Source organism: Hyperolius riggenbachi, chromosome 4 (assembly GCF_040937935.1).
Source record: "Hyperolius riggenbachi isolate aHypRig1 chromosome 4, aHypRig1.pri, whole genome shotgun sequence".
In the NCBI taxonomy this organism is placed as follows: Eukaryota; Metazoa; Chordata; class Amphibia; order Anura; family Hyperoliidae; genus Hyperolius; species Hyperolius riggenbachi.
In genome coordinates, this window is record NC_090649.1 from 162,622,079 (window position 1) to 162,694,167 (window position 72,089).

Below are 72,089 nucleotides of genomic sequence, written 5' to 3' on the forward strand. Positions count from 1 at the left end.
TCCCTGGCACTCACTCACTCCCTAAAGGGGCTCCCCCTGGCACTCACTCACTCCCTAAAGGGGCTCCCTGGCACTCACTCACTCTCTAAAGGGCCTCCCTGGCACTTACTCACTCCCTAAAGGGCCTCCCTGGCACTCACTCACTCGCTAAAGGGGCTCCCTGGCACTCACTCACTCCCTAAAGGGGCTCCCTGGCACTCACTCACTCCCTAAAGGGGCTCCCTGGCACTCACTCACTCCCTAAAGGGGCTCCCTGGCACTCACTCACTCCCTAAAGGGGCTCCCTGGCACTCACTCACTCCCTAAAGGTGCTCCCTGGCACTCACTCACTCCCTAAAGGGGCTCCCCCTGGCACTCACTCACTGCCTAAAGGGGCTCCCTGGCACTCACTCACTCCCTAAAGGGGCTCCCCCTGGCACTCACTCACTCCCTAAAGGGGCTCCCTGGCACTCACTCACTCTCTAAAGGGCCTCCCTGGCACTCACTCACTCCCTAAAGGGCCTCCCTGGCACTCACTCACTCCCTAAAGGGCCTCCCTGGCACTCACTCACTCCTTAAAGGGCCTCCCTGGCACTCGCTCACTCCCTAAAGGGGCTCCCTGGCACTCGTTCACTCCCTAAAGGGGCTCCCTGGCACTCACTCACTCCCTAAAGGGGCTCCCTGGCACTCGCTCACTCCCTAAAGGGGCTCCCTGGCACTCACTCACTCCCTAAAGGGGCTCCCTGGCACTCACTCACTCCCTAAAGGGGCTCCCTGGCATTCACTCACTCCCTAAAGGGGCTCCCTGGCACTCACTCACTCCCTAAAGGGGCTCCCTGGCACTCACTCACTGCCTGAAGGGGCTCCCTGGCACTCACTCACTGCCTGAAGGGGCTCCCTGGCACTCACTCACTGCCTGAAGGGGCTCCCTGGCACTCACTCACTGCCTGAAGGGGCTCCCTGGCACTCACTCACTGCCTGAAGGGGCTCCCTGGCACTCACTCACTGCCTAAAGGGGCTCCCTGGCACTCACTCACTGCCTAAAGGGGCTCCCTGGCACTCATTTACTGCCTAAAGGGGCTCCCTGGCACTCACTCACTGCCTAAAGGGGCTCCCTGGCACTCACGCACTGCCTAAAGGGGCTCCCTGGCACTCACTCACTGCCTAAAGGGGCTCCCTGGCACTCACTCACTGCCTAAAGGGGCTCCCTGGCACTCACTCACTGCCTAAAGGGGCTCCCTGGCACTCACTCACTGCCTGAAGGGGCTCCCTGGCACTCACTCACTGCCTGAAGGGGCTCCCTGGCACTCACTCACTGCCTGAAGGGGCTCCCTGGCACTCACTGTCGGGGTCCCTGTCACTCACTACCTAACTGGAGGCGCCTGTCTCTCACTAGCTAACCTGGGGGTCCCTGTCACTCACTACCTAACTTGGAGGGCTACCATATTAAGGGGGCATTCTGCCTATTTATGTGAAATGCTGTCTATTTATGTGCCTTATGACTGCTGAATTTGTCTTGTTGGGGGCCTCATGATTTGTTGGGGGCCTCATGATTGCTGAATTTGTCTTGTTGGGGGCCTCATGATTTGTTGGGGGCCTCATGATTGCTGAATTTGTCTTGTTGGGGGTCACATGATTGCTAAATGCGAGACTATGGGAAAAGCTGAATCCTTATCATATGAGACAATAGCATTAAACCTACTTTTTTAGCTTTTTAAAACAGAAAATAAAACTGGGAGGTTCTAAAAAAATGAATACATTGTTCAGGAGTAGGATGGATGAAATTGTTTATCTTCACAGTTTATTTTTAACTTGGATTTTCCATAATGTTCATGTATGAGTTAAAACGTTTGTACAGTATTTAGTTTAAATTGCGGTTGCCACTTTGCGATAGATAAGTGACTTTTGGATTGCAGTTTGGGCACTCGGCCTCCAAAAGGTTTGCCACCACTGTCATAATCTAATGTCCCACCATTGCTAGGTTCATGTAAATTTGTCTCCACCCGTTACCACACCTATATTCTGGTCCATGGCCCACCCATTTTTCGGTGCGGCACGATAAGCATGCCGCACAACGTGATCCTCATATTTTTGGCACGCTAGCTGCAGTGTGCTGAATTCTGCTGCCTACAGTATGTACAGTATACGCTGTTCTCTAGTGCCTGCACTGTGTGCGGATTTACCTCCAGTGTGTACAGTGTAAGGTGTTACTCTGTGCCTTTACTGATTGTAAACCAGCTATATTGTATGCTGATCCCTGCTACTTTCAGTATGTACAGTATTAGCTGTAAAGCCTGGTACACACATACAATTTTGATTAGCCAATTTTAGCTCTGTTCATAAAATTCATTGTCTGTTGGCCCACTTACTGCACGGGAGTGGTAAAATTGGGGGTCAGTGATTGACCAATCAAAATTGTATGTGCGTATACATCTTTGATCTATGCCTATACTGATTGTAAATTATCCAAATAATCGACAGGGGGCTCCATCCAATATTTCGGTGGGCAGGCCCGTTATCTGTAGCTTACACCGCTGCTAAGTTCATGTACATTTGGCCCAACCCATGGCCACGCCCACTCACCGCATGGCCACGCCCATTTTTTGCCTTCTGGTGCCCACAGGTGCCCCCGATCTCCAAGGACCCTAGAAACGCCCCTGTGTGTAAGGCTCAGTTCCCAGCAATTAGGCCCATTCAGATGGCAGCGCACTAGTTCAATGTCCACTCAGCTCCATTTTTACATTGTGTTTGCCACCCGCTGCCCACACTTATTACGCCCAATTATGCCAGCACCTAGAGCACCCACAGCACCCTGAGAGCGGTGCAGGGGAGTGTCATATGTGGCAGAGGTGCACGGAGATCTATAATCAAGGACATGACATATGGAGGAAAACATGAAGGGGCGTTGTTCACCAGGAACCTTCTCTGGCAAACAAGTTCATCCATGCCTAGCAGTTAGTGACAAGACAACATACTTTTTACAGCACTGCAGATGTTGGCGCTATATAAATATGCTATATATAAATACTACATAATAATACCATGGACTTGTGACTGAAAAATTATTTTGGTACAATAGTAAATGTGGGTTCAAAGCCACTTTAAATCAAACATCTAAAATGAAGTTGGATTTTGGTAAATACACCATAAATAATGTTGGTTGCCAGTTTCGTCAGTTTCAAGTTATTTCACAGATGTTTGTGGGTTCTTCCTTTTTCATTGAACGGACCAGTGTCTGTATATCTACATGTCATGAGGGGTATTTTTTTCTCTTTTTAAGTAATAGACTTCTAAAGAAAAGGGTGGGCCCATAAGTTTCATAAACAAAATTTCCCATGTATTTATTTATTTATTGTATTTATAAAGCGCCAACATATTACGCAGCGCTATTTATCGTAAATGATGCTTGTTCAACCACTGCACCTCTGACAAATAGTCCTGCAAGTGAAGTGATACAATACAATACAATACAATAACATTTCTATAGCGCTTTTCTCCCATAGGACTCAAAGCGCTTAGGCTCTCTCAGATTCAGTAATTAGTAGGATGAAGTATTCACACAACAAAAGTTATATTTCTGCAAATGCCAGACTGAACAGGTGGGTTTTCAGTCTGGATTTAAACACGTCCAGGGATGGTGCTGTCCTGATCTGTTGAGGTAAGGAGTTCCAAAACGTAGGGGCAGCATGACAGAAGGCTCTGGGACCAAAAGTTTCCAAGTGGACTCTGGGTATGACTAGATTATTAGAACCTGTTGATCTGAGAATGCGGGGATTGCTACGCAGCTGTAACATATCTTTCATGTATCCAGGGCCTAGATTATTCAGGGATTTAAATGTCAGTAGGCCGATCTTAAATAGGACCCTCCATTCTATAGGTAGCCAGTGAAGGGAATGCAGGACTGGCGTTATGTGGCAGTGACGGGGTTGGTTGGTTAGCAGTCTGGCAGCAGTATTCTGTATCAGCTGTAGGCGGTGCAAGACCTTTTTTGGAAGGCCAGTGTAGAGAGCATTGCAGTAGTCCAGTCGGGATGTGATGAAGGCGTGGACTAAGGTTGGCAGATCTTCTGGGGGTATGAGGTGCTTGACTTGAAGTGATGGAGGTGATCAATACTTTGATCACATAACCAGGCCCAGATTTACCCCACAGGAGCCTATAGGCACAGGTGTCCTGGCACCCTAGACTTCGCCCTTCATGAATCTACAAATCCCCATCCATCTGCATCAAAACTGTGCTGGCCGTCTTAGCTGTCACTTCTCTCTTACTTCCATTGGCAGTCATAGGTAGCTACAGGTGCCCCTTAGTATTAGGTAGCTAGAAGTACCCTCAAAATTAAGTAGCTAGAGGAACCTCAGTTTTAGGTAGCTAGAGATGCCTCTAACTGACGGGAGATCTTGTCAGTGGAATGCTGAGAGCAGATTGAGTAACCTCTCATTTACACTCTCATCAGGACTCTGCATAGGCAAGGAGGAGCTCAGGGAGGAGAGTAAGCTGCCTTTGCATCATCTGGCGCCCTTAGGCACATGCCTATAGTGCGTTATGGTAAATCCGGCACGGCACATAACATTATTACTGTATAGCTCCAAACAGAAATGTCATTCATTCAGTAACTAATCAACAGCCATAATTTTCACTTTGCAGCTGAAGAAGCAGCAGTGTGGGTCTCATTCACGTGCATTGTGCTCACAGACTGTTAATTCGAGACAGCAAAAGTTCTAGACGGGTGTTGGACTCAAACACCACTGTCCCCCATTATGTTACATTATAGAACACGGCTTTCTCCATTTGTGTTGAATGAAATGTGCAATAGTAGTAGTGCAGACAAGCACAACCCCATATATTGATCAAGCGGATGTGCCCAGGCAAACTCAGTCACCACCTGAGTATAGGAATAGAACGAAAGGAACAGCCGGCACCATCCAGTATGCTCTTTTAGTTTTATTGACAGACTGTCATAAAGTAGCAACGTTTCGGAGCGATGTCGTGCTCCTTTATCAAGCCCTGACAGTCTCAAATTACATCACATAACAAGTTTCTTAAATAGTACATCATTATTTCAAACTATCCAATCAGAGGTCTCATGAATCTAAGCGACCAATCCCCATCCGCTGTATCACGAGCGGACCTGATGGGGAACCTCATCTGTATTTAGCTGTCCAATGGTCATCAAGATACTCACCACCATTGTGACACCAAACGTCCATGCGCCAGATTGAACCAGCCTCTCCCGACGTCAGTGAAGATGAACACACCCATCTGGTTAACGGACCTGATGGGGAACTGCGCGTACGGGGGCGGAGATGCAACGTCACAGCGTTGCCAGGGAGACGGAGTAGAGGCGTACGCGGAGATACGTGCGCCTACTGAACGGCAGGACAGCGTCACTGCCTACGCCAGCCGATCACGTGGGCCCAGCCCACCAATCGGCTGGCCTTCCGTCTCCCTGCATGGAATCTGCGGCCAAAGTCGCGTTACCATAGAGATGTAAACGCTAAAGGCTGAAGGTGCATGGAACATGGTGGCACAATGTGGGATACTAAGAGACCAACCTATTCCACATTAAGTCCATATAGGAATCCATTGCACATCCGAAAAAATGTTATTACATCTATACATATAGAAAAGGCACATATGAATATACATATACTTTGTCACATAGAAGAAAATAGTGACAAACAGTGTAATAAAGAGCTATAGTGATGTGACTGAAAAATGCCATAATCAGAAATCAAACACAGTAATGGTAATAGCTATTGAGTATGGGACATTAGACATTAATATTCCAATGGGAGGTCTATATGAATGGTGTAAGATCATACTCTCTATTAAGACCACGAGGTTCTATGGTATCAAGAGTGCGTATCCAGTGTGCCTCCCGGAGCAGCAGTAGTCTGCCTCTATTTCCACCACGTTTTAATAAAGGTACACTGTCAATAATTTGACAGCGTAATTGGCTAACATTATGGTTATTGTTTACAAAATGACAGGCCACTGGCTGCTCAATGAGGCGCTCACGGATAGCATGTTTGTGAGACGAAATTCTAACCTTTAACTTTTGAGTTGTTTCTCCTACATAAATTAGGCCGCAGGGACACTTAAGAATATAAACGACATATCGAGAGTCACAGTTTTAAACACCTCTAATATGAAATCTTTTACCAGTTCTAGGGTGGGTAAAAGTATCACTCCTAATAACTGAGCTGCAATGCACACAGCTCAGACAGGGATACATACCCCTCCTCGACCTTTCAGGAGGCCTAACTAGAGTCCTCATTTCAGCATGTGTCAATTTATCCCTAAGTGTAGGGGCCCGTTTATAAGAAAATAGTGGAGGGTAATGAAATTCAGGAATCCGAGGAAAGGATTGTGCAAGAACATGCCAATGTTTTTTGATAATAGTAGCTATGTTTTTACTGTACACATTATACTGTGTGACAAATGGGATGCGGTTGCTATTCCTGTTCCTCGGACTTCTAGTACTATGTTCAGCTGAACTACGTGCCTCTGCTATCAGGTCAGCCGGATAATGTCTCTCCAAAAATTTCCGTGTCATCTCATCAAACCTAACTTGTCGTCTCTCACTGTCACCCACTATACGGCCCACCCTCTGGAATTGGGACTTCGGGATAGATCTTAATGTGTTGGCTGGATGGAAGCTATGGTAGGACAGGAGGGCATTCTTGTCCGTGGGTTTCACATATAAGTCAGTGTTCAAAACACCACCCGCCGATGTGACCAAAGTGTCAAGAAAGCTAATCTGGCGAAAATCACAGTGAGACGTGAGCCTGATCGGCTCGCACTGACCGTGAAGTTCACCCACAAACTGATCAAGGGTCCAACGAGGCCCCGCCCACACGCAAAACACATCATCAATGTATCTGAGCCAACATCTGGCATATTTTTTAAATAATTGATTATTGTAGACAAAAGTCTCCTCATAACTATCCATGAATATGTTTGCATATGGCTGGGCCAAGTTGGACCCCATCGCTGTACCCCGTACCTGTAAGTAAAATTGATCATTAAAGACAAAATAATTGCATGTTAGTACAATTTTCAATAGCTCGACAATGAAGTCAACCTGACGTTCATCAAAATCAGATGCAGTAAATAACATATGCTGGACAGCCTCTACACCCCCATCATGCGGGATGGAGGTGTAGAGGCTCTCAACGTCCAACGTGACCAAAAGACTGCCCTCGGGTATGTCAATCAATCCAGAAATAACTTCCAAAAACATAGATGTATCTCGAATATGTGATTTTTGTGCAACCACAAAAGGCCGAAGTAGGAAATCTAAGTATTTGGCAATAGGAGATAGAATAGAATCTATGCCGGCCACAATCGGTCGGCCTGGAGGATGTTGTAATCTTTTATGGATCTTGGGACATAGATACAAACATGGTGTCCTGGGATGTTGCATTTTAAGAAATTTAGCCAACCTATCATCAATAAGAGAGATACTAACAGCATGATCCAATAAAGTATCAATCTTCCGATTCACATCGGCAAGGGGGTCACATGTCAACAGGGTATAAGTAGCTTCATCACTAAGCTGTCTTATTGCTTCATCTATATAGTCAGAAGTATCCATTATTACCACTGCGCCCCCCCTTGTCGGCGGGTTTAATAGTTATAGCATTATTGGTAGACAATTCCTTTAGAGCTACTCGTTCTTCAGATGTAAGGTTATGATGAACCTTGAGACCCATGTAGTTGGATCGCAATAATTCATCTATATCAGATTGTACCTTGTTGGCAAAAATATCAATAATTTGGCATGAAGGGGGATTAAAGCTGCTAGGAAGCCTTAACGAGGTATCCCCTAATTTAAGCATGTTTGGATCATCATCCCTAAGGCCAGTGGCTGTAGCAATAAATCTAGGTTGCGAAAAATAATGTTTAAGTTTCAAACGTCTGAAAAAACGTTGAAGTTCAATATCCAAGCCCAGAGGGTCCGGCCAGTGGGTGGGAGCAAAAGAAAGTCCCTTGTTTAGTAGCTTGTGTTGTGATTCCGATAATGGACAAGAAGATATGTTAACAACTAAGTTGTGGATTGGTTCGGTTTCTGCCTGGGCCGCTGACGCAGCCTGTCCCTTATAGTGCCTGCATCTGCCCCCCCTCCTTGTTCTTCTTGACTGGACTGATTGTCCGTTGAATCTTCGGGGGTACTTGCCGGAAGAAAATCCGAAGAACCTCCGAATTTAGGGTCAGCAGGTGGAGGGGCTGGTTTAGGTATCCCCTTTGGGCCACGTGGTTGTCGTGGTCTAGATGGACGTTTATATGGCTGTTGCCACACATAGACATAGCCGGTGGTATAGTCTGCCTCATCTCTCTGGAACTTTTGTCTCTTCACAGTTTCAGTCTGTGTCTGTACCATCTGACAAAATGTTGAAAAATCATCTTCAAATTTGGACCACTTATCATCTGTAAGGATACTCCTTAATTTCATTTTGAGGTCCTCAATTTGTTTTTCCAATTTTGGTAACTCTATTTGAATACGTGACATGGTTAACACCATGGCGTCAAAGGCTGCTCGATTCCAGATGAGAGACCATGTGTGGCAAAATGCTGTATCCGTGGGGAACATGATTGGGGCAACGTGAGCCCTTATGCCCCTAGGAATGCGTCCCAGTCTATGGTATTCTGCCAGTGTGGCCATGCAATTTTATTTTTTTGTAGTTTCTCCAGTTGTCTCTTTAAACCCTGTTCATCAGCAGCACTAAGGAAGGCAACCTCTGCGGATGCAGCAGAAACGATCTCAGCAGTAACCTCAGGTGTAAAGGTAAAAGTGAGTGCTTCAATGTCCACCGGTTCCATGATGTACACAGCTGGGGGTGCAATATCCAATGGTAGTCACAGTAGTAGTAGTGCAGACAAGCACAACCCCATATATTGATCAAGCGGATGTGCCCAGGCAAACTCAGTCACCACCTGAGTATAGGAATAGAACGAAAGGAACAGCCGGCACCATCCAGTATGCTCTTTTAGTTTTATTGACAGACTGTCATAAAGTAGCAACGTTTCGGAGCGATGTCGTGCTCCTTTATCAAGCCCTGACAGTCTCAAATTACATCACATAACAAGTTTCTTAAATAGTACATCATTATTTCAAACTATCCAATCAGAGGTCTCATGAATCTAAGCGACCAATCCCCATCCGCTGTATCACGAGCGGACCTGATGGGGAACCTCATCTGTATTTAGCTGTCCAATGGTCATCAAGATACTCACCACCATTGTGACACCAAACGTCCATGCGCCAGATTGAACCAGCCTCTCCCGACGTCAGTGAAGATGAACACACCCATCTGGTTAACGGACCTGATGGGGAACTGCGCGTACGGGGCGGAGATGCAACGTCACAGCGTTGCCAGGGACGTCGGAGACGTCACAGCGTCTCCGCGTACGCCTCTACTCCGTCTCCCTGGCAACGCTGTGACGTTGCATCTCCGCCCCCGTACACGCAGTTCCCCATCAGGTCCGTTAACCAGATGGGTGTGTTCATCTTCACTGACGTCGGGAGAGGCTGGTTCAATCTGGCGCATGGACGTTTGGTGTCACAATGGTGGTGAGTATCTTGATGACCATTGGACAGCTAAATACAGATGAGGTTCCCCATCAGGTCCGCTCGTGATACAGCGGATGGGGATTGGTCGCTTAGATTCATGAGACCTCTGATTGGATAGTTTGAAATAATGATGTACTATTTAAGAAACTTGTTATGTGATGTAATTTGAGACTGTCAGGGCTTGATAAAGGAGCACGACATCGCTCCGAAACGTTGCTACTTTATGACAGTCTGTCAATAAAACTAAAAGAGCATACTGGATGGTGCCGGCTGTTCCTTTCGTTCGAATGAAATGTGCAAATAATAGAAGGTGATCAGGCTGATCGGGTCTTCATAGAGTTGTACAGTGACACTAAAGCTGGGAATACACGATGAGTTTTTGGCAGATAGACGGCTCAACAGATAATTCCCAACAGCGAGGTACGATCTGATTTTGTTTTTCGTTTTTTTTATCTATTTTCTCATAGAAGTGAATGGAAATCAATCGGAAAAATGATCTGAAAAATCGATCCGCCAGTAAATCTGCCAAAAAAATGAGTCTTGTATTCCCTGCATAAAGTGCTTATCATTAAAACAGAAGAAAAAAGATGAACTAATGCAAAAAGTCCGGATCTTCTCTAAAAATGCCTAATGGTACTTTTTTGGCCACTTTCTAAATAAGCCACATATTGTGAAAGGGCCTGAGCATACTATATGATGAGTTGACAAAACTGCGTTTATCATAAAACCCAAATTGCTCCTTTCCGCTTGATTCGAAGCAATTCCTTACGCTCAGATTTGGATGGAGAATTGCAACCTATTGAAATCAATAGGCTGCTTCCGAAATTTGCGTGCGAGAAAAAAAAACAGATGGGCGGCAGCATTACAAGACCAGCATCAAGTCAAAGCTGCTGTCTAACTTATAAGAAGTCTAATTTCAAATATAGCTTCTAAAAGGCTCTAAAATGGTTGTAAAAATACGTGCTGGTGCTAGTCCAGACAAACAAAACACGCTGCTGTACGATTTGGCTGAAACAGCCAAGGAAATTTTTAGCATAGAAAATTTGAAGTGAAAGAACTGGATGTTCAAGAGGGCTTTGTCAAGGGAGTAAAAAGCAAGCAGGCAACAATAACACCTACACTTAATGTGCTGTTGATTCAAGCACTGTGGTGTCTGGAGAATAGCGGCATGTCAGCTGAAGGCTGATGAGCACACACATGGCCCTCGTTCGTGCTGTGCCTTTCTGACATGATGCTATAGATGAGTTAATTGGTACAATCGGGTGCAAAGTGTCTCTTCTACTCTATATTCGTCTTGTGATTACTCCATATGGAAAAGAGTTTGTAGAATATAAAACCACTCTGATGCGGCTGCTGATTATAAAACACGATAAAACATACTGGCGTTATTCACAACACAAAAGAAGTGGAGTACTGTTATTAGATGCTACAAGGGCGCTAACATGGCTACGGTCACCTAACTTGCTGCTTCTGCTTGAAAATCTGTTTAACCACTAACCATCTGTTTCCCCCCAGCCCATTGATGCCAGAAAGTGTCCGCACATACCTACGTATGCGTTCTCGTGTAAGCTCACCCCCTGCATCTCTTCTGCAAAACAGATCGTTTAAAACGATAAACCTCAGAGCACCGTTTTTTTACACTTGATTTGTTTTAACACACACACAGTGATATTTGAGAAGTCAAATGAAGTTTATTGGATTTACAGAAAGTGTGCAATAATTGTTTAAACAAAATTAGGCAGGTGCAAAAATGTGTCATTTTATTTGATTCCAAAACCTTTGCTACCTACAGTGAAATATGGTGGTGGTTCCATCATGCTGTGGGGCTGTGTGGCCAGTGCAGGGACTGGGAATCCTGTCAAAGTTGATGGGTGCATGTCTTCCACTCAGTATTAGCAGATTCTGGAGACCAATGCTCAAAATCCACTAAGGCATTCATGCAGAGGAACAAGTACAACGTTCTGGAATGGCGATCTCAGTCCCCAGACCTGAATATAATTGAAAATCTGTGGTGTGAGTTAGAGAGCTGTCCATGCTCGGAAGCCATCAATCCTGAATGAATGAGATGTTTTGTAAAGAGGAATGGTCCAAAATACCTTCAACAAGAATCCAAACTCTCATTGGAGCCTACAGGAAGCCTTTAGAGGTTGTAATTTCTGCAAAAGGGGGATCTACTAAATAGTGATTTCATTTGTTTTTTTGAGACCCCCATGTTGCTACTCTTCAGAGAACTTTAAAAGGAAACTTACAATTGACCCCCTTAAATGCTCTTTCTCATAATTGGATTCACCTATGTATGTAGATCAGGGGTCACTGAGCTTTCCAAGCCAATTTGAGTTCTAATAATTAGTTCTAAAGGTTTTGGAATCAAATAAAATTACAAATTTATGCACCCATCTAATTTTATTTAAACAATTATTGCACACTTTCTGTAAATGCAATAAACTTCATTTCACTTCTCAAATATCACTGTGTGTGTCTCTTATATGATACATTTAACTGACATTTTTTATTGTAACAACCAATGATTTATATAGGAAAATCATGACAATTATCAAGGTTGCCCTAACTTTCGCATCCCACTGTAGCAGCTTTCACAGATCTTAAAGGGGAACTTTAGTGAAAATAATGTAATGAATATAAATTTATCCCAATGGGTGACATCTTTAGTCCTGTCTGGGGCAGCTCTGTGGAATGTTTCTTTCTGAGAATTCCAAAGCCAATGAAAATAATGCCTGGTCTCCCAGAATATAGAGTCAGTACAGGAGGCTCCCAGCATCATTGGCCTCCGTTTCAGTGATCAGCCAAGATGGACAAACATCAGCCAAAAGCTATTATAGTTGTCACTGAGTCACAGCAGAATGTCTCCTACTTGTCTTCCCCACTCCCATTTTTGTAGAACAGATCAAGCTGTTTGACAGACAGCAGTACAACAATTGTTCCTAAACAGTAACCTGATTATGAGTGTATGATGGATTAAAGGACACCTGAAGTGACAGGGATATAGAGGATACCATATTTATTTCCTTTTAAGTAATACAAATCACCTGGCTACCTTGCTGATCATGTGCTTCTATAAATCTTAGCCATAAACCCTGAACAAGCATGCAGATCAAATGTCTGAAGTTTGACTGGATTTGCTGTATGCTTGTTTCAGGTGTGTGATTCAGACACTACTGCAGCCAAAGAGATCAACAGGACTGCCAGGCAACTGGCATTGTTTTAAAGAACATACTGTAAATACAGCAGCCTCCATATACATCTCACTTCAGGTGTCCTTTAAAAGTCAGGTAAATGTATTCTCCCCCTAAGAAAAGATGACTTGTATATACAGTAAAAAAAATAATAATAAAGAACATCATCTCAACCTTAAAGAGACTCCGTAACAAAAATTGCATCCTGTTTTTTATCATTCTACAAGTTCCAAAAGCTATTCTAATGTGTTCTGGCTTACTGCAGCACTTTGTACTATCACAGTCTCTGTAATAAATCAATGTATCTTTCCCTTGTCAGACTTGTCAGCCTGTGTCTGGAAGGCTGCCAAGTTCTTCAGTGTTGTGGTTCTGCTATGAACTCCCCCTCCCAGGTGTACAGTCAAAAATGGCGTGGGGAAAAAATGGCGCAGTGATAAATCTTTTAAAACGGTATTTATAGTTTTAAGGATATGCAGTAACTTTATTTAAAACGCTATTTATCGTTGGTCTGACCCCCGCCCCTCATGTCCTGCGGTGTCCCCCGGTTCCTGTCTGCCTCCCCCGCCCCCCCTCGCACGTCCAATTTTGTCTCCCAGTGATTTCATCTCTGCCCCGGACTGGAGTGTAATGCTACAACAGTCCTACCTAAGCAGATCTTACGAACAGCTGGTGGATGTATCTGCTCGCTGCCGCTGAAGACTTTCTGATGCACCAATCACGCTGGGGGCGCTGCTCCAGAACTGCCAATCACCGCTGCTCATGTCTCTGCTCCGTCTGCTAATTGGACGCGATGGTCTCGGAGGCGGGAGCATTGGGTCCAATTAGCAGACGGAGCAGAGACATGAGCAGCGGTGATTGGCAATTCTGGAGCAGCGCCCCCAGCATGATTGGTGCATCAGAAAGTCTTCAGCGGCAGCGAGCAGATACATCCACCAGCTGTTCGTAAGATCTGCTTAGGTAGGACTGTTGTAGCATTACACTCCAGTCCGGGGCAGAGATGAAATCACTGGGAGACAAAATTGGACGTGCGAGGGGGGGCGGGGGAGGCAGAAGACAGGAACCGGGGGACACCGCAGGACATGAGGGGCGGGGGTCAGACCAACGATAAATAGCGTTTTAAATAAAGTTACTGCATATCCTTAAAACTATAAATACCGTTTTAAAAGATTTATCACTGTGCGCCATTTTTTCCCCACGCCATATTTTCCTGACCCGCCTCCCAGGCCCCTATATGCTCACTGCCTGTGTGTTATTTAGGATTAGAGCAGCTTCTCTCTTCTCTCTTATCTTTTACAAGCTGGATAAATCCTCCTCTGAGCTGGCTGGGCTTTCACATACTGAGGAATTACATACAGGCAAAGCTGTCTGCACTCTGCAGTAAGAAACAGCCTGACACTTCAGTGCATGAGAACAGGGGAAAAGAAACACACAAATGATCTCTTGAGATTCAAAAGGAATGCTGCATACAGCCTGCTTGTGTATGGATGTATTTTCTATGTGTGGACATACTGTACATCAACCTACTTCCTGTTTTGGTGGCCATTTTGTTTGTTTATAAACAAACTTTTAAAAACTGTTTTTAACCACTTTTAATGCGGCGGGGAGCGGCAAAATTGTGACAGAGGGTAATAGGAGAGGTCCCCTAACGCACTGGTATGTTTACTATTGTGCGATTTTAACAATACAGATTCTCTTTAAAGCCTAGCTAAAGGATTAATAGAAAAAAACAGACAGCAGGGCTAGCACTTCAGCACTGGCTTGCATGTTTTAACCACTTCAGCCTAACTGGACAAGTATACATGTCCAGTGTAATTGTGGAGAGTGCACCACCAGTGTGTTACTAAATGAGGCACATGTAGTATCATTTTATCTGGGACGAGTTGTAGAATACATTTTGGTGTGTTTTAAAGCTTGGACCCACATCACATGAGAAATGGGTAGGGACAAACTCAATCCAACATAAAAATTCATTATAGTCAAACTTGGGAAAGTATTAGTATAGCTACACAAGACATATGGGGTAACATTTTAACCGTGATAAGTAGTAGAATATATTTTAGGGTGTTTTATGGTTAATGGCTATGTCTTGTGTATTCTTTTTAGTAACAAACTGAATCAAAAGCAATAAAAATGTTGTATATTCTGTACCAAAACCAAGACTTGTAAAATGAAAACAAAGTGAAAGAATATAAAAGAAAATAACTATATTGTTACCTTAGAAATTTGGATTTTTAAATATGTATGCCATGATGGTATATTACTGTTATTTTTGCAAACAAGGTTTTGTAATCATCGATGTGTACAATGAGAAACAGTGGCGTAGCTAAGGAGTTGTGGGCCCCGATGCAAGTTTTACATTGGGGCCCCTCCAAACACTCTATATGTAACAATTGATAAGGCGCACCAAAACCTGCCAAGGACAACCACAGTGTCAGAGGTGCAAGAAGGGAATGGGGAGCAGTTTGTTATTGATTACTACTATTAATAGTATCTATAGAAGTCATTATTATGAGCACAGGACCAATAGAGAGTTAATACTGAAGTTGAGGGAGAGCCCTATGGGGCCCCACTGGCCCAAGGGCCCCAATGCGGTCGCAACCTCTGCAACCCCTACTGCTACGCCCCTGATGAGAAAGCAAAAAACACAAAACAGGAAAAAAGACACCTTTATTTCAAAATACAATATTGTCACCATACATTGTACTAGGGACATACTCTAAATGTTGTAATAACCAGGATGGATAAGCAAATAAAATTTGTGGGTTTAACTTATAGATAGCGCTGTTTATTGTAAAGCTATAATGGATGAAAATGGAGAAATAGTGTGTTTTTTCCATTTCCCCCCTTATTACTAAACAAAAATATTACTCACTAAAAGCTCAATTTGTCCTGAAAAAAAAACAATACATAGATCATTTAGGTGTGATAAGTAGTAAAAAAGTTATTGGCAAATGAATGGGAGCAGTGCTGAGATGTGAAAATTGCTCTCATCCTGAAGTAGTTAAAGAGACTCCGTAACAAAAATTTCATCCGGTTTTCTTCCATCCTACAAGTTCCAAAATCTATTCTAATGTGTTTTGGCTTACTGCAGCACGTTCTACTATCACTTTCTCTGTAATAAATCAACTTATCTCTCTCCTGTCAGACTTGTCGGCCTGTGTCTGGAATGCTGGCAAGTTCTTCAGTGTTGTGGTTCTGTGATGCATCTCCCCCCCTCCAGGCCCCTCTCTGCACACTGCCTGTGTATTATTTAGATTAGGGCAGCTTCTCTCTTCTCTCTTATCTTTTACAAGCTGGATAAATCCTCCTCTGAGCTGGCTGGGCTTTCACATACTGAGGAATTACATACAGGCAGAGCTGTCTGCACTCTGCAGGAAGAAACAGCCTGACACTTCAGTGAAAGATAGCTGCAGGGGGAAAGAAACACACAAATGATCTCTTGAGATTAAAAAGGAAGGCTGTATACAGCCTGCTTGTGTATGGATGTATTTTCTATGTGTGGACATGCTGTACATCAACCTACTTCCTGTTTTGGTGGCCATTTTGTTTGTTTATATACAAACTTTTAAAAACTGTTTTTAACCACTTTTAATGCGGCGGGGAGCAGCGAAATTGTGACAGAGGGTAATAGGAGATGTCCCCTAACGCACTGGTATGTTTACTTTTGTGCGATTTTAACAATACAGATTCTCTTTAAGGCCAGAGTAGATATTTTCTGTAAAGCATTGTTCTAGCCTCCTCTTCTCATTGGCATCTGTCTCCTATGTCAGTTCTCTGACCTCTACACTTGTTCTTTTCATGTTTCTATCAGCCAATCAGAGTTTCATATAGACACTTGGTGTAATATGAATGCACTCACCTAGCAATAGTGGAAGGTTGAGGACCACTGTTTACTGAAAATAGCTTTTCTGGCTGGTAAGACCTGCTGTTTTGTTGTGTTAGTTTTTTATTTGTTTTTTGTTCTTTTAAGTCTTCAGTTGGGATCAGTTGCATAGCTAAGGAATTGTGGGCCCCGATGCAAGTTTTACAATGGGCCCCCCCCCCCCCCAAGCACTCTATACATAGCAATTGATACGGTGCACCAAAACCTGCCAATGACAACTACTGTGTCAGAGGTGCAAGAAAGGGATGGGGAATAGTTTGTTAATAATTACTACTATTCAAAGTATCTATAGAAGTGATTATTATGAGCACAGGACCAATAGAGAGATGATACTGTAGTTGATGGAGGGCCCCTCGGGGCCCCTCTGGTCCAAGGGCCCCGATGCGGTCGCTACCTCTGCAACCCCTATTGCTACGCCCCTGGTTGGGATTTAATAACATGAGTAAAGTTTTATGCATGATGAGTGGAGAGAAATGCATTGCATGGAACGTATTGCATCCTGCTCTACTCAGCTTGCATTAGAACGTGAAGCTCATTATTTTGCTTACTGCAAATTCACTTACTGGTGAATACACCCCTATGTGCTCCACATTGTACCCGGCCGTAAAGTACATGCAGTTATTTTAATAAAAGCCTGCTTTTGACATTACAGCAGGCTTGGATAGGAACTGAGAGGGGAGATGTAATGAACAAACAGAAGATCAGGTACACATGGAAATATAAAACACTATTTACCACCTTGACAAATTTTAGAAAACAATTGAAGTAAAGATAACACAATCCACAACAAATGATAATAGCTAAGGGGATGAACTATAATTGAGAGCACTGTCTCTTTAAACCAGAATATTTAAGATTCCGGCTAATATAATCTTTGATAGGTTTTGAAAAAAACGGTATGATGAGAGCACAACTGGAGATAGAGCTAGGCTTATAAATAATGGACCAAGGGTGAGTGGGGATGGGAGGGTAAGATTAGATTTTGCTTTCCTAACACATCTCAGTCAACAATTTAGAGGATTGCAACTATCATTAAAACATATTGGCCTGTGCTAAAGGCTGGCAATGTGTTCACTATTGCCTGACAAAACAATTGTATTTACTTTATTATCCGGAACACCAGCACTGAGAAATAGGTTGTCTCCTAGGGGGAGTATTAAGTTATCCATCCCTGTAAAAAATGTATCCGGTCTTAGTAATATTACTCCACACTTATGGAAAAAATATAAAGGTAATAATTTTATTAGCATTTCCAGCACACGTTATTTAATGCTATGGTGTGTATGTGGGAAACAATCTATTGGTAGATCCACCAGTAAGTAAAATAAAGGCTTTCAGTACACATTACAAATGGTATGGTAAGAAACACTTGAACAGAGGCGCCAATCATAGAGTAAAATACCTGTACACTAAAAACTCTTTCAAAAGGGAGGTAGTGGTGGTGGACTTACCTCCCCAAAGAAGACTCGATTTTGTTGAGTATCAGACAAATATTGGCATGATTTAACTACTACACACTGCAACGTGTTTCGCAGGTATGACCTGCTTCATCTGGCAAAATAGTAAGTAACTAGAAAGAGTGTAATTCAAACCAAGCGCCTCTAGGTGTAATATTAAACAAGAATTCTCTAGTCACATGGTTTCACATAATTACAAGCAGTGACACATCTGTGATCCTGGGTTTTCTCATTATAACTCTCTTTATAACTGCACAAATCCAGGTTGAGACCCAGTCATTTTTCCTGTTTTCTCAATGTGTGCAATATTGAAAATAAGGTATTCCTGGCAAGAGTGTAATTTCCAAAACCAAAACTGAGTGCCAAATGGTTAAAACATTGAAATCAACAATAATTGTTTTATAAAAGACATGACACAAAGGACCGGGTACTTTGCCTTCTGGGACAGACAGTACAAAACAAGTCTAGAGTCTTTGTATTTGACCGACACCAAAGCTTTTTTTTGTGCTGTACAAATTATTTACACTTTATCAAAAAGGCAGAAAAGAACTACGGTACTTTTAAATAAATTGTGTAATGCTATTTGAGCTTTTTTTTTTTTTATATCTTTGAATAGGGCTACAATCAAAATGTACTGCATTATTGATCATAGCCAAATTTAAAATCAGTTTCTTTAGAGTGTAACTGACTGGTCTTGTTTTTTCTTCTGAGTGCTATTGTGTACATAGTTTAAAAAAGCCAATATGTGCACAAATACTACAAAATAATGTTTGGTAGAAAGACAAACGATTAAACGTAAAATAACTTGTGTTGTCTAGACTGATATTGATTCGTAACACTTTATCGTTGTTTGTATAAAAGAGCTATTCAACTCGCCATCAGCTTGAGCATAATGGTCCTCTGCATGGTGTGGGGGCACAGCAACCGGGTCAGGTCAATTGGGTGCCACTATTGGCAGGCGTCTAATAGGCACCTGTGTTAATTATTAGCAATAGGGCGCCCAGGTGGTGATTTGGGTGCCCGATGTGGCCAGAAGCCGATCGGCTATTACTAGTTAATGGTTGTAGCCGATCGTAGACAATTGGCTACAACTATCGGTCATTTGGGCACCAAGGTTTTGTGGATAATTTTAGGCACTTACCAGGGGAGCGACTGAAGCTGCATAGTGTTTGGCTGGCTGCACAGCACTTGCAAACTGAACAGGAAGTGAAGAGGGTCCCAGATTGCCGCCGGGAGCAGGTAATGCATAGCACTCTGCATTATGTCGGGTCTCACTAGCTCCCAACTTGTTCTCCCCCTTCCCTGTGATTGAGGTTGGGGGGGCAGCCAACAGAACTCTGAGGGGGGGGTCTGGCTCTATGTAATTGCGCCCCTGTGCCCTGGATTCAGTGCTGGGGCACACCGAGCGGGTTTTCAGTAGGGCTGATCGGAACAGCTGAATTCCGATTTCATCGAAATTTCGTGTACCGCATGCGAAAACCGAGTTTCGTGTTCCGAATTTTCGTGTTCCGAGTTCATTTCTATTGAATTAAATAGTGTTAACTTCTGCGGTTAATTGTAAAGCCCCCGTACATGCTATCATTACCAAATTTGGCATGTATGTTAAGCAGATGAGTAGGAACATGGTAAAAAAAATTTTTTGTGAAAAGAGCTTATAGTTTTTGAGCAAATCGATTTCAAAGTTTCATAAGAAAATGTTTTTTAAACTGTGTAAAATGACACTGCTGCAGAGCAGGTTACTGCATTCCGAGTTCTGTATACATATTGTATACATTTCATGAAAACAGACAGCGTGGGGTCCCCCCTCCCAAGCCTCTTTAACCCCTTGTCCCCCATGCAGGCTGGGATAGCCAGAATGCGGAGTCCCGGCCACGTGGGGCTTCGCACCCTGAGCTATACCAGCCCGCATGGTCCATGCTATGGGGGGGCTCTGGAGGAGAGGGGCGTCCAACCTCCCCCTCTCCTCCAGAGCCCTTGTCCAATCCATGGACAAGGGGCTCTTCCCCACCTCCGGTGCCCCAGGAGGAGGTGGGGGCGGCCGACGTCCTGGGGGGTTCATGGTGCCATCCGGGGTTCCCCTTTAACAAGCGGACCCCGGAAGCCGCCCCCTCCCCAGGAGAAATGAGTATAGGGGTACACGGTACCCCTTACCCATTTCAGCAGAGTTAAAAAAAGAAATAAAAACACGACAACGAAAAAAGTCCTTTATTGTTCTAAAATAACCAGGGATACTTACCTTGGGATAATCTCACGCCAGTAACCTCAGGAGTGGTCCCACGCCAGTATCCTCTTAGGACATCTCACCACCCTCCCACACTGACGAACTCCCACCACTGAATGGTCACAGTCAGCCTCTGCATTTGTATAGCAGAGGCTGAGAACACAAAAATGTTGCCTTTAAAACAAGAAATTTCGGCAAACAGTGATGCAATCAAAATGACCACTGGGAAATCCCCGATCGCTGGAGGCCACACTAGAGTGGCGAAACCAGTGATTTTTCACATAGATGGTGGGTCCAGGTGACCAGAGCAGGAGGTGCCCTAATCCCCTGGACCCACCCAATCATGTGAAATAACGCGTATTCTGACACTCTGAGGTGGCCTCCGGGGAACGGGGATTCCCCAGCAGCCATTTTGTTTATGACACTGTTTGCCGAAAATTCTTGTTTTTAGCAAACAATTTTCGTGTTTCTAGTTTATGCAATACAGATTGCAGAGGCTGTCTACAGCCATTCATCCCCAGGAGTTCTGCAGGATCGGCAGGTGCGCGGGACTTCCTAAGAGGATAGAGGGGGGCACAGCGCAGGAAGGTGGGAAAGTGGGCACAGAGCGGCGGGGAGGGGGGGGAAGCCTCCCCTCCCTCACCTAGGGCCCCCCCTTGCGCACTCCCCCCCACCTCCAGAATTCCAGCCAGCCAGCGGAACGGCTTACCGAGAGCAATAGCTCTGTGTGCCGCTGGTCTGGTATTCTGCACTGACACTGTCCAATCACGCTCTCGCAGTACTTCCTGTGAGAGCGTAATTGGACAATGCAATGCAGGAGACCAGACCAGCAGCGGCACACAGAGCTCTTCTCTCGGTAAGTGATTCCCGCTCGCTGCCAAGTTTCCAAGTTTAGGTAGGCAGGTATATAGGTGTCCCCAGTATAGATATACCCAGGTCTATAGGTGTCCCCAGTTTAGGTAGGCAGGTCACCAGTTAGTGGGGGCCCCCATGCTGGAAGGGGGGGAGTGGAAGGAGGAGTGGCGGGGAGGAGTGGAAGCCTTCCCCCCTCCCTCACCTAGGGTCCCCCTTCCGTGCTCCCCCTCCAAAATTGCAGCCAGCAGCGGCAGCGAGCGGGAATCACTTACCGAGAGAAGAGCTCTGTGTGCCGCTGCTGGTCTGGTCTCCTGCATTGCATTGTCCAATTACACTCTCACAGGAAGTTGTCCAATTACACTCTCACAGGAAGTACTGCGAGAGCGTGATTGGACAGTGTCAGTGCAGAATACCAGACCAGCGGCACACCGAGCTATCGCTCCCGGTAAGCCGTTCCGCTGGCTGGCTGGAATTCTGGAGGTGGGGGGGAGTGCGCAAGGGGGGGCCCTAGGTGAGGGAGGGGAGGGTCCCCCCCCTCCCTGCCGCTCTGTGCCCACTTTCCCACCTTCCTGCGCTGTGCCCCCCTCTATCCTCTTAGGAGGTCCCGCGCACCTGCCGTTCCTGCAGAACGCCTGGGGATGAATGGCTGTAGACAGCCTCTGCAATCTGTATTGCATAAGCTAGAAACACGAAAATTGTTTGCTAAAACAAGAATTTTCGGCAAACAGTGTCATAAACAAAATGGCTGCTGGGGAATCCCCGTTCCCCGGAGGCCACCTCAGAGTGTCAGAATACGCGTTATTTCACATGAATGGGTGGGTCCAGGGGATTAGGGCACCTCCTGCTCTGGTCACCTGGACCCACCATCTATGTGAAAAATCACTGGTTTCGCCACTCTAGTGTGGCCTCCAGCGATCAGGGATTTCCCAGTAGCCATTTTGATTGCATCACTGTTTGCCGAAATTTCTTGTTTTAAAGGCAATATTTTCGTGTTCTCAGCCTCTGCTATACAGATGCAGAGGCTGACTGTGACCATTCAGTGGTGGGAGTTCGTCAGTGTGGGAGGGAGGTGGGATGTCATAAGAGGATACTGGCGTGGGACCACTCCTGAGGTTACAGGCGTGAGATTATCGCAAGGTAAGTATCCCTGGTTAATTTAGAACAATAAAGGACTTTTTTCGTTGTCGTGTTTTTATTTCTTTTTTTAACTCTGCTGAAATGGGTAAGGGGTACCGTGTACCCCTATACTCATTTCTCCTGGGGAGGGGGCGGCTTCCGGGGTCCGCTTGTTAAAGGGGAACCCCGGATGGCACCATGAACCCCCCAGGACGTCGGCCGCCCCCACCTCCTCCTGGGGCACCGGAGGTGGGGAAGAGCCCCTTGTCCATAGATTGGACAAGGGCTCTGGAGGAGAGGGGGAGGTTGGCCGCCCCTCTCCTCCAGAGCCCCCCCATAGCATGGACCATGCAGGCTGGTATAGCTCAGGGTGCGAAGCCCCACGTGGCCGGGGCTCCGCATTCTGGCTATCCCAGCCTGCATGGGGGACAAGGGGTTAAGGAGGCTTGGGAGGGGGGACCCCACGCTGTCTGTTTTCATGAAATGTATACAATATGTATACAGAACTCGGAATGCAGTAACCTGCTCTGCAGCAGTGTCATTTTACACAGTTTAAAAAACATTTTTCCTATGAAACTTTAAAATCGTTTATTTCAAAAACTATAAGCTCTTTTCACAAATTTTTTTTTACCATGTTCCTACTCATCTGCTTAATATACATGCCAAATTTGGTGATGATAGCATGTACGGGGGCTTCACAATTCACCACGGAATTTAGCACAATTGACTTCAATGTAAACACGAATTCGGTACTCGGAATTGCAGAATTTTCGAGTTTCGAGTGCTTACTCGGAACTGCCAAATTCCGATGGCAAACTCGAAATTCGGAATCCGAGAGCTCAGCCCTAGTTTTCAGGCATTTTTGCAGCCGCTTGCGGCTGCAGATACGCTTGGTTAATGTATTTCAATGGGGTGGGTCACACCAAAGCGGGAGGCGTTTTGCTGAAATGCATACTCCCGGGGTGAGGCATTTTTTGGATTGCAGAGGCGTTCCTGCCTCCAATGTAAAGTATAGGAAAAACGCAAACCGCTCTGAAAAACGGCAGTTCAGAGCGGTTTTGCAGGCGTTTTTATTACAGAAGCTGTTCAGTAACAGCTTTACTGTAACAATATATGAAATCTACTACACCAAAAACGCTACCCAAAACCGCAAAATGCTAGGTGAAACGCTACAGAAAAATAAGAAAAAGTGTTTCAAAATCTGCTAGCATTTTGCGGATCTGCTAGCGGGTTTTGGTGTGCACTAGGCCTCAGTTAGTGAATTTCCACACATCTATCATAACCATTTTTTGATTTGTAAAGGTACGTCTGTCAATTTTTGACATTCACACCTAACCTTTGTGAATAACCCTCCTTGTATAGTATTTAAAGAAGGGTCTTCAGAAAGATTAAATAACTGCATTAGGTATACTTTAAATACTTGGCTCTCTGATGGCAGTAACAGCCATTAATACCTTGATTAAACTCTCTGGAGCAGCTGTTTCAAATATGAAAATTGTGTGAGAAATGGCATAGTAGTTCTGTCCCCTTGGCAGTCCAACCCCTGAACTCTCCACGCTCGCCCCCTTAGGTTTTTCACTGTTACCGACAGATAGTATTAGCACTCCTGTATAGTGTATATTATGTTTATTGTGTTACCCTGCTTTGTTTGTATTTTATTACTGCGGAATACTGTGTGCCCTATCTCATACCCTTCTTTTTAGTCCTGTATGCCAAACCCAATTCAGGGCACAACCCAGTCCTGCTTTGCGAATAAGATTTATTCACCTTTACTATATTATGAAAACTCCTAGCAGATATACTAGGGCTTTAAAGAAAACCTGAACTGAAAATAAAAGTCAAAATAAACATACACAAGTCATACTTACCTCCTGTGTAGTCTACTCCTCAATCTATTTTTCCTCTCCTGCCTCCTGTTTGTCCACTGTGATCAAGGGAATTCTCCGTCCTCCATTTTGAAAATGGCTATTACCCCATAACAGCTTCCTGGTCAGCACACTGTTAAACTGTAACATCGCCCACTTGAGCCATAGGGAAACATGCACACATCAGTTCTCCTCTCAGCTGTAACTGACAGCAACTGATACATAACTGACAGAAACTGATACATAACTGACAGAAACTGATATATTTCAGTTCTGACAAAATGTTGTCAGAACTGGAAGGGATCACTGTAAGAAGAAAATGGTGAGCTTCTGAGAGGAACTGATGGCAAGGTAACTATGTAATGTTCATTTGAAGTTACCTCATGTGTTTATTTTAAATCATTTTACTCAGTACAGGTTCTCTTTAAGCATCATCAAACCTCCACCAAAGGGGTACACCTTCTGGTTGGGTGGTCCATACATTGTCTTTCCTCCTTGTTGCCATGGTTACAGAGAATTAAAATTTGAACTTTGTGGCTAAATTAGAAATCCATAACTAGCTGCTAACTGAAATGAAAATAAGATTTTGTTTTATTGCATTAATTCACAAAATGATGTGTGAAGCATAGAAATGTGTTTATAGCATTTTTAACATACCGGTAAGTGGAATTACACTTTAAAGTCTAGCAAGTCTATTGTAAAAGTAATTACTGACTATAATTTCTAGGAGAGAAAAAAAGCTGATAAAAGTGTTTCAAACTTCCAGCTCCTGCGGTTAATTAAATTCATTTTGTGTATTTAGAGCCATTTATTGAATGTTAGTTTAATTATACCAATTATTTCTGTCAGTTCAGTGCAGAGCTCAAAAATCTACAAAAGCCACACAGATTTCATCAAACATTATTGTTATTAGACCAGCAGAACAAAGAGTCAGGTAGATATAGTCCTCCCTCCATTAACTGATTAACCTAGCCTTTCATTCATTAAAATGTGTGAATCAAGCAAATTACAATGTCATTCGTCATGATGTTTTACCGAGAGCTGAACAGCTGGACTGGGTAATCATTTCAGCCTTTTCTCATTCATGCATCTAGTTTTCAGTTTAAAGTGGACCTGAACTCTTGAGGTGCGTACACACGCACTACTTCCACCAACGACGGAAACCTTACCACAGTCATATGTCACTCATAGTATATGGCCAATTCTGGGAAATCCAATAACTTTAACTTTAAATTTAGGTACTTAAAGAGAATCTGAGGTGGGGTTCTCACAATGAAATCCCCATATAGGGGCTGGGTCTGCCTATAGAGCCCAGCCTCTGTTGGCTACTCAGATTCCCACTAAGCCCCCCCTGCGCTCTGCGAGACCCCATAAATCACAGCCGTGCTTTCGACACGCAGAGTGTCCCAGCGGGCTGTGTTTACCTCTCTAATGCCAGTCCCACCGCTTCCCCACCTCCTGCATCGTTCCAGTCCCTGCCCACGTCCCTTTCCTCCCCGCTGATTGGAGGGAAGGGACGCGGGCGGGGACCAGAGCGATGCAGGAGGCGGGGGGAGTGGCAGACTGACATTACAAAGGTAAACACAGCCACACAGCGCGGCTGTGATTTATGGGGTCTTAGGGGGAATCTGAGTAGCAACAGAGGCTGGGCTCTATAGGCAGACCCAGCCTCTGTATGGGGATTTCGTTGTGAGAACCCCACCTCGGGTTCTCTTTAAATCAAATAACAGAGCATGATAGATGCAAAGTCTGCAGGAGGTGTGTGTATTTAGTTTTCTGACAACTTTTGTTAAGTAATGTGCAATTATTTTCTTTTTTGTGATGTATTGGTATATCTAACAGCATGTGTAATAATCGGTGTCAGTAAGCAGAGAGAATCTGATTATTAGTGATCTGCAGTATCACCAATAATGCAGATGTCACCTGATTATTGATAATCTGCAGTATCACCAATAATGCAAGTGCAACTAACCTCTGGATACCGTAGCAGAAAAAATGACAATCAACAATGTACAATATACAAGACTGTGGAAATATCCACCACACGGTGATTCCTCAGAGGTGCGGTTACCTCTGAATGGGAACCCCGTGTGTGAGATCCTCGGCCCAGGTGAAGATTGGGATCTCAGCCCCTGGCAGTAATCGTCTGCTAGGGCAGGCGTCTCGGAGAGGCAAGCCTCAGAGATATCCCACCAGTGAGAGACGTTCCACTGGGGAAAAGAGAAAGGTCAGACAGGCAGAGGTTCGGCAACAGAGAGACGGCAGCAGTACAAGAACAGAAGGCTGATTCAGAGTCCGTTTAACAGGCAGGGTCGGCAACTAAGAATCAGATAGGCAAAGGTACAAAATCGAGAAGAGGAGAGAGTAGTCAGGGATAGCCAAAGTCAAGACACAGATAAATATGCAATAATAATCCTAAACTGAGGTGTGACGTCCTTGATATCAACACCCGGGAACTGAGCTAAGGTCTGAGCGTTTACACCTAAGTATTCACGACAGCAGACAAGGAGCAACTGAACACAGGCTCCTTATATGCTGGGAGCGCATCTGCAGCTCCACCCAGCCGCCCAACCAATCAGAAGGCCTCCTGAGGTCAGCTGACTGGAGAGTCAGCTGACCCTCCTACGTAGGAGGTAAAAGTCCTGCCTCCTTGCGCGCGCGCGCGTGTGACCCTCTGCCTCTGTGTACTGGAGAGGCCAGGCCTAGGGTCCGCGCACGAATGCGGACCGAGGTCCGCCAACTGCGCTGCAGGACCCGCCGACATGCCGCCAGCCGCGGTGTCCCCATGCACCTGCGCCGGCGATTCCGCATGTGAAGCGGAACCCGCCGGCTGGGAAGCGGAGACCGCCGCCATGTTGCCGCACGGGGCGGCATTGTCTCCGCTACCTATCACAGTACCCCCCCCCCTTGAGGAGTGGACTCCGGGCACTTCCTACACGGTTTCTCAGGATGTAACTGATGAAATCTCTTCCTCAATCGCTCAGCATGCATGCGATCCTCTGGAACCCAGGACCTGTCCTCCACACCATACCCTTTCCAATGCACCAGATACTGCACCGAATTCTGCACTAGATGAGAATCCAAGATTTTTTCGACTTCATATTCTGTCTGGCCCTCTACTACCACTGCGGGGGGGGGGGGGGAATCCACATACACTGCCGGTTTCAGTAGAGAGACGTGGAACGACCTCCCACATCTCATGCTGGTTGAAAGATCAATAACATAAGAGACATCATTGATCCTCTTGACCACCGGATAAAGCCCTATGAACCTGGGACCCAATTTGGTGGACGGTTGTCTGAGTGCCAAATGTCTGGTTGACACCCACACCTTGTCTCCTGGAGCAAAGTGTCACTTAGCAGAGCGTCTCTTGTCGGCCTGTCTTTTTTGTCTCTGAAAGGCCATTCCCAAATTCCTCTTCACCTGTCCCCAAAGTTCCCTCAAAGTGTTCTGCCAATCCTCCAGGGCCGGGAAGGGAGAGGAACACACTGGAAATGGGGAAAACTTAGGGGATTTTCCCGATACAACCTGAAAAGAGGACAACCCGGTTGATGAACTTTTCAGGTTGTTGTGCGCGAAGTCCGCGATGGGCAAAAACCTAACCCATTCGGTTTGTGCATCCGCTACATAGCATCTCAGGAATTGCTCCAGAGCCTGATTAACCCTCTCGGTCTGCCTGTTGGTCTGTGGGTGATACCCCGAGGAAAAAGACAGGTTCATACCCAACGTATAGCAAAAGGCCCTCCAAAATTTTGATACTAATTGGACTCCTCTGTCAGAAACCACATCGTCCGGGATACCATGTAACCGGAAGATATGTTGTATGAAGAGGTCGGCCAATTCCTGGGCTGAGGGAAATCCTTTAAGTGGAACAAAGTGTGCCATCTTACTGAATCTGTCTACGATTACCCAAATGACTGTCATGCCTTTGGACCTGGGGGGCTCGCCAATGAAGTCCATGGACAGATGGGTCCACGGTTCATTTGGTACTGGCAAAGATTGTAGGGTGCCCACCGGAGCCAGGCGGGAAGGCTTACTCCTGGCGCAGACAACACATTCTCTGACAAATTCCCTACAATCTGAGGCCAATGAAGGCCACCACACACACCTAGTGAGCAGATCCAGAGTGTGAGTGACCCCAGGGTGACCTGCATTCTTATGGGCATGGAACAACTGCATGATTTGTAATTAGAAAGAAAGTGGCACGAAGAGAACCCCTTCCGGTTTCCCTTCCGGGGTATCTAACTGGTAAGTAGCTAGTGTAGCTGCCCAATCCTCCCAAGTGTCAACGGCAGCTAACACCACCTTGGAGGATAGTATACCCTCTGGAAATGTTGACTGAGTTGTCTCGGGCTCGAAACATCTGGAGAGAGCATCTGCCTTGACGTTTTTAGAACCTGGAGTGTATGTGATAACGAATCTGAAGCGTGAAAAGAACAAGGACCAATGGGCCTGTCTGGGGGTAAGTCTCTTTGCGCCCTCAATGTACTCCAGGTTCTTATAGTCAGTATACACAACAATAGTATGCTCTGCACCCTCCAGCCAATGACGCCACTCCTGAAAAGCTAACTTGATGGCAAGGAGCTCCCTGTTGCCCACATCGTCGTTTCTTTCAGCAGGGGAAAATCTACGTGAGAAGTAAGCACAGGGATGTGTCTTGCCCTGCAGACCAGAACGTTGAGACAGGACAGCCACCACCCCAATTTTCGAGGCATCCACCTCCACCATGAAGGGAAGGGTGACATCGACATGTCTTAATATAGGTGCAGAGCAAAACAATTTCTTCAGGGTGCCCAAGGCTGACTGAGCCTCCGGTGACCAATGGTATAGGTCAGCCCCTTTCTTGGTAAGACTAGTCAGAGGGGCTACTACCGAAGAGAATCCCTTGATAAATCTCTGGTAGTAGTTAGCAAAACCAAGGAATCTTTGACGTGCCTTCAAGCCTACCGGTTGTGGCCACTCTAAGACAGCCGTGACCTTTTCTGGATCCATAGAGAGACCCGAAGTTGAAATAATATACCCCAGAAAAAGAATTTGAGTGACCTCAAAGAGGCACTTCTCTAGTTTTGCATACAGTAAATTCTGTCTCAACTTCTTCAATACATACTTAACATGTTTACGATGCTCTACAAGGTTTGGAGAGAAAATCATCAAGGTATACCAAGACAAACCTCCCCAATACCTCCCTGAATACCTCGTTTATTAACTCTTGGAAGACGGCCGGGGCATTACATAACCCGAAGGGCATAACGAGGTACTCATAATGCCCATCGGGCGTATTGAAGGCCGTCTTCCATTCGTCGCCATCCCTGATGCGCACCAGGTTGTATGCCCCACGCAAGTTTAGTTTTAAGAAAATACTGGCATTGGTAATCTGAGCAAAGAGATCGTCTATCAAAGGCAACGGATAGCGATTCTTGATGATGATCTTGTTTAGACCTGTATGCCCTGTAACCAGGGCATACCGAGGATCACGGTGGAGGTTGCCATACACAAAACAAGAAACTGTAAACTCTCTTTGTGTAAAACCCCTATCGTGCATGACAACATTGGTGTCTGAGAGAGAGGTTGTCTGCACTGTAAAGGAGAATCATCCACTGCGGTAACGACTACTTGTCGGTCTAAACGTTGTAAAGGAACACCCAGCCCCTTCACAAACTCGTAGTCTATAAAATTAGCCGCAGTTGGAAACAATTTTGTTATGAGCCTATTTTATTTTATCTAATAAAAATTTAAATATAAAATTAGCCGCAGACCCAGAATCTATGAAAGCCTCAGTGCAAGTAGTCAAATTCCCCCAAGAAATGGAACACGGGAGAAGTAACCGATTATTCTGATTTAGAGGTAAGCTTTGTGCGTCTAGGGTATTACCTCTAACTACACCTAGACGGCAGCGTTTCCCGATTTCTTGGGGCAATTTTGAGCAATATGCCCTTCCTCTGCGCAATATAAACAAAGTATTTCAGCCCTTCTGCGCTCTTTCTCGGCCCGAGTCAACTGAGAATGTCCGATTTGCATCGGCTCATCAGTAGGGGGGGTAGGCGATGAGGATGCAAAAGAGAGAGCTCTTACTGCATTCTTGCCTCTTGAGTGACGCTGATAGCGCAACCTGCGGTCCGCTCGTATTGCCAAGGAAATGGCGTCATCGACGGACTTTGGTTCAGGGTGCCCTAACATTAGTTCAGAGACTGCGTCTGATAGGCCTGACAGAAAACAGTCTAATAAGGCATAGGACCCCCACCTAGATGACACAGCCCACCTTCTGAACTCTGCTGCATAAACCTCAACCGTATCTCGACCCTGCCTGAGAGTTTTGAGCTTCCTCTCAGCAGTGATCGCAGCATCCGGATCATCATAAATTATAGCCATTGCTTTGAAAAATTCCTCAACTGACGTCAGTGCCGTATCTTCGGGCGAAAGACCATATGCCCAGGTTTGTGAGTCCCCGGACAATAAGGTCTTAATAAAGGTCACCCATTGCTGCTCAGAACCTGACTGAGTTGGTCGTAACTCGAAATAAGACAAAACCCGGTTGCGGAAGTTCTGGAAGTCAGATCTTTGCCCTGAAAACTTTTCGGGCACTGGCATATGGAGATCTGTGACCGGAGGGGATTGCACTGTGGCCACAGTCATCTGCAAGACCCGTACAGACCCAGGCAATTGGTTGATCTGAGTCTGTTGCGAATTAACCACCTCAATGAGGTTATTAAGCGAGGTGGTTAGAGTCTCAATCTGACTGCGTAATGCATCCATACTAGTGGTCTGCTGTTCTGTAATAATCGGTGTCAGTAAGCAGAGAGAATCTGATTATTAGTGATCTGCAGTATCACCAATAATGCAGATGTCACCTGATTATTGATGATCTGCAGTATCACCAATAATGCAAGTGCAACTAACCTCTGGATACCGTAGCAGAAAAAATGACAATCAACAATGTACAATATACAAGACTGTGGAAATATCCACCACACGGTGATTCCTCAGAGGTGTGGTTACCTCTGAATGGGAACCCCGTGTGTGAGATCCTTGGCCCAGGTAAAGATTGGGATCTCAGCCCCTGGCAGTAATCGTCTGCTAGGGCAGGCGTCTCGGAGAGGCAAGCCTCAGAGACAGAGGTAGAGGTTCGGCAACGGAGAGACGGCAGCAGTACAAGAACAGAAGGCTGATTCAGAGTCCGTTTAACAGGCAGGGACGGCAACAAAGAATCAGATAGGCAAAGGTACAAAATTGAGAAGAGGAGAGAGTAGTCAGGGATAGCCAAAGTCAAGACACAGATAAATATGCAATAATAATCCTAAACTGAGGTGTGACGTCCTTGATATTAACACCCGGGAACTGAGCTAAGGTCTGAGTGTTTACACCTAAGTATTCACGACAGCAGACAAGGAGCAACTGAACACAGGCTCCTTATATGCTGGGAGCACATCTGCAGCTCCACCCAGCCGCCCAACCAATCAGAAGGCCTCCTGAGGTCAGCTGACTGGAGAGTCAGCTGACCCTCCTACGTAGGAGGTAAAAGTCCTGCCTCCTCTGTGTACTGGAGAGGCCAGGCCTAGGGTCCTCTCACGAATGCGGACCGAGGTCCGCCAACTGCACTGCAGGACCCGCCGCCATGCTGCCAGCCGCGGTGGCGGTGTCCCCATGCACCTGCGCCGGCGATTCCGCATGTGAAGCGGAACCCGCCGGCTGGGAAGCGGAGACCGCCGCCATGTTGCCGCGCTGGGCGGCGTTGTCTCCGCTACCTATCACAGTATGTTTGAGGAACATCCTGGACACAAAACACATCAGAATAGATTCAGCATGGATTCCGTGTTTCAAGACTAAAGCTAGTTTCCAAATACTGCTGTCTTGGGCCCTCATGCAATTCACTTTTCCTCCTGAGTTTTCTCCTAAGTGATTTTTTCACACCTTGTCATAAAATGCCCTTTAAATCACCAGCAAGCAAGAAAATTCATTCAACTAATTTTGATAGTTCTTTTTCACTAACGTTTGGGTACTTTTTCAATTGTAAAACACTTAAAAATTATTTTAAAGAGAATATGAATATTATCTCCTAAGAGATAACTCAGGAGAAACCGTTAATTGCATATGGGCCTTGGAGTGGTTAAACTATACGGTAGCTAGAGTGTTAACTAGTAGCTGTTTTCCATGGCTCCTTCCTCATGTGTTTTGTTTATAATGTATTGTATGTGCACTTTGGTTTTATATTGTTAAAAGCTTGCTTTAATTTTGTATAAATTTGGGAATCAATTAATTAATGTTGTTTGAAATAATGTCTTATACAGTTTTCAAGTATTAAATGTTAACTCTTGATACTCTGAAGTATGGTCACTTCTTGCACGCTGCTTTGATTATTAGTATATAATGATGTTGCCAGTGAAGCTGTTTTACATTCAGACATGCTTATGGGAATATAATGATAATGCCAGTGAAGCGGTTGTCAGAGGCGGATCTACTATGTGCAGCCTAGTGTCTACTCCAATCCCTCTGTGGGTCACTGCATTCTGTATACATCCTCTGTTACATCAGTCTAGGTGCCATCTTTCTCATTGCTCCACTACTTTACCACACATTTGACATTTTTTCAATGTATCAACTACAGCTGAAGAGGTATAGTAGAGAAGGGAGAGGACCTCTATTTGTCTATTGCTAGACTTCTTGTTATGTATTGATTCATACCAAATCATACAGCTTTACCAGTGCATGTGGATGTCTATAAACTTAAAGGACACATCCGAGGAGGAGAAGAATAAAAAAAATCCACTTACCTGGGGCCTCCTCCAACCCCTGCCAGTCGTCCTGTGCCCTCACCGCAGCTCCGCTCCACGCTGGTGGTTCGGGATCCCCTCTGGCGCAAGATGCCATGCTGAAGTCATCCAGACTGTACTGCGCAGGTGCAGTAGTTCTGCGCCTGCACAGAACATCCCGGATGACGTCAGTGGGACTCAGTGAGCAGCACAGTGGAACGCAGGAAGATGCAGGCAGATGCCTACCTGGCGAGGTCGGCATCTGCACCAGAGGGGACCGGCAGCAAAAGGAGCTGCGGTAAGGGCACAGGTCGGCTGCCAGGGGCTGGAGGAAGCCTGATGTAAGTGGATTTCTTTTTTTTCTTGTTCCTCGGATCTTCCCTTTAAGAAAACTGTAATTTATAAAATACTGTGATTTATCATCTTTTACAAACAAGTAATTTAAAATTCCACTTTTTTGGGGTATCCCAAATGAAAATGACTATATGCTTATCAAGAGCCAAACAATTCCTGAAGAAGTGAAGCTCTGTCCTTCACAAAACACATCAAGCCACATGCTCCGACTTGATCTACTTATTCCTACTAATCATCTTCTGATGATTGTATGAGGCAATTATTGTCTTGATTCAGATAGTGAAATATGTCCAATTAGATTTATTGGCAATTTGTCTTATTTGATCAATATGGTTTGGCTAGAACATGTATTGAACTTTACGGATCTGGGTGTTCCGGATTTTTTTTCTCTTTTATATATGTTTGTGTTCATGTGATTTTAGAGATGTTTAAATAAAGAATAGTTTTTATATGCTACGAACTGATGTGACCTTCTGTATACTGTACTTAATATACTTGTCTCCAATAAACTCCCAAAGACTCCTTTACTGTAATCAAAACTAAAAGGGAGGTGAGGCACCCTACATCAGTGCAAGACTATCTTTGAGTCTTTTTTTTTGGAAAGTCGCTTCCTATTTTGATTGCCAGGTAATAATATTTATACGACATATTCAGCCTGATACCTAAACTGTATCTGTCCATTTACTCTTGGCATTTCTCACCCTTACAGTAGTATGAAACTCCATATTAGCTGAAAACAAATATTCAATAAGAAATTACTAATATACTATAGCTTGCCTATCCTGACATTTTTCTGTATACTGTCTGATTTAGGAGACATGTGATATGGAAAAAAAGGAAAACAATATTTCTCCCTGCTCTCATCTTTACCGTTTCTCTATTTTTTTTTTACTTTTCTACTGTTTTTTTGTTTGTTTTTTTTTAACCCAGCTTAGTGTTAATTTTGCCTTTTTACATCCTACTTCCACAGGTCTCTCCCACAGCAAACATCACTTTGACAGCATGCTTGAATCACTGTGTAAACTCTCCAAAGGGAAAGAAGGGGGGGGGGGGGGGGATTCAATTACCCTCTTGTCATTGTGTCTTTATCTTATTGGAAATAGGAAGCGTCCCTGTTGTTTGCATGCTGAGAAAAGCTAGTTACTGTAGCTAAAAAACAAACAAAAAACACTTCCCTTGAAGGGGGTTACATATATTTTTGGGGAGTGACTATTTTTTGCCAGTTTTTATTTTTGGATGTTTACAACCCCCATCATAGATGGGATATTTGTTAAGTGTTTATCTTGTTAAAAAAATAAAATAAAATAAAAAACTTCTATTGTTGCAAAGCATTAGAAAAGAAAACCACAGTGAGTAGTGATATCTGTAGCATCTGTTCAAGTAAAGGTGCCCAAATACACACTGATTTTCCAATTCAATTTCCTGCACATTCCATCACTTTAACCAAATTGGAAAAATCGATTGAAAATATCATTCGGACAGTATGGAAAATCTCAGTGGACAGGAGCGACTGCAGACCAACAACCTATGGCACTGCATCACACAGTGCAATGCTGCAGTTCGATTACATTTTCATTAGATTCCACTGGAATGCCACTGGAAAGGAAGGGTGACAGGGCTTCCTACAAAGAGAGGTTGAAGTGAAAGCGATTTATTTATTTTAATGGGTAAAGACAAGCAAAGATTCTATTCTCATTTGTTAAGTGTTGTTTTAAAAGCTGTAATATGCTAGAACTTTCTGACAGCGTGTCACATGATGCCCTGTTGCCATGGAGACCTGACACTGGAAGCAGCGATTAGGTGAGTGTTAACCCTCTCTTATCGCCACTCATGACTCTGCAGGGAAGGAGCATAGGCAGCTGGATTAACAGCACATGCGGCTTTATTATTGAAACCCCCCCCCCCCCCCCTGTGGCCTGCTGTCAGGAATCATGTTCTGCTACTTTCTGCCTGCTGGTGGCAGCATTGACTTGAACTTTTATGGACTTTCATTATTCCACCAGCAGGTGGCTCTGGGGACTTGGCATGCCATGGACTTTCACTGCTCCACCGTTAGGTGGCTCTATTCAGTCTGGAAACAGCTCTGCCACTACAAGGGCTGCTCTACACTGACTATTTATTATTTATTTATTTATTGTATTTATAAAGCGCCAACATATTACGCAGCGCTGGACAATAAATAGGGATACATACAATATTTAGGGGTGACATACAGCAAAATGACAATACCTGAATACAAGAAAGATCAGATCATGCAGCACAGTATGAGTACAAGGTAATGCTTAGTCAGTCACTGGATGGAGCATGGAGATTAGGCAAGTTAGGTTCACTCAGATGCCTAGCATGGGTTCACAGTAATGGAGGTGCATGATCAGGTTGGACACAAAAGGAGGAGGACCCTGCCCAAAGTCTTACAATCTAAAGGGAGAGGTAGGGACACGAGAGGTAGGAGACCAGAGTTCAGCTGTGGGTTTAGAGCACTTGTGAGGGGTAGTAGGCCAGAGTGAAAAGGTGAGTTTTGAGGGCTTTCTTGAAGATGTTAAAGGAGGGGGCTGCCCTAATGGGTGGAGGTAGGGAGTTCCATAGTGTTGAAGCAGCTCTTGAGAAGTCCTGGAGGCGTGCATGGGACTGGGTGATGCGGGGGGCGGTTAGGCGAAGTTCATTGGAAGAGCGGAGTGAGCGGCTAGGTGTGTACCTCTGAGTACGATCGAAAATGTAGGTTGGACAGGTTTTGTGGACAGATTTGTAGGTCAGACACAGTATCTTGAATCTGATTCTGGACTGGATAGGAAGCCTGTGGAGGGATTCAAGGAGGGGATCCGCCATGGTGGAGCGATGGGAGCAGTGGATAATTCTGGCTGCTGCATTCATGATGGACTGTAGTGGGGCTGTTCGGGTCATAGGGAGACCAGACAGCAGGGCATTGCAGTAGTCAAGGCGGGAAATTATGAGGGCATGGATGAGGAGTTTGGTGGTGGCAGAGGTCAGGAAAGGGCAAATCTTACAGATGTTACGAAGGTGGAAGTTGCAGGACTTTGTGGGGTTTTGGATGTGGGGAGTGAAGGAGAGTGCGGAGTCCAGGGTGACACCCAGACAGCGGGCTTGAGAGGTAGGGTGAATGGTAGTGTGGTTAACAGTGACATGCACATCTGGGAGGTTTATGGATGTCCGGGGTGGGAAGATCATAAATTCCGTTTTGTCTAGGTTTAGTTTCAGGAACCTAGCGGACATCCAGGAGGAGATGGCTGATAGACAGGAGGAGACCTTGTCTATGGTAGTGGTGGATATGTCAGGGGTGTGGAGGTAGATCTGGGTGTCATCTGCATACAGATGATAGTTAAAACCCATGGAGGAGATAACCTTGCCAATGGAGGATGTGTATAGGGTGAACAGTAGGGGGCCAAGGACCGAACCTTGGGGAACTCCCACCGAGAGGTGGTTGGGGGTGGATGAGGACTCATTGAAGGCGGTCGTGAAGGAGCGGTTGGAGAGGTAGGATGAAAGCCAGGACAGGGCAAGATCGTGAATGCCCATGGATTGGAGGGACTGGAGGAGTAGGGGATGATCTACTGTGTCAAAAGCTGCTGAAAGGTCAAGAAGGAGGAGAATGGAGTATTTACCTTAAGCTTTAGCTAAGGCAAGGTCATTGACCACTTTGGTGAGAGCAGTTTCGGTTGAGTGGGCAGGCCGAAATCCAGATTGCAGTGGGTCTAGCAGTGAGTTGGCATTGAGGAACTGGGTCAGGCCTTTGTGAACCAGACGCTCAAGGAGTTTTGAGGCAAAGGGGAGGAGGGAGATAGGACGGTCGTTGGAGGGTAGCGAGGGGTCGAGGGAGGGAGGACTATGCATTTCAATCATGCAGCATGTGTGTCCTCTTTATATAAAGGCCTTGCAAGATGTAACTTGGGCCAGAACTTTGCGCTCACAAGCTGGAGTATCTGGACAACCCTGGTTTCCTGGTATTTTGTATTCCTGTGTCTGCTACCCTGTTACTGAACCTATTTCCTGTCTGACCTCGATTGTCTGCTCCTTTGTACCGTGATTGCTCGATTGTTGCCGACTTTATGCTTGTTCTGACCATGATTTCTGCCTGCCTCCTTGTACTGCGATTGGTGTATATATTTATCCTGTGTATATATCCTGTATATACTTAGTTAGATAGATAGATAGGGTTTGGGGGATTTTCACTTTGCTTGTATGGTGTATATGCATGTGGTGATTGTATCATTGTGTATATTTGTCTTTGCATTCCTGATTGTTTGTTGTGCATGCAATTGCATGGAATTTGCATTATATTGTCTAAAGCACGATTTGTCAATAAACTATAAATCAATCCCAGTTTCTCCGTTCAGGCTTGTAACACCTGCCTAATACCCAGATGGCTTCACTCCAGTCTATTATGAACTCCGCGACACCTACAAAACACTCTACAGTCTTGCAACCCCCTACTTAACCTACTGAGGTATGGTGGCTAAAGATGATGTACTCCATATGGTAATATCCATAAATTCCTATATGTACATCTTCCTTTTTTCCTTTCTTATTGGCCTCCCCTGACCATATAGCTAGCAGTGTATTTGCATTACATCATGATCTAGTATCTGGCACTGTTCTTTATGGAGGTTGTGTAATATCATTGTTCATATTCATGTGTTTGGGCTCTTACCCTTTCATTTTATAATTTGTCCATCTGTACTGGCAGATTCAAGGAAGGTATAATCCGGCGTTATACAAAATTACTGAGAAACAAGAGGGAGACCAGGAGCCTTATGTTGCAGTATGTCAGTGGGTGTTGACACACAACACAATATTAATAGAATATGACACACAACACAATATTAATAGAATATTATACTCACAAAGGTGGTTTGCTGCCAGCATCCACCAAACAGAACCTGTGGGGAGATGCCGACTCCTGCTCGGGTTTCCAGGTACTGTGGGAACAGGTCACTCTCCTACACAGTTTTTTAATTGTAATCTAAAAACCAATACCTCTCCAGAGAGATGATCCTGTAATAACAAACTGGTTCAAAGGTGCCCAATGTATTCTATACTGGTGTAAGTATATGTGTATGTATTATATTGAAGAGACACTGAAGCGGAAAAAAAAATGATATAATGATTGGTATGTGTAGTACAGCTAGAAATAAAACATTATGAGCAGAGACATAAGTCTAAATGTTTCCAGTACATGTAGAGTTAAGAAACTCCAGTTGTTGTCGCTATGCAAAAAAGCCATGAAGCTCCACTACTTCCAAAGTCGCAGAGAGCTCTGTCTTCTGAAGCTTGTTATCTCAACTGTCAGACACTGTATTTTCTTTTTCTCTCAAGAGGACAGGTCAATAGTTCACAAGACTGCTCTGTAAAAACATTTAGAATGCTGAGTAGTGTGGAAACTGCAAATATTAACAAATGATGCAATGTTATAAACAACACTATATAACTGAAAATAAAAATATGAGAATATTTTCTTTGCTACAAATCTTCTAGTAATTATCCGCACTACACAACCAATTTATTATGTCATATTTTTATTTATGCTTCAGTGTCTCTTTAACCCTCTGGGCGATACAATTATATCGCCTAGGAGGTGGCGCAGCACTATTTTTTTAAATGTTTTATTTTTTAAATCATGTAGCGAGCCCAGGGCTCGCTACATGATAGCCGCAGCGCAGCGGCATCCCCCCACCCACTCCGATCGCCTTCGGCGATCAGAGTAAGCAGGAAACCCCGTTCAGAACGGGATTTCCTGCTGGGCTTCCCCGGTCGCCATGGCGACGGGGCGGGATGACGTCACCGACGTCATGGACGTCGTGACGTCGGAGGGAGTCCCGATCCACCCCTCAGCGCTGATTGGCCAGGCTGCGCAAGGGGTCGGGGAGGGGGGGGCTGCACAGCACGGCGAGCGGCGGCGGATCGGCGGCGAGCGGCGGCGATCGGAAGTTACACGCAGCTAGCAAAGTGCTAGCTGCGTGTAACAAAAAAAAAAATTATGCAAATCGGCCCACCAGGGCCTGAGAAATCCTCCTGCGCGATATACCCCGAGCTCAGCTCGGGATTATCGCTCAGGAGGTTAAATATAAAAATGTATATAGGAGAGGATTACTATCTTAGTACCAGATGTGTAAACAAATTTGAACACCCTGACATGTTCAGAAGTACACACTAACTTTTTTAGTATCCAGTGGAGCACTGCATGTATAATAATTGCATGAAGACCATCCAGAATGACTCTCCAAGAACAGTCACTGTGTGAGAGTGGTATAAATGAAAAATGAAGGTTTTTTTAATGATTGCCACTATTCAAAGCATGCAATGTGATCATTACCAGCACAGCACCAATTAAGAGCTAATACAGTGAGTGGAAGAGGACCCCCCAGGTACAGGACCCTGATGCGGTCGCACCCTCTGCATCCCCTATTGCTACATCACTGATCTTATCCATAGGTTTTTATGACGCTGTAAGGATCCAGTACTGTACAAAAGGCAAAAGCCGATGCTGTACAGATATTTATAGCAGTCAGGCTTCAGCCTTCATTCAGAACAATGAAGTATGGCTGAGAAGTGGTTGCTATGGTTAACCATTCATAGTTTTATTATACATTCATAAAACATTGTGTGTTGTTTCTAAGTGACAAGCACACAGAGCATGTTCACAGTTCGTAGTCCTCTGTACTGGGATGAGCACTTGCTTTTAACTGTGACATGAAGATTTTTAGCTATTTTGTTTCATAAAAGCAAATAGATGCACAAACATTAATTCACTCTACAGGCTGAAAACTTCATTTTCTCCTGTTCATTTATGAGATATTTACCAGGGTGCTCATTAGTCATCAGTGTTCTCCAGAGAGGTGCATTGACAACGACACCATCCCTGACCCATTTGATATCAGTAATACATGGCTTGATAGTTGCAGGGATTCTGATCAATCCTCTTCCTGAAAACTGATGGGTACAACAACAAAAATAAGAAATGTTAATGCTGACCGAGCCCTACTGGCAAAAAAAACCTTAACTTTTAATTGTATTGATTAACATAGTATAGAGGGGCCAATACAAATTAAATCCTAATAAAACAATACATCAATCAATTGCTCAGGGGGTGGTTTAAAGCAGCAGGGAAAGCCAGACGATCCCAGGGAAAAAACACATATATAAGTAGATAAATACTTGTTATACTTACATAACATATGTACTGTACTATCCACTTTTTGATTACAGTGAATTGTATATAGTAAATAAAGAGAAAACAGTTCCTGGCATTTTCCATTTTTACTTTTTCTGACTGAAGCCAATCCTGATGTCATTTCCTCCCTTACTCTTTTTTGTCCTAGAAACTGCACTGTCATATATAGCTTGCTTTGTAAACACATGTGAGAAAAGCTTAGATCATATTTCAAAAGCTTCTCCTTTATCAGCCTCGTGTCACACTGAACTTCCCTCAGCCAATCAGTGATGAGCAGTGATGTGGGAGGAGAGATGACAAGCTTACTTCTCATTGGCAATGTACCAAAAAGAGCCAGGCTGACTGAGATAAGATTCATTACAGCAGAAATATTTCAGATTAGATTGGAATGCTTGCAATGCAGGATTAGGTTGCAGGCTGCATAATAAACAGAACATTGGGTAAATGGAATTTGATTTTGTGGCTGACAATCCTGCTATAAGACAGGAGTGGAATATACATCCCCTGTCAATAGCAGGGACAACATTATAGTCTATAGGTGGGCGAACTGCATAATCGGTTTCATCTGGAGCCACTCTAAATTGTTCGTGCCTCAGCCTTTAAATAACACTGCCTCCAGGAAAGGATTTAAATAAAGGTGCTAACAAGACAAAGTGCTAGTACTATACTTATATCATACCCAAGAACCCAATATGTTTCACCCAGGCAGGGGCTTCATCGGGGGAAAGTGCAATTGTGCATATGAAATACAAATAGCAAAAGATAGACATAGAGCTGTGCACATAATGTATAGCCCAAGATAGAGCTGATAAGCCACTAACTAGGCCTCCTATTCATAGTTTCACTATGTAGTCTCTTCCTCCAATGGTCCATAATTTGCAGGAATAAAATATCCAAGTTCCTGGTCATCCGTGCAGTCCAATAAGTAGTATTACCTATACATGGCAAACATACCTCTGTAACCACTTGCTATCCCTACGACGTGAAAATAAGTCTCTGCACTCTCCTTCCTACAAAATCTTAGATGACGCTGTTTATTTATCTCTGACCTCATAACATCACTACAGAGTTGTAAAATAATGACAGCAAAAGCCTCTCCTCCTCCAAGGGAATTCAATGGAAGAGTTAATTAGTAAACAAGTGTAAAATACACATTCCAGGAGCAGACAGTAGCAGATTGTATACATTACTTAATTGTTACATCTAATACATTATTGTAACGTTTGGTGTCAGCACACAGAGAGTATCTGATTATTGATGATCTGCAGTATCACCAACAATACAGATGTATACCTGATTATTAGTGATCTGCAGAATCACCAATAATACAAGTATGGCTAACCTCTGGACACCTAATAAAGGGTAAGTGTTTGGATGCAACCGTAACTTTAATAGTTAGAAGAAACCTCACCAGAGGGGCTGGTGAGGTACTATCAGTACACGAAGCGTGCACTAGCGTACAAGCTCCAGCAAGCTGGAGAAACAATACTGAAGAGGCTGAATCTCCCGAGGAGTGGGGAATTCAGAATATACTGCAGGCAAATGAACACCCGAGGGGCGGGTGAGTCAGACTGTACTGCAGCCTACTAAATACGGTAATACTAAAATGACAGATACCTAGAGAGCAGGTAGTTAAGGCTGAACTATAGCCTAGCCAAGTTGCTTGACCAGCGGAGCTGGCGCAGTAACACCTCACCAGTGGCGAGGGCCCACTGGCAAGTGGAATGGTCAGGCAGGCAAGGGTCGGCAACAGAGAAGTACGTATCAGTACAGAATCGTGAGACAAGAGAGTAAACGGTAATCAGGCAGAGGTTCAGCAACAGGTAGGTACTTATCGGTACAGAATCGTGAGACAAGAGAGTAAACGGTAATCAGGCAGAGGTTCAGCAACAGGAAGGTACGTATCGGTACAGAATCGTGAGACAAGAGAGTAAACGGTAATCAGGCAGAGGTTCAGCAACAGGTAGGCAGATAGGTGAAAGTACAGGATCAGAAGGCAGGATCAGAGTCAGAGGTAATAGCTAAGAGTCATACACAGGATATCAATACAGTAGTAATTTCCTAGTCTGGGTGTGAAATCCGTGGCATCAACACCCGGGAACTAGTCTACAATTAACAATAGCAATACAGCAATATCCTAGACTAGGTGTGAAATCCTTAGCATCAACACCAGGGAACTAGCCTTAGGTCTGCGCGCTAGCACGCAAGTATTCACGACAACAGACACTGTAGCAATGAAGCCAGGAGGCTTATGAAGCTGAGGAGACCTCACTGGCACGCCCCCCTCTCATCAGCCAATCCTGGGTCTCCTCTCACGTCAGCTGACCAGCAGGTCAGCTGACGGGCTTTTATAAAGGTCCCGTCTGTGCACGCGCCCACGCGCTAAGGCGACCCCCGACAGAAGAGAAGGCTCCGTCCTCGGCGTCCCGGACGGATGGCCGCATGGAGGCAGCTGCGGCGGCGGTGCTGTTCGCCGCAGCTGCCTCATTTCTCACAATTATCAAGACAAATTAACTGTTTAACCTCCCTGCCGTTATAAAAAATTGCTGCGCACGGCAGGGAGGGTGTTTTTTGGCATTTTTTTTATAGCATGTAGCTAGCCTAGCGCTAGCTACATGCTTCCCCCCTCCCTGCGGCGTCCCCCCGAATGCGCCGATCGCCGCCCGCGCATATACCCATCCGGAAATCCCGTTCTGAACGGGATTTCCAGGAGGGCTTCCCCCGTCGCCATGGCGACGGGCGCGATGACGTCACCGACGTCATCGACGTTGTGACGTCAGAGGGAGTCCCGAACCACCCCTCGATGCTGCCTGGCACTGATTGGCCAGGCAGTGCACGGGTCTCAGGGGGGGGGCACCCTCTGATGCGGCGGGTTGCGGCGAATCGGCGCGGAGTGGCGGCGATCGTAAGTTACACGCAGCTAGCAAAGTGCTAGCTGCGTGTAACAAAAAAAATTATGCAAATCGGACCAGCAGGGCCTGAGGAATCCCCCGCGGCAGGTTACCCCGAGCTGAGCTCGGGATAACCGGCAGGGAGGTTAAATAAACAGGAGGGATAGACAAATAAAATGTGTGGGTTTCATGTACAATATAACTGTTTACATTAAAGCTATAATGTATGAAAGTGGATAAACTGTGTATTTTTCACTTTTTTCCTTATTTTCCTTTTAAAATGCATAGAAAATAAGGTCATTACTAATAATAAATATCAGCCACAAAAAGCTTTAGTTGTCCTGAAAAAAAAAATATATAGATCATTTAGTTGTGATAATTATTGATAAAGTTATTGCCAAAGTAATCACAGCTGAGCTGAACTGTGAAAATTACCAGGGTAGTGAAGTGGTTAAGCAAACTCTGGCATATTTTGACACTTAGCCCTGGGTCATGCATATTGCACACAATACATGCAAACAAGTGTTCACCTGGTCAGGCAGGTAACGGGCGGCAAAAGCACTTTCCCTGATGCTTAGGGGTACTGTATGTGATTAAAGAGTAGTAGTAATAATAATAATCATCATAATTATAATATTTTTTTATAGCACTTCTCTCAAAGCGCTCTGACCCTGCGTTCTGCAGTCTCAAAGGTTTGGGAAAAGTGGTGGGTTTTTAGCATTTTCTTTCTTTCTTTCCAGAGAAGAAGCCACTCACACTGATTGTGGAAGTGAGTTCCATAGCAATGGCATATTTGGGGTGTATAATGTCATTTGGGAGAAGTGATACCTCTTATTTCCTGGCAATCCCATAGTCCAATGCCTAATGATAACCAGGGACAGATTTACATATCAACAGCATAACAGCATTCACTGCCTTAAACTCCAACTATCAGTACTGAATGCAGCCCAAACCATGTCCCTGTAACACAGCTGGAAAACAGCTGGCAAACCTTACAATCTTGTCCATATTTGTACTATTTTTCTGTATTAAAAGACATAATGGCTTAGTAAAATGACCACTTTATCTGTGCATATACTGTATATTCTAGCTGATGGCATGTGCAAGGCTGTGCAGGGCTGAAGTTGACAATACCAGCTTTTCACAGTTTTCGTCCTACAGCACAGCTCAGTGGTCAGCAGAGTTCCTACAGAAAACTGGAGGCAGGCATTTCTAATGGCCAAGTCCAACAATGACCAAAAATGAGGTTACACTTTTGTCCTCAAAATGTATTTCAGTATCAAAAGACTGCAGTGTTCCTGCTAACATGAGTTCATACACAGAAAATCATTTCAGTTAAAAATATATTTCTGTAATACAACAATAAAGGATTACAATCAGAAAAAAAACTTCAGTCCTTTACATTTCTTCTTTTAATAATGAATTAATTAAAGTCACGAGAAAAAAGTATACTAAGATCTGCATCGTACTTTTCCCACTCCCTGCATGGCCCAAAGTGTAAAAGCAGCTAAAGTGAGCAGCAACCAACCTGGCTGTCAATCAGAGAACTGCGATGATCCTCATCTTTTACTAGGTAACAGTAAAAAAGGGCGCAGGAGGCTAGTGGACAAATCGGGCGCCGCCATTCACTCCCATAATAAATATCGTTTAATGGGCGCCCGATAGGAAAAAAGGGCGCCGGAGAAAAATAACGTTTTAAAAGCGGCGCCCGGAGACTAAATGTTTTATTACTGCTTCTCATGATTACACATTATTTAATGATTTATACATGTTTTAATATTATTTTTAAACGAAAAACAGTACAATATTTTTTTTAAACATTATTTTTAAACGAAAAACAGTACAAATTTTTTTTTTTTTTTTTTTTTTTTTACATTATTTTTAAACGAAAAAACCGCACAATATGTTTTTGAAACTTTATTAATGCTTATCACAGGGGGGTCTTAGGTTTAGGCACCAACAGGGGGGTCTTAGGTTTAGGCATCAACAGGGGGGTCTTAGGTTTAGGCACCAACAGGGGGGTCTTAGGTTTAGGCACCAACAGGGCGGTCTTAGGTTTAGGCACCAACAGGGGGGTGTTAGGTTTAGGCACCAACAGGGGGTCTTAGGTTTAGGCACCAACAGGGGGGTCTTAGGTTTAGGCACCAACAGGGGGTCTTAGGTTTAGGCACCAACAGGGAGGTCTTATGCTGGGAATACACGGTTCGTTTTTGCCTTCGTTTAAACCTTCGATTCGTTCGGTAAACGAATCGAGTGTTGAAAACGTATGTGAAAATAGTCATAATCTCATTATAGTTTCGATTAATAGACCCCAAAAACGAACGACTAGTGATCGAACATGTTTGATATTATCTCTCTTTATCCATCTAATCGAGCCATTGGTAGGCTTGATGGCTGTTCAGATCGATTATACATTCGTTTTTGCTAGTCCGTCCCTGTAAAAAGGGATTTTCGTTTCGTTTCTTTGCAGCCTTCGATCATTGGAAAAACGAAACCATCAGAATCGGAAAAAAAAACTAAACCGTGGGTGGTGATATTAACCGTATGACTGATTATTTCGGGATCGAAAAGGACAAAAGGCACAATCGAAACGAAGGTTTAAACGAAGGCAAAAACGAACCGTGTATTCCCAGCATTAGGTTTAGGCACCAACAGGGGGGTCCTAGGTTTAGGCACTAACAGGGGGGTCTAGGGGTTAGGGGTAGGTACAGGGAGGGTTACTTAGGCACCAACAGGGGGGGTCTTAGGTTTAGGCATCAACAGGGGGGTCTAGGGGTTAGGGGTAGGTACAGGGAGGGTTACTTAGTAATTTTTTTTTTAAACGTTATTATACGTTTCACTATTTAAACGAAAGATTAACGTTTTTACAATTGCCGATTTAATGCACATTATTTAATGATTTATAACTTTATAAAACATTAATTTTAAACGAAATACATTACAATACATTTTTAAACGTTATCCGTGCTTATCGTTTAAAACCCCGCGCCCTTTTTTCCCAGCGCCCCTTTTTAACGTACGCCTTTTACTACCCCAACAATAGCCATAGTTGAGGACAATTTTTTGTTTGTTTGTTTTTTAACTTTTTTTTATTTTGGGGGGGGGGGGGGGGGTAAATTGATAAGATCAGAATAGTGCTGTTTTTAGATCAGAATAGTGCTGTTTCACTTCTAAGGGGGCAGTCGTCAATGAGTATTCATAACCATACAATTAATGGTATAATTAAAACTTTACGACAAACTGATAAAAATACATAGAGAACATGGGTGTTCCCTGTTTAAGGATACTCATGTTTTTATATTTTCTAGGTCTGATTTCATGAGTTGTAACTGTGCCAAAAATGTATGGTTATGAGTATTCATTGACAAGTGTCCCCTTAAAGTAGAGTGACCAGACGTCCCGGATTGCCCGGGACGCGTCCCGGATTCGGGGTCCGCTGTCCCAGGCAGCATGAGGTCCCGGGAAACGTCCCGCTTTCAGCAGCGGGACGTCCCGGCCTCGGGACTCTGGCCACTCTCTCTTTATGAACTGGCAGCGGTGTCTATAGACGCCGTGCCAGTTCATTTTCTGCAGCCCCGCTCCAGCCTCCTCTTCCGGTGTCTGTTCCGACACCGGCAGGCGAGCAGGGCTACGGCAAGATGGCTGCCGAAGCCCTGTACTGAAAACCTATTTGTGTCTCCAGTACTGGGTTTCGGGCGCCATCTTGCCGTAGCCCTGTCAGCGCGGGAGACCAGAGAGAGCAGGAGGAACAAGACGGTCCCGGGACGGAGCAGCGCGCCAGAGGAAGACTTCTGCCAGGTGAGTAAATGTGTTTTTTCCAGGTGTACTTTGCCTGCATTGCGTTTCATTTGTGGTGAAATGTTTGCCCACATTATGTTTCATTCCTGGTGAAATGTTTGCCTGTATTGCATTTATCTTCTGGTGAAACGTTTGCCCGCATTGCGTTTCATTTTTGGTGAAATGTTTGCCCGCAGTGCGTTTCTTGTCTGGTGAAATGTTTGCCCGCAGTGCGTTTCTTGTCTGGTGAAATGTTTGCCCGCAGTGCGTTTCTTGTCTGGTGAAATGTTTGCCTGCAGTGCGTTTCTTTTCTGGTGAAATGTTTGCCCGCATTGCGTTTCTTTTCTGGTGAAATGTTTGCCTGTATTGCGTTTATCTTCTGGTGAAATGTTTGTCCGCAGTGCCTTTCTTTTCTGGTGAAATGTTTGCCCGCAGTGCGTTTCTTGTCTGGTGAAATGTTTGCCTGCAGTGCGTTTTTTTTCTGGTGAAATGTTTGCCCGCAGTGCGTTTCTTTTCTGGTGAAATGTTTGCCCACATTGCGTTTATTTTCTGGTGAAATGTTTGCCCGCATTGCGTTTCTTTTCTGGTGAAATGTTTGCCCGCATTGCGTTTATTTTGTACTGACATGTTGCCCGCATTGCGTTTATTTTGTACTGAAATGTTTGCCCGCATTGCGTTTATTTTGTACTGAAATGTTTGCCCGCATTGCATTTATTTTGTACTGACATGTTGCCCGCATTGCGTTTATTTTGTACTGACATGTTGCCCGCATTGCGGTTATTTTGTACTGACATGTTTGCCCGCATTGCGTTTATTTTGTCTGACATGTTGCCCGCATTGTGGTTATTTTGTGCTGACATGTTGCCTATTGCGTTTATTTTCTGGTGTCCGGGGTAACTGTTACTGCATTTATTATTTAATGGTCATAGATGGCTATGTTTGCTGTTTTGTGGTTACGGTATACTATTAGCATCACACAGTTTCTGCACACCCATGATGCAAAGTCTCGTTTGTCCACATCATGGTGTAAACACTGCTTTCTTATGCCTCGCTGTTACATCATTACGTTAGCTCCGCCCATACAATGTCATGGCCACGCCCATTTTTCGCCGCGCCCCCCCAGTCTTCGTCGCAGCGCGCTCCTCAGTCCTCCCCACTTTTCGCAGGTTTCCCAGGTTGGACCCACAAAAATATGGTCACTCTACTTAAAGAGTATCTGTATTGTTAAAATCGCACAAAAGTAAACATACCAGTGCGTAAGGGGACATCTCCTATTACCCTCTGTCACAATTTCGCCGCTCCCCGCCGCATTAAAAGTGGTTAAAAACAGTTTTTAAAAGTTTGTTTATAAACAAACAACATGGCCACCAAAACAGGAAGTAGGTTGATGTACAGTATGTCCACACATAGAAAATACATCCATACACAAGCAGGCTGTATACACCCTTCCTTTTGAATCTCAAGAGATCATTGTGTGTTTCTTTCCCCCTGCAGTTCTCATGCACTGAAGTTTCAGGCTGCTCGTTTTTCTCCTGCAAACAGCTTTGCCCTTGTCTGTAATTCTTCAGTATGTGAAAGCCCAGCCAGCTCAGAGGACGATTTATCCAGCTTGTAAAAGATAAGAAAGAAGAGAGAAGCTGCCCTAATCTAAATAATACACAGGCAGTGTGCATAGAGGGGCCTGGAAGGGGGAGTTCATAGCAGAACCACAACACTGAAGAACTTGGCAGCCTTCTTGACACAGGCCGACAAGTCTGACAGGGGAAAGATACATTGATTTATTACAGAGACTGTGATAGTAGAACGTGCTGCAGTAAGCCAGAACACATTAGAATAGCTTTTGGAACTTGTAGGATGATAAAAAACAGGATGCAATTTTTGTTACGGAGTCCCTTTAAAAACTCCACATTTCTGCTCAATAATTACTACATGTTCTAATAGGGATGTGAAGAAATATGTAATAGAATTTCACTTGTTTTTAAATGATAGGTTTTTTTTTACACCAATGCAAAGGGAGTTATTTTATTGTTCATGTTTAGCTTTTTGTTGCTTTTACTGCCTGCTATAACATACCTACAAACTTTTATGGATGTAGAAAGATATATTCAAGATCAACGTCAAAATGTTTCACATTCCTGATATTCCGTCATTTAGGCCTGCTGTTAAAACTTACAACCACCTTTCAAAGACTTTTCTTATACTGTACTCCAGTGAGCAGGCAAGGGGCAAGTTCACAGACCACAAAGCCACACCCTCTCCCATCAACGTGGTCATATATTTGAACATAAATGGATGTGGTGTGCATTTGTTGTATAGGCAAACTGTTTATAGGACATGGCTACAATCCCACCTGAGTTTTAAGGTGTACATTAACGGTACAATTTTTTCATCAGATGCGATCTATCAGCGCAATTTTTACAATCGAATTGTACAAAAAACTGTGCAGTGTGTGGTGAAAATCGATTTAAAACGATTCTGTGGTGGACTGGAAAAGAAAAAGTAATTGATTTGAGTAGTGTCAACTAACCAATCAGACTCCCAGCCAGCATCTGTTCAGCTGTCAAGGCAAAAATCACCTCAAATCTTCCCACCAGATCACTTCTCTTTCCTAAATAGGCTTCAACTTCACAGCAGCTACTGTTTCAATCTCATAGGAAACAGTAACCTAGTATTGACCCATTCCTGTCCTTTGAGGAATCCTATTTAAAAACTGGATCCTGCATTCAAGCTTTGAAGTCTGCACTCTAACCCTCACCATTCTCTTAAAAGGTGTACTTTTGGCTATTGGCCTTGAATTTAACAACAGAACTGCTTGTGCTAGAACCCGATCCCACCCCCTTAGTGTGTGCGTGGTTTCTGGATTCTTTATTAGTCCATTGTAACTTTCAATCAGGTCATCTGCTTGTGGATGACAAGGCACATGGAAAAGCCAATACACTCTTTTGCCTGCTGTTGAACTGTGTTTCCAGTGAAATGTGTTCCTTGATCACTTAATTTTCTTTAGGTTGTCATAAATTCACCTTTTATGCAAGTCTGTGGGGAGCCTGGCAGTTCAGCAAGTCAGTGTGATTGCAGATGGCATCCCCGGAACCCCTGCAGACATGCAGTATTCTCCTGTACAGGGCCGGATTTGTACTCTTTACCGCCCAAGGCCAATGTCACCAGTCGCCCCCCCTTCAGTATAGCAAGCAAGATGACCCCTATCCAGTTTCCTCCCCTATAGGTAGCCTGATGACTCCCTTAATCCATCCTATTCCCATTTCCCCTCTTTCAGTACAGCTCGCCTCCACACCGCTGCAGCTATCAGTGTCACTCACTTCTCTGCTTGTCTCCAGTGTAGAAGCTTCCTCTTCCCCTCTGTCTCCAATGCTCCACAACGCCAATGTGCACAGAGAGCAAGGTGGCTGCTGCACAGGTGGCTGGCAGCAGGGAGATGCTTGCAAATGCTGCACCAATTTAGCCTGCTGCTTTTGTGCCCTTGCACCTGTGGTGCCCACGGCCATGGCCTAGGTGGCCTTGGCCTAAATCCGGCCCTGCTCCTGCACAGTTTGACAATCTCTCTGAGCAAGCTCTGCAAGACGGAGGTTCCTGCATTCCTGCAGACAAGCCGGAATCCGCTCATATATGGCCTCAATTTACTAAGCTTTATCAAACACTTTATCAAACGTTTGATAATTTACCTCATGAGTAAAATCTAATATTGAATTCACTAAGGTGTTCTAGATTTATTGAACGTTTTATCGATAAAACATTTGATAAATATATAACACTTTAGTGAATTCAAAATGAGATTTTACCCATGAGGTACATTATCAAATGTTTGATAAAGTGTTTGATAAAGCTTAGTGAATTGAGGCCATGGGGTCCGCTCTAGGAGGCAGACACGTGTGATAACTCGTTCCTCCTACGCATTACGTCGCAGATGCTGATTGCATTAGCTCATTGCTGTGCATGAGTGATCTGCAGTGTGTGGTTTCTGATCACTGCTGAGAGGTGTGGTCTGTTGTTGTATATAAGCCTGCTCAAATCATTGTATTGACCAGGGGTGCTCTCCGAGCTTAATCATGAGTAATCATGAGTGATTACTCATGATTTAAATGAGGTGTAATTACAGCAGGTGTGCGGCGGGGAATGAAAGTATTATTTACCCATAATTCCGCCGTCCACCCTGCATCCTGAGAGTCCATGCTGTTAGACAGCTCGTGTTCCAAGCCTCGCTGCCGTCACTTCCTCCTTCCGGCTTGAAGGAGGAAGTGACAGCAGCGAGGCTTGGAACACGGGCCATCTAACAGCACAGACTCTCAGGACGCGGAATTATGGGTAAATAACCCTTTCATTCCCTGCCGCACACCTGCTGTAAATTACACCTCATTTGAATCACAAGTAATCACTCGTAATTACTCGTGATTAAGCTCAGAGAGCACCCCTGGTATTGACAAGGTGTGACATATCATAAAATATCACCTACTGTGTTTTCCCTAAAATAAGACCTAACCCAAAAATAAGCCCTGGCTTATATTTTAAGCATACTTGAAATATAAGCCCTACCCCGAAAATAAGACCTAGTTTAAATGGGACGTTATGTTTATGGGAAGGTGTGTGGTCTCTTACTGCACCTGGCTTGTGGCTGAGTACCCCTCCATTTCTTGTAACTTCTCCGGTGTATGCAGCGGCATAGTATTGAAGCTGTGAATGCGCCCTTTGACCCTTACACTGACGCTGTATGCAGTACGCTAGGTCGGCTCTGCGCTGGCGCTCCCTTCTTGTCATAATCAATGTGCACCCAGCTGATGCATCCCAGATGCACACTGATTATGACAAGAGGGTAGCGTCAGAGCAGAGCCGACCTAGAGTACTGCATACAGCGTCAGCGTGAGGGTCAAATGGCGCTCTTAAAGCTTCAATACTATGCCGCTGCTAAACCGGAGAAGTTGCAAGGCACAGAGGGGGACGCAGCCACAAGAGAGATGCGGTAAGAGACCACACACCTCCCCATACACATAGCGTTTACCCCTCTCCTGAGAGTAAGCCCCCCCCCAAAAAAAAAAACCCTAGCACATATTTCTCCCCCCCCCCCCCCAAAAAAAAAAAATGTAAGACAGTGTCTTATATTCGGGGAAAATGGTAGGAGAAAACTCAGGAGAATCAGTTAATTGCATATGGGCCTTATCTCTATGCCTGCCCTCTTTGCCCTGCAAGTAATCATACTCTGAGCCATGAACTGTTTTATTTGCATCTTTCTGAACCAAAGGACTGTTTCTTTCTGCACATTTTCATAATGGTCTTTAAAATGCAAAAAGATAAACTGTTCCTAAAACCATAACTTTCCTAAAGACACCAAGGGCTTGATTCACAAAGCGGTGCAAAGTGTTTGCACGCGAGTGAAAAGCCCCTTATCACGCCTAAACTCAGTTTAGGCATGATAAGAAGAAACTCGCGCGAATTTTCCGCGCGCAAAGTTTTGCGCGCGCAGCACCCTGCGCTTCGCGCGAAGCTCCCATTAAGCCCTATGGGACTTTGCGAGAGTTAGAGCACAAAGCGGTGATAACTTTGCTAGTGCAAAGGTTATCACGCCTAAAGTCTTTTAGGCGTGATAACTGAGTTATCACCGCTTTGTGAATCAAGCCCCAAGCCTTCAAAAGGAATCCATCTCAAACTGCAACTTTGACTTTAGCAAGACAATCTATATATATAATAGAGTAAGTGCCTCAACCTTCAAGCAAGAAGAAGAAGTAGTGCCCTGCCCCCAGGGCCGGTCCAAGCAAGAAAAAGGGGCTGGTCCAAGCAAGAAGAAGAAGTAGTGTCATATCAAACCAAGGGCAAAGAGGGATAATTTGCATATTTAGTAGCAGTGCATTGTGAGTAACCACAAATGTTCACTTATAGCTGAATTATTGCAGATTTGCTTCTGTTTTAAGAAGGAACATTACACCAAGCTTTGCTTTTTTTAGTAGGAGGGCTTTTTGGTTTCTTTTATCCTCCTATACATTCTTAGTAGTTTGGGTCACCCTGAGCTGCTTGGTTACTCTGTTGTACTGGTCCAAGCCCTATCTCATACAGCCTTATCAATCCCTGCTACGTACTGATGAGGACCAAGCGTCTGAAATAGGCTTTCACATGTGGGTTTGATATGACTGTGTAAAACTTAAAGCTATATGCTTGCTTGACTTACCAAGGGTGAAAAGGAATAATTTGCATGTTTATTAGCGGTGCATTGTGGATAATCACAAATGTTCACTTATAGCTGAATTATTGCAGATTTTTTTCTGTTTTAAGAAGGTGAATTACACCAAGCTTTGATTTTTTTTAGTAGAAAGTCTTTTTGGTCCCTTTTATCCACCTATACATTCTGAGTTGTGTGGGTCACCCTGAGCTGTTTGGTTACTCTGTTGTACTGGTCCAAGCCCTATCTCATACAGCCTTATCAATCCTTGCCATGTACAGATGAGGACCAAAAGTCTGAAACAGGCTGTCACATGTGGGTTTGATATGGCTGTGTAAAATTTAAAGCTATAGGCTTGCTATACACCAGTGGTTCTGGATGCATGCTTAGCTTACTAAGAGTGAAAAGGAATTATTTGCATATTTAGTAGCAGTGCATTGTGGGTAACCACAAATGTTCACTTATAGCTGAATTATTGCATATTTCCTTCTGTTTTAGGAAGGCAAATTACACCAAGCTTTGTTTTTTTAGTAGGAGGTCTTTTTGGTCCCTTTTATCCCCCTATACATTCCGAGTGGTGTGGGTCACCCTGAGCTGCTTGGTTACTCTGTTGTACTGGTCCAAGCCCTATCTCATACAGCTATATCAATCCTTGCCATGTACAGATGAGGACCAAAAGTCTGAATCAGGCTGTCACATGTTGGTTTGATATGACTGCGTAAAATTTAAAGCTATAGGCTTGCTATACACCAGTGGTTCTGGATGCATGCTTAGCTTACTAAGAGTGAAAAGGAATTATTTGCATATTTAGTAGCAGTGCATTGTGGGTAACCACAAATGTTCACTTATAGCTGAATTATTGCATATTTCCTTCTGTTTTAGGAAGGTAAATTACACCAAGCTTTGCTTTTTTAGTAGGAGGTCTTTTTGGTCCCTTTTATCCCCTATACATTCCTTGTGGTTGGATCACCCTGAGCTGCTTGGTTACTCTGTTGTACTGGTCCAAGCCCTATCTCATATAGCCGTATCAATTCCTGCCATGTATAGATGAGGACCAAAAGTCTGAAACAGGCTGTGTACATGTGGGTTTGATATGACTGTGTAAAATGTAAAGCTATATGGTTGCTATACACCAGCGGCTCTGGATGCTTGCTTAGCTTACCAAGAAGGAAAAGGGGTAATTTGCATATTTAGTAGCAGTGTATTGTAGGTAACCACAAATGTTCACTTATAGCTGAATTATTGCAGGTTTCCTTCTGTTTTAAAAAGGCAAATTACACCAATACAGTGTGCGGCATTGCAGGAAGTGACGACAGTGGAACGCACGATGGAACACGGAAGAGGTGAATCATCCCCGCCCGCTGCCTCTTACTAATAGTGGCGGCTGCTACTGTGCTTAAGCAGGAGGGGGAGCGCACATGGGAGACCCAGGTAAGGGGGGGGGTAGTTCCTGCTGAGCTTAAGCTGGAGGGGGAGCGCATATGGGAGACCCAAGTGAGGTAGGGAGGTCCAACTACCCCTCCCCGCCGCTGTGCCCAATACCCCCTTCCTGCCCTCTACCCTCTTATGCGGCGTATGCTACGCCGGGGGTCGGCTAGTTGAAGATAACTTTGCTGCTTCAGTAAGCAGGTTACAGAAGTACTGTTGTATCAATAGCTTGGAGCTCCAGTGGCTCAGATTCTTCTTCACTTGCAGAACACAAAAAGTATTTTTGAGGTCTTGGTGACTTCAACACTGGAACCTCTTAAAGAGAACCAGAGGCGTATTAAAATTAAAAAATAGATATTGCTTCCCACGTCCTCCTAGAGACCGCTGCTACGGCCCAGTACCCCTCTATAGATGATCACTACCACCATAGAACTAATAGAGAGCTAATACAATGGTTGAAGGAGAGACCCTGGTGGACAGTAGCTACCTCTGCATTCCCTATTGCTACGCCATTAGCACTTGGGAATAATGTCACCAGAAAGTGTATTTTGTGATCATCAATGGTCAATGTGCTGCTCGGCTCTTTGCCAGCTAAGTTGTCCATTCTATCTTACAGATAAGTGAAGGGAAGGGCAAGCCGGAGATATCCCACTGACTGCAGCTATAGAGGGAACTATAAAAGTGCTTGGTTGAAGATTTTTTTAACTTAGTGAAATTTTGTAGGGAAGACAGTATTCATGCTAGACTTTCATCCAAAATGTGTGGTAGGTATGTGTTGGTGAATAATGTAATATGAAACACATGAGTTTTTGCTTTTAGTATGCTAGTGTGTTTCATTGCTTTAACAAGTGCCCAATATAGCTTTCTGTTTTCTGGCATGATATCCTCCTGCTTTGCTATTTGTGTTCCCAATTACAGGCTCATGACTCCATACTGCTAGCTGACCATTGGCCACTTTAGCAGCATGGTGTACTAAGGAGCAGTAAGCTGCTTAGCTGCACAAGTTTGTAAGCAACAGACAAAGCAGCCAGTCAGAGAGTAATCTAATTTTGCACATGCCATTAACAGCTCTATAAGACCAGCTGCAGAATGACAGCCCAAATCACAATGACACATTTTGCAAGAAAGTTGAGCTCAGCATCTGGATTGTAAAGCTGCCAAATATACTTTCTTCTTTCATGTTGACACAGATGTGAAAAGCACAATCCCTTTCTAGGTGCTAAAATTATACATATCTGTGTAGCCATCTCTTCTTATTCTGCCTTTTGCTTACCCAGCAAGTTGTATGGATGAGCCTGACAGTTTGCGTATTGTCAGAGCAAATCAGACAGCCCTCAAAAGTAGTGCATATAGCACTCTGCATGCACGTGTCATATGGAATCTGACTTCATTAATGTTTCCTTTGCTTCAGCTGGATTTCGATTTTGGGTTATCTCTGCATCTTGAGGTTAATTGGAATTTTTAGATCAGATGATAGAAAGGTACAAACAGACGTTTGACTAATAACAATAATAATAAAAAGTAAGAAACTAAACAGAAAACAGCTACACCCTGAACAGAAACAAATACGGTTATTATTTATAACAATCGTAACAATAGTAAAAGATAGATCAATAGATAGTCCTTGTATATTACACTGCATAGTCAAGATCCAAGCAGCTCCATCTGTGTATATTTGCAAGTGTGCAATTTACAGCATTGCTCTTGATACCTGCCTATGTATTCAACACTGGAGCTAGATAGTGAGCTAGCCATTGCCCAGGCTACATACTGAGTGTAACACACAATTCTCGTCCAGAATTTCAACTCTATGATCTGAGAATCCATTAAAGGAAACCTAAAGTACAAAACAATTTAACTCACCAGGGGCTTCTACCAGCCCCCTGCAACCACCCTGTGCCCGTGCCGCAGTGTTGCCAATGCATCCCTTTAATTACTGACACATATGAATTATACAGGTTTCGTGGCTAGGTAGATGCAGTTAAGGCACCGATTATGTGTAAGTAGCCCTAAAACCTGTATAACTTAGATGTGTCAGTATTTAAAGGGATGAGTTGGCAACACTGCCGTGCCGTCATGCGCAGAATGCTCACGGTGACAGCAGCATCATCATATGGCTAGGCGCAAGTCGACTGGTCCAGTCGCCGAAATCAAAACTGAGTCACTGCAGGGGACTGGAGGATCATTCCATGACGGTGCAGGCACTGGGCAGTTGCAAGGGCTGGTAGAAGCCCCAGGTGAGTTTAACAGTTTTTTTTTTTTACTTTAGGTTTCCTTTAAATAACGACCGCCTAACGCTGATAGGCGTCGCCAGGTCAAAGTGGTGTTTCCATGGTTCCATGTCAGTTCACGGAGGGTGTCTCCGTGAACAGCCTGCGAGCCTCCGATCGCGGCTCGCAGGTGAAATGTAAACGCGCGGGGAAGAAATCCCCGGTGTTTACGTCGCACGGCGCTGCTGCGCAGTAGCGCCGTAAAGGAGATCGGCAATCCCCGGCCTCTGATTGGCCGGGGATCGCCGGCATCTGATAGGCTGAAGCCTATCAGAGGCGGTACAGAACAGATTGCCGTCCTGTGCCGCCCATGGGAAGGAGGGGAGGGAGGGAAAGAGAGGGAGGCTGAAAATCGCTGCGGAGGGGGGCTTTGAGGAGCCGGCAGCGATCAGACCCCCCCAGCAGGACATCCCCCTAGTGGGGAAAAAAGGGGGGAAGTCTGGTCGACCTGGCTGCAAGGTGATCTGTGCTGTGGGCTGGAGAGCCCACCCAGCACAGATCAAAGAAAACAAGCCCAGTCCTTAAGTGGTTAAAGCAGGTGTACCCATTGGGTAAATTGTGTTCTACCGGTAGAACTTCTGAGTAGAGGCCACACCACTCGCCTGAGTTACATATGCGTCATACTCAATCTCTTTGACTTGGTTGAGCTTAGTGTGATATGCTGTCCTGATGTGTTGCACAGCAGTGTAGAGAGGATTATGATGTTGCAACATGGGGAGCCATACATTTACATGCATTATTTGTTGCTGCTGATTACATTTTGCTGGACATTGGGCATAATACGGTTAGCATGATATTATGACTTTATTTGGTGAAACACTGTTCTCATTGTCTTACTGGGGAGGACTCTATAATATGCATCTAATTGATTGGCAGCTTGTGGTAATCACTGATGGACTGCTGTGGTGCATGTGCTGCAGTTGTGATTTGCATCTGTAAGTAGATTCTACCTGGTAGATAATTTTCAGTTCATCATTTTCAAAATGGCTTGCAAGCTAAGAAAGTGAGGGCACCTCTGCATTAAGGGTCCCCACACCAGCAATTGCAGTTCAAAGGACTATAGGAAGAAGAGGGGGTCTTAGGAGTCTTGAAGATCCTTGAAGAAAAAAAGCACAAAAGGCCCTGATATACACATGCTCCAGTACAATATTTGACCTGAGGAAGTGGACAAAGATCTGTGAAATGCATTGTCTTCTGTGCCATTCTAATAAAGGTGGTTTCCCCTTGTATGTTTTCGATATGTGTTCATTATGGAGGCAAGCCAACAACATTTGGTCAAGTGTAACCTGTTTTGACTCTTATTCTGGCCCGACTGAGAGGAATTCACCAGACACTGACATAAATGAGAATATGAAGAATTTATTTGTGACCGAAACAGATGGTCGAAAAGGTAGGTATCTCACCCGAATAATCAATTTACAATATCTCATTTTGTTCACACTACATAAACCAGTCATATCTTCTTCACTTCACAGCCGGTGCACTGGTAAAGATGGGGAAGGAAATTCAGGATATATATATATATATTTTATAACTGGTTGATGGTACTTAAACAACTTCCACTCCTTGGCATGAAAGAATTTCTCGGACTCCTTCTCTTTGTGGACTCAAATAAAAAACTAATACAATAAACAATAAAGAAATGTAAATAAATAAAATAATAATAATAAAAAATTAAGTAGAGAACAAATATCTGACTTGAGTAACAAAGGCTCCTCTTTTCTTTTACTTAGATTCCACACAAGATGAAATTTCAGCGAAGTAAGTGTAACACTGGAGGTTAAACCTCTGGTTGACTTCTTCTCTCTATTAGAAGCTATTCTCCTTTAACTTTAGTTCCTTTCTTTTCACAGGTTGCACAGCGACTCAGCTACACCATCTCCTTTTCTGTTGGTAAGTCACCAGACATATTGTGTCTAACTGATAAGTTTTTTTGCTTAACTTTCTCTCTCTTTTCCTTTTCAACAGGACTTGCACTTTGGCAGGGCATTTATTGATAACACATTCACTTTACTGGACTGAGGGTATGACAGGAAAATGTCTCAGGAACACAATAACAGTTGGCGGCTGAACTACACCTCAATTGAGGATTTCAAGGGAGGCTATACACCTTCTGTCAACATAGTTCAAGATATACTGAGCTGTAGCCTGAAAACAGTCTTAGTTCATCAGCCATAAACAGTGCTATTCTTGCATCAATAAACTGTTCATCATGTTTAAGGCTACTGTTTCTTTAAGTTCACACTAGACAGGCAGATCCTAATTCGCCACCCTAATCAGAGGAAAAATAATAAAGTACTCCTGCTGTTAACTGTCACTTTCTTCTGGCAATTAACACTGAATTCTTGCTCTCTTTGTCTTTCATACAATCGCTCTGAATACTTACTGTGGTACTGTGAAGTAGCAATACTCATACTCATTTGTCATGTCTGACTTTCAGCTTTACATTGGATCTGACTATCCTGTCCCTTTACGGTTTCCCAGTGGTTGCCCATATAGTTTCGCTTTATAATGGCGCCCTCTCTGTGCCTAGGTAGCTGCTGACCACGCTCTGGATTCCCTTTGCCATCCTGAGGCCTCCTCTCCCCTTGCTCTCTGCCGCCTAACTGCACAATTCCTGTGAGGAGAACTGGTTATAACCAGTTCTCCTATGCCTCTGTCGCTCTAGAAGTTTCCCTGCTTGTGTACCTGGTTGCTAAGCGACCGGCAGAGTGCACGCGACAATATGCAAGGCGAAATTTCGCCTCTAAAGCCGATACAAACACAAATGTCAGCATACAAAAAAAAACAAAACACTTTGTCCCCTGAGTTAACGTCACGCCACCTGAACCCGTCTCTATTGCTCTGCTGTCAGTATGATAGCAGAGCTCTGTGAGCCGGTCAGGAGCTGATTGACCCTGTGATAACTGTGAGCCAATGTCAGCCACTCACAGTGATCACAGGGTCGGGAGCCAATGAAATTGGCTTCTGAGCACCTCACCAAGCTCTGGTGTGCAAGTGGGCTGCAGCGTTGGAAGAGTGAGGCAGGAGAGGGAGACGTGGTAATTTAAAGGGAACCTAAACTGAGAGGGATATGGATATTTCCTTTTAAACAATACCAATTGCCTGGCAGTCCTGCTGATCTCTTTGGCTGTAGTAGAGGCTGAATCACAGACCTGAGACAAGTATGCAGCTAATCCAGTCTGACCTCAGTCAGAGCACCTGATCTGCATGCTTGTTCAGGGGCTGTGGCTGAAAGTATTAGAGACACAGGATCAGCAGGAGAGTCGGGCAACTGGTATTATTTTAAAAGGAAAAATCCATTTCCTTCTCAGTTTAGGTTCCCTTCCCAAACAGGGCATAGATTTCAATTACCGTGGTCTGGAAGCTGTTAAATTACTAGAGAGTTGCCCATCCTCCGCCTCTTTGGTCTGACAGACCTTGTTAATTGTTTACATTTTATAAACTGGTTTTGTTTTCCAGCTGTCATTATGTGTAAAATACAAGTTTACTTTCATCAAGACCCTCATCTCAGACTGTAATTTTGTTTTGATTTTTAATTCTGTTCTAAATAAGATAGATCGAAGCTTAATACTTTACTTTGAACATTTTAATTGCATTAAACCCACCTTCTAATACTGTTCTTGTTTTTAAGAGATCCTTAAGCCATCTTTAAAGAAAGAGTTTCACTTACCTGGGGCTTCTACCAGCCCCCTGCTGCCATCCTGTCCCGCGCCGGTCCTCTATAATCCTCCGTTCACCCGCTGCCGGCTAGTTTAGTTTTCACCGACTTGGAGGGCCACTGCGCCTGCGCAGCCCTGGCAACGCGTATCCTTTCTCGCAATGCTGTCCACAATAGCGCCCCGTGCTGGACGCTATTGCAGATGGCAACACGAGAAAGTATATGCATTGCCAGGGCTGCGCAGGGGCAGTAACCCGCAGACTCCGAGTCTGCCAAAAAAAAAAACTAGCTGGTGCAGGCGCTGGACTCTATTGCAGACAGCAATACAAGCAAGGATACGCTTTGCAGGGCTGCGCAGGTGCAGTGGCTCTCCGACTCTGAGTCGGTTAAAATGAAACTAGCTGGCGATGAGGGAACGGAGGATCATAGAGGACCAGAGTAGGCACAGGACGGATGCAGGGGATTGGTAGAAGCCCCAGGTAAGTGAAACTCTTTTTTAAAGATGGCTTAAGGATCTCTTTAAGATTTAGAGAAATATTTGCAGGTGGGGGAAAGAAACCATAGCCGTGGTATGAATCTCATTAGCACCTGCCCGGATGTGCTTAGTTTTACCAATCATTAGTAAAACAAGACTTTAATTGGTAATATTATGACCAAGCGTAAGCAGGCCGTGATTGGTATTTGGCATTCATTTTGAAAATTTTATATAATGTGACAGCATGACTTCTCTGTAGAACATTAGTAGAACACTAGTAATGGATTTGTGTGAATAGAATTCATGGAAATCATCACAGCATACACAAACCAACTAAGACAAACAGTGCACTCTAGTGGCTAATTCGCTAATTACAGGTAAAGTGAAAATTTCAGTGGATTGTGAAGTTATGAAGTTAATGTAATGAGATTTCTTGTGTGATAAGATGTTGTGTGTGCGTCTTCTCCAGGGAATGATGGTTTCTGCATTTTGAATACAGCTGTGTGCCTTAAAGCGGAATGAAACCCAGCATTTCTTCTTTGCTCTAAAAAATTATTTACAGCATATTATATACTCTCTTTCATCAGGCTAATTTTTTTAGCCTGATGAAAGAGAGTTGAGCTCTCGGAAACGCGTTGCTGTTTATTAGAATAAATACTTTTAACTACACTACACGGCAGCCGCCTTTTATCCTTTCTACCACGCACTTGCTTGTCAGCTCACAAACTTACCTCCAGGTGCCTGCTGCTTGCTTGTGCAAGACACGCAGAGTGGAGTTTCTCTCAGCCATTACTCCTCACACAAACAGCCAGTTCCTGGCTCCAAGAGCTCCTGCAGCCTGTGGCTTACAAGTGTAAAGCATACAGAGCTGCGTGGAGTATTATAGGCACAAACCTGATCCCTCCTGCACATCCAAGACACCTCTGTGCAGACACTCCTATGCATAAATGCGGCCGCCTATAGCGGTAGGTAGCATCTGCGAGGAGTGGAAATACATCTGATCCAGGACTGAAGTTCAGTGGACGGAGGAGCATATGTGCCAGTACATCTTGTGGAGGAAGATCGCTGGAAAGACCTGGTCCCCGGTTCTGAGTGGGACAAAAGCCCTTCAGCCGACCAACCCATATGGGCTAATCGGCAAGAATCTCAGGTGAGATTATTCCATGGTTGGCTAACCATTTTTCTCAAATTGTCTATTGAGTGCGCTCTCCCCCTCCTTTCCCCCCCTTGTCCTTTACAGATATCTTCACCACCCAGATTGACTTTTAAAGGAGCAGCACCAACTAACTAACATACTTTGTCTATACTTTACATCGGTATTGCCAAGATCGCTCCCTCTGTCGAGTACAGAGGTCAAACAACCCTTTCTTCCTCATCATGAGTACCATAGGGGGTACTTATGTTGGACTAAAGGTACTTGAAGTTCTCACAGTCAGATCATCAAAGAAAGTTTTACAATTAAAACATTAATAAGTAATACTTAAAGAAATCTAATTAAGTACTTTTAGCAATTAAATGAATGTTTGGAAAGCATTCATAAAAAAATTAGTTAAACTCATAACAAATAAATACATACCAAGGAGTATTTGAGATGAAAATTACCACTTAAGTACTCCATGCTATAACATATAAAAAAAAAAACGACATTGTGTTGCAATGTAGGTACATGTAAGTATGGTGTGCTTTATAGTTTTACTATGGAATGTGTGCTTGCTGGGAAAAAAATAAGTAATACAAAAGCAATCAAAATGTATTAATGAGAACTTTGCGTGTAGAAACAAAATGCCCAGAACACTCTGTGTCATTTATGTCTCAATTGTTTCTGCAAACGCCCCGATGTACAGGTGGGAAAATGCTATACCTTCACCTACAGTCATGAGAAAAAAAGCCTTCCTCCCCTTCCTTTCAATTCTAAGGCTTTGCATATGATGACATAATAATAATATAGAGAATCATCTGGTCTTTAGCAGGTCTTAAAAGACCACTTTCTCAAAAAAATTTACAATTTAAAATACATGAAAACGCATACAGTAAATAAAAAGTGCATTTCTCCCAGAGTAAAATGTGCTATAAATTACTTTTCTCCTATGTTGCTGTCTCTTACTGTAGGTAGTAGAAATCTGACAGAACTGTCAGGTTTTGGACTAGCTCATGTCCTCATGGGGGGTTCTCAGGGTTTTCTATATTTTCAAAAGCACTTAGTGAATGTCAGTTTCTCAGTACAACTGCTAGAGTAGTGTTCAACCGTTAGGGGAATGGCCCCTACCTTTATATAGATCCTTTCCAGGGAGTGCTTTTGTAAGAATAAATGAAATACTGAGAATCTCCCATGATGAGATGGACTAGTCAAAAACCTCTCAGTTCCATCAGATTTCTACTAACTACTGTAAGTGACATCAACATAGGAGAAATGTAATGTATAGTTCATGTTACCCTGGAAGAAACAACTTTTTTTTTATCTGTATGTGTTTACATGTATGTTAAATTTTAAATTTATTTGTGATAGTGGTCAGTTAAAATTAGGTAAATGTTCTGCAACCTCAGATGAACAAAACATGACACATTTGTTTTTTTTTTTGTTTTTTTTAAAGTTGTCAAAATGCGGGAGCAGTGTGTGAAGAATTAAGTACACCCTTACCACTTCCATAAAAATTAAGAGGGAAGGTTTCTAATTAAATGCACTTGATTAATTAATCATAAGTAAGTGTAAAAACGTATGTAAGCACAAGGTTTATCACTTTATTTATCTAAAGCATTTAGATGAGTATTAGAACAATGGGAGGAAAGACAGCAGTAAAAATCTCAGAGAAGTAAAGGTTGCTGCACATCAGTCTGGGAAGGGTTATACATTTATCTACAAATGGAAAAAATGAACGAAAGTTTTTCCAGGAGTCTCATCACATTCACCCCACGATCAGACCATGCATTGCTCAGAGAAATTGCACCCCCCCCCCTCCACCACCACCAACCAAGAACTACAGCTCAAGAGTTTCAGACCTTAGACTGACCAGCTATGGCTAGTTTAGTAGGGTTTCCAGGAGAAAGACTCTTCTTTGTAAAAACAACATGGAGGCAATGCCATGAGCAAACAAGGTTTCTGGAACATTGTCCTTTGTTGGGACAGACAAAACAAGTTCAAAGTGGAAATGCTTGGCCTTATTTTGCAGCATCTACTTTGTACAGATACATAGTTTGCTGCTTTGGATGTACTGCAAATGTAAAGAAAAGTCTATTGCTGTCAGACCTCCAGAACCGCAAAGCCAGATTGAAGCTAGGACAAATCCTTTGATCATACCTCCCTGAGATAAAAAGTGTGAATATCATGAAGAATTAATCAGAGACATGCCTCATTCATCTTTCTTTCATCCCTATATTTCCTCTATATGAACATTTTAATAAAAGCAATGTATGAGAAGTCTCTACACACCTGTACATCATACCCAAGGCTCTGTGTATACAGGGCCGAGCCTGGGCGGGTGCTGCGGGTGCAAGGCACCCAGGCGCCTGCCTCTGAGAGGCGCCGCCCGGCCGCCGCTCTCCCCCTGTGGCCGCCGCTCGCTCGCTCCCTCCCTCCCTCTAGCCGCCGGTGCTCCAACTGAACGACCTACGCGTCAATTCTCCCTACATCTTCTACTGCGCGTGCGCATTACTAACCACGCCTACTCTGCGCATGCTCATTGAAAGCTCTGCATCTCCCTTGTCATTTCTCCCTACATTTATGCGGACTTGCGGAGAGGTTGATTAGGATGGCTAACTATAAAAAGATGTGTGATAACAGCGAGGTAACCATGCTAGCTGTTTGGTGGGGTGTGGGAGATTAGCGTGCCTGAATGTGTCGCGCGCAGGGGGTGTGTGAGGAGATCTGGATCTGCGGATTAGGAAGCTTTTTGCTGTTTATATCAGTAGTGTACGTGTGGCTGGGTGTACCTGAATGTTGGTGGGGTATAGGTAGGAGATCTGCTGCTCCTCTTAGTAAAGTGTGCACCTAAATGATGGGGGGGGGGGGGTTCTATGGACGTGTGTGTGTGCACGTACACTGTGTGTGTTGGGGGGGGGGGGAGGAGGAGGTGGTCTATGGACTGCTGTTACTGTGTGTGTGTGTGTAGCTGTACCTGAATATTGGGGGGATGATCTATGGACTGCTGTTACTATCGGTGCGTGTAGCGGTACCTGAATGTTGGGGGGGGGAGGTGATCTATGGACTGCTTTTACTATCGGTGTGCGTGTAGCTGTACCTGAATGTTGGGGGGGGGGGGGGCTGATCTATGGACTGCTGTTGCTATTGGTGTGTGCATGTAGCTGTACCTGAATGTTGGGGCGGGGGGTGGAAGGTGATCTATGGACTGCTGCTGTTGCTATCGGTGTCTGTGTGGCTGTACCTGAATGTTGGAGGGGGGTGGGAGACTACAGATGGCCATACCTCAGACAACTTGGCGATTTGAATTCGATTATCGAATTGGATGTAAATCGGTTACCTGTCCGGTGTCGGCCTCCGCGCGGTGCTATCGTGTACACGACTTAGAACCCAGCAAGATGGACGGTCACTGCGCGGAGGCTGCTACTGGACAGGTAATGTATAAATGCACACACTGGGGGGCACATTCATACATTGGTGGTGCGGACACGGCGGGCTCAGCCGGTTCCCTGAAGATTTCATGCAGAAATTAGACGGGAATGGGCCTGTAGTGTATGGGCAGCTTCGTCCTTACCACCAGGGAGGCTACAGTGGACCTGAACTCTTGCACAGGACAGAAGGAAAACATAAAGAAATGCACTCTGTATTTAGAGAGTTTAGCCTGTTTTTTTCCTCATTTGCGTCCGATCACAAGTTGTAATTTGATCTCTCTCCTGTGTCACATGACTGCCACGGCAGAGATGGCAGATGAGGCCATTTGAAAGCATAGGATGTGTTAACAATATGTCTGCTTCCATGATTCAGAAAGTAGAAACGGTGCAGATTTATTTTAAGATTTGCATCAGGTGTAACAAAGTAAGGTTTTTTTTGTTTAAGATTATTATGCTGTTGCGTATCTTTTAGAGATGACAGGAAGGAGTCGAGGTCTGCTTTAAAGAAAATCTGTAATGAAAAGAAAAACCCTCTGGCGGATACCTGCCTCGGGAGAGGGAAGCCTCTGGATCCTAACGAGGCTTCCCCTGTCCTCCGGTGTCCCGTCAATCCAGCGCCGACTCCCCGAACTGCTGCAAGGTAAATATTTACTGACCATGATCCTGCACAGGTGCACTAGCCGCTTTCAATTCGGGCCAAGGCAGAAATAGCCGAACACGATCGTATCCGCTCTACTGCGCAGGTGCAAAGGACTCATGCCTGTGCAGTAGAGTGGAAATGAATGGGTTCGGCTATTTCTGCCTTAACCCAAATGAAGAGCTGCTAGTGCGCCTGTGCAGGATTGCGGTAGGTAAATATTGCCCACGCCTGCGCACCTTTGCCAGGCTTGTCGAGGGACTTTTTCGGTGGAGCCAGCGCTGGATTTCCCAAACTACAAAGGATGAGCAAGCCTCATTGGGACCCAGAAGCTTCTTCCTCCCGATGTAAGTATCCCACAGAGGAATTTTTTTTTTATTACAGTCTCTTTAACCACATGAGGACTACAGTGCTAAACCACCCTAAAGACCAGGCAAGTTTTTGCTTAATAGGCCACTGCAGCTTTAAGGCCAAGCTGCAGGGCCGCACAACTTAGCACACTAGTGATTCCCCCCCTCCTTTTCTCTCCACCAACAGAGCTCTCTGTTGGTGGGGTCTGATTGCCCCAATATGTTTATTTTTTTATATATAAATATTTATCTGTGTGTTTAATATTTTTTCTATTTATTTATTCATTAATGCAGTATCCCCGCCCGCCAATCCCTGAGATCGGCTGTCATAGGCTTCAGCTTATGACAGCTGATCACTGCTGAGGCAATGGAGGGGACAGCTGTGTCACACAGCTGTCCCCAGTACAGCGCTGCTGCTGATCGCAGCGCTGTACATGTAATTAGATGGCGGCTTCGCTGAAGGCAGGTGAAGCTCCGCCCCCTAAGCAGGAGATGCACGCGCATCTCCTGCACACTGCAGCTCCAGGACTTCACACCAATTGGCGTTAGGCAGGCCTGGGGCTGCCGCAGCCTCACCCATGGTTGTGGAGAGGTCTTTAGGTAGTTAAGGAGGACATGGGAAACTAAGATTTTTTTTGTTTGTTTTAAGGACAGTTTTTTGGTATAAAAAATCTACTTTAAAGTTCATGTTCAGAGTGTGGGAAATTGACTGAAAAATACTTCAGCGGTTAATGATTAAGCCCCCATAGTGCACATTTGCAGGGTATAAGGAGGACGTGAGAAATCTTTTTTTTTTTTTTTTTTTTAACCACGTAACCTCTTGCCGACCGCGTCACGCCGATGGGCGTGGCCGCGGCTGCAGCCCCAGATTGGTGTAAAGTCCTGGGGCGCCAGCTAATGCAGGAGATCGCGTGCAGGCTGCGCGCGCATCTCCTGCTTGGGGGGACGGAGCTCCGCCCCACCGTCAGTCTCCGAGCGGCTATTGCCGCTCGGGAGACTGTTAGACGGCGTGATCGCCGTCAATTTACATGCACAGCGCTGCGATTGGCAGCAGCGCTGTGCTGGGGACAGCCGTGTGACACGGCTGTCTCCCTGGGACACTGGAGAGCGATCGGCTCTCATAGGCAGAAGCCTATGACAGCCGATCGCCATAATTGGTTGGCTGTGGGGAGGGAGGGAATATATTTAAAGAAACATACTTTTTGTAATAAAAAACAGTAACAAAAAAAAACAAAAATAATAATAAACAATCTGGGGGCGATTAGACCCCACCAACAGAGAGATCTGTTGGTGGAGAGAAAGGAGGGGGGGGGGGGGGGAATCATGCTGTGTTGTGTGGCCCTACACCTTAGCCTTAAAGCTGCAGTGGCCTATTTTACTAAAAAATGGCCTGGTCAGGTCACTAGGGTTTTTTTTTTTGCAGTCCTCAAGAGGTTAAGGACTGTAGCCTTAAAACCCCTTTAAGACCAGACACTTTGTTTACATTCAGACCACTGCAGCTTTAACGGTTTATTGCTCGGTCATACAACCTACAACTAAATGAATTTTACCTCCTTTTCTTGTCCCTAATACAGCTTTCTTTTGGTGCTATTTGATTGCTGCTGTGATTTTTATTTTTTATTATGTTCATCAAAAAAGACAGGAATTTTGTCAAAAAAATGACTTTTTAACTTTCTGTGCTGACATTTTTCAAATAAAGTAAAATTTCTACATACATTTTTGTCTAAATTTATTGTGCTACATGGCTTTGATCAATAAATAGACACTTATTGTTTTTTTGTTTGTTTGTGTAAAAGTTATAGTGTTTACAAACTATGGTGCAAAAAGTGAATTTCCCCATTTTGCAGCATATCTGACTTTTCTGAGAACCTGTCATGTTTCATGAGGTGCTAGAATTCCAGGATAGTATAAATACCCCCCAAATGACCCCATTGTGGAAAGAAGACATCCCAAAGTATTCACTGAGAGGCATGGTTAGTTCATAGATTTTTTTTTTTTTTTTTGTCACAAGTTAGTGGAAAATGACACTTTGACAAAAATTTAAAAAAAGTTTTCCTTTCTGCTAACTTGTGACAAAAAAAAAATGAAATCTGCCACGGACTCACCATGCCCCTCTCTGAATACCTTGAAGTGTCTACTTTCCAAAATGGGGTCATTTGTGGGGTGTGTTTACTGTCCTGGCATTTTGGGGGTTACTGAATGGTAAGCACCCCTGTAAAGCCTAAAGGTGCTCATTGGACTTTGTGCCCCTTAGCACAGTTAAGCTGCAGCAAAGTACCCCACACGTGGTATTGTCATACTCAGAAGTAGTATAATGTGTTTTGGGGTGTATTTTTACACATACCCATGCTGGGTGGGAGAAATATCTCTGTAAATGACAATTTTTTTGATTTATTTTTTTTACACACAATTGTCCATTTACAGAGAGATTTCTCCCACCCAGCATGAGTATGTGTAAAAATACACCCCAAAACACATTATACTACTTCTCCTGAGTACGGCGATACCACATGTGTGGCACTTTTTTGCACCCTAACTGCGCTAAGAGGCCCAAAGTCCTATGAGTACCTTTAGGATTTTACAGGTCATTTTGAGGCATTTGATTTCTAGACTACTCCTCACTATTTAGGGCCCCTAAAATGCCAGGGCAGTATAGGAACCCCACAAGTGACCCCATTTTAGAAAGGCACCCCAAGGTATTCCATTAGGTGTATGGTGAGTTCATAGAAGATTTTATTTTTTGGCACAAGTTAGCGGAAATTGATTTTTATTTTATTTTTTCACAAAGTGTCATTTTCCACTAACTTGTGATAAAAAATAAAATCTTCTTTGAACTCATTATATGCCTAATTAAATACCTTGGGGTGTCTTCTTTCTAAAATGGGGTCACTTATGGGGTTCCTATACTGCCCTGGCATTTTAGGGGCCCTAAACCGCGAGGAGTAGTCTGGAAACCAAATGCCTCAAAATGACTGTTCAGGGGTATAAACATCTGCAAATTTTGATGACAGGTGGTCTATGAGGGGGCGAATTTTTTGGAACCGGTCATAAGCAGGGTGGCCTCTTACATGACAGGTTGTATTGGGCCTGATCTGATGAATAGGAGTGCTAGGGGGGGTGACAGGAGGTGATTGATGGGTGTCTCAGGGGGTGGTTAGAGGGGAAAATAGATGCAATCAATGCACTGGGGAGGTGATCGGAAGGGGGTCTGAGGGGGATCTGAGGGTTTGGCCGAGTGATCAGGAGCCCACACGGGGCAAATTAGGGCCTGATCTGATGGGTAGGTGTGCTAGGGGGTGACAGGAGGTGATTGATGGGTGTCTCAAGGTGTGATTAGATGGGGGAATAGATGCAAGCAATGCACTGGCGAGGTGATCAGGGCTGGGGTCTGAGTGCATTCTGAGGGTGTGGGCGGGTGATTGAGTGCCCTGGGGGCAGATAGGGGTCTAATCTGATGGGTAGCAGTGACTGACAGGGGGTGATTGATGGGTAATTAGTGGGTGTTTAGGGTAGAGAACAGATGTAAACAATGCACTTGGGAGGTGATCTGATGTCGGATCTGCGGACGATCTATTGGTGTGGGTGGGTGATCAGATTGCCCGCAAGGGGCAGGTTAGGGGCTGATTGATGGGTGGCAGTGACAGGGGATGATTGATGGGTGATTGACAAGTGATCAGTGGGTTATTACAGGGGGTTAGAGGCATACAGTACACAGGGGGGGGGGGTCTGGGGAGAATCTGAGGGGTGGGGGTGTTCAGGAGGGAGCAGGGGGCAGTTTAGGGAATAAAAAAAATGTCGACAGATAGTGACAGGGAGTAATTGATGGGTGATTGGGCGCAAACAGGGGGGGGGGTCTGAGGGGTGCTGTGGGCGATCAGGGGGGGGGGGGAAATCAGTGTGCTTGGGTGCAGACTAGGGTGACTGCAGCCTGCCCTGGTGGTCCCTCGGACACTGGTACCACCAGGGCAGGAGGCAGCCTGTATAATAGGCTTTGTATACATTACAAAGCCTATTATACTCACGGATTGGCGGTGATTTCTATTCCTCCGCCCGCCGGCGCTGCTAAGTGCCGGCGAGCTGGAGGCTAAATCCCCGGCCATCGATCCCCGACGGAGGGTCGCGTCACGGATGACGCAATCGCTCCGCCCATGCCCGTACAAGGACCACCGCCAATTGTACATGCGGCGGTCCTGGCGGGATCCACTTTCCGGCCGCCCCTGTGCAGTGGGCAGTCGGTGAGTGGTTAAGGAGGACATGGGCAATTCTTTTTTTTTTTTAAGAAATAATTTTTTTTTCAGAAAATGTATTTTAAAATTCATGTTCAGAGTGTGGGAAATTGACTGAAACATACTTTAGCGGTTAATAGCTAAAGCCCAATAAGTGCTAGAAACACCAACATTTGCAGGGTATGTTAAAGTGAACCTTAAGCCTACCAAAAAAAATGAATTTGACTCACCTGGGGCTTCCCTCAGCCCCCTGCAGCTGCTCGGTGCCCTCGCAGCTTCGCTCCGATCCTCCTGGACCTGCCGGCGGCCACTTCCGGTTTCGCAGTCACCGGCCGACAGGCTGGGAACACAAGTGATTCTTCGCGTTCCCAGCCACAATTGCGCCCCCTATACTGCTATTGCGGCCTTCCAGTTGAGTAAAAGTTTGGTAGGCTTAAGTGTCACTTTAAGAAGGATGGAAAAATATATTTTCAAGACGTTTTAATTTTTAAGGAACATCGATTTTAAATTTACAGGAAACAAAAACTTAGGACATGCATGGGGCTTTGCACCCTGAACTATACCAGCCCACATAGTCCATGGTATGGGGAGGGCCTCTGGAGGAGGGGGGTCGGACAAATCCAACCAACAGACAAGGGGCTCTTCCCTACCTCCAGTGCCCCAGAAGGGTTAGGGCTCCGATGCCTGGGGGGGGGGGGGTTCTTGGTGGTATCTGTGAGTCCCCTTTAAGAGACCACCAGATACCAGCCCCCTCCAAGGAGAAATGAGCATAGCAGTGCATAATATGCATTACCAATTTCCACAAAGGGTTAAAAAGCGAGAACCAACAACAATGCGAGAAGTAAATTTTATGTTCTAAATTAACTATGAATACTTACCTTTTAAAGCAGAGGTCAGGCTGAGAGCCATAAACGCCACATATTTTAAAATGTATTTCCCTGAGAGCCATACAATATGTTTCAAACTGTCAGTGCGCATGCGCAGCAGAGGGCTCACTTCCCTGTTGCTATGGTGATGTGTATACAGTTGATCTGCCGGGCAGCGGAAGTGTCAGACATGTCTTCAGCTTCTCGGGTTTCAGCAATTTCCCCGAGAGCCAGAAAGGAGAAATACCGACTAATGGCTTATACAATTAGCTAGCTGATTTGGGGGTTGATTCACTTTGTAGGGTGAGATCCCTGCACTTAGGCCCAATAGGCTGCCTGTTAAGTGACAGG

The 72,089-nt window shown here is 44.6% G+C and overlaps 1 long non-coding RNA gene across 1 annotated transcript; it reads left to right on the forward strand.

Annotated features, from left to right (window-relative positions):
• Nucleotides 1–34,957: 34,957 nt before the first annotated feature.
• LOC137570573 (uncharacterized) lies at nucleotides 34,958–59,137 on the forward strand. Its single transcript, XR_011031088.1, has 5 exons — nucleotides 34,958–35,042; nucleotides 37,595–37,704; nucleotides 58,691–58,718; nucleotides 58,811–58,850; nucleotides 58,926–59,137. It is a non-coding gene; the product is annotated as an uncharacterized lncRNA (long non-coding RNA).
• Nucleotides 59,138–72,089: the final 12,952 nt, after the last annotated feature.